At 36.4% G+C, this 72,089-nt stretch overlaps 3 protein-coding genes across 4 annotated transcripts; all 3 read left to right on the top strand.

Moving 5' to 3' along the window:
* Positions 1–27,949: 27,949 nt before the first annotated feature.
* Positions 27,950–34,852, top strand: LOC137741996 (serine/threonine-protein kinase Nek5). Of its 2 annotated transcripts, none has more exons than XM_068481721.2 (14): positions 27,950–28,519; positions 28,626–28,692; positions 28,822–28,887; positions 29,011–29,057; positions 29,165–29,210; positions 29,347–29,427; positions 29,510–29,552; positions 29,668–29,717; positions 30,792–30,873; positions 30,970–31,019; positions 31,699–31,772; positions 32,169–32,220; positions 32,310–32,945; positions 33,046–34,852. In XM_068481721.2, exons 1-14 carry the CDS (start codon positions 28,422–28,424, stop codon positions 34,513–34,515), a joined length of 2,862 nt encoding a protein of 953 aa, XP_068337822.2. In that variant the 5' UTR covers positions 27,950–28,421; the 3' UTR covers positions 34,516–34,852. The 2 variants fall into 2 exon arrangements, with proteins under 2 accessions (XP_068337822.2, XP_088535438.1); XM_088679312.1 differs by having other exon boundaries at positions 28,208–28,519; positions 29,668–29,752.
* A 6,229-nt stretch (positions 34,853–41,081) lies between these two features.
* On the top strand, positions 41,082–42,060 carry LOC137743802 (Late embryogenesis abundant (LEA) hydroxyproline-rich glycoprotein family). The gene has a single exon (XM_068483741.2). The coding sequence runs from the start codon at positions 41,200–41,202 to the stop codon at positions 41,908–41,910; it is 711 nt and encodes a 236-aa protein (XP_068339842.2). The 5' UTR covers positions 41,082–41,199; the 3' UTR covers positions 41,911–42,060.
* Positions 42,061–45,679: 3,619 nt separating this feature from the next.
* LOC137742982 (NDR1/HIN1-like protein 1) lies at positions 45,680–49,126 on the top strand. Its single transcript, XM_068482907.2, has 2 exons — positions 45,680–46,022; positions 46,159–49,126. The coding sequence occupies exons 1-2, from the start codon at positions 45,798–45,800 to the stop codon at positions 46,552–46,554; spliced, it is 621 nt and encodes a 206-aa protein (XP_068339008.1). The 5' UTR covers positions 45,680–45,797; the 3' UTR covers positions 46,555–49,126.
* Positions 49,127–72,089: the final 22,963 nt, after the last annotated feature.

The raw sequence follows: 72,089 nt of genomic DNA, 5'->3' as shown, positions 1-72,089 counted from the left end.
TAATTGGTCCATCCTTTTTTTTCTCTGATTGGGCAGCCAATGCCCTCCCCCTCCTATTTCTCCCGCACCTCCCCTTCTTTTTTTCTCCCCCGTTGCCACCAGGCAGCATTTTTCTTCATTTTTTTTCCTTTTTTTTTCTTATTGGTCCCTTCCTAATTAAATAGGAACCCTTAAAAATATTAAATCTTTATTTTATTTAAGAAACTTCTAACATCCGTAGCTTCTCCTTTCTCGTCTTGATTCAAGAATGGTATTCGCCTATGTGCTCGTGGGGTTGAGCTCAATTCGAAAACATTAAGAGTGACCCCCAAAGGTCTATGGATTAAAATAATTATTTTAAAAAATTCAAACTTTGTAATTAAGTAATTAAAATCTAAAATTAAAATAATTTCCCAAAAATAATATAGAATCTCCTTAATACAAATATGTAGTTTGCAATAGTGAAATTCAGGAACAGGATTTCACATTCCTCCCCCCGTAAAAAAAAAAGAAAAAAAAATTCGTCCTCGAAATTTCTAGCACCAATCCTTTCAACACTTCACACAATTAGTTACCAACAAGTTCAACAATTCAGAGTACTATTTCCCAAATACAATCGCCGTAATCAAGGGAACACATTAGTAATATGCTTACAAACATAACATCATCATCCCAGCTCAACAACATCACCAATCTTTATACACGCGGAATGTCACTTCCAACAATAATTCAATCATATGAACACAACCATTTCACAATCATCTATATCCATGATTTAAATGAAAAGCATTCTAACTACTATTTGAAGTAATCATGATGTATGTGAATTTCATACCACATTTTCTAAGATTAAATAAAAATTAACTGAACCACTTAATTAATGCACGATCAACATTCATAGACATGAACTCTGCTTTGGAATAAATTAGCACAATACATGAGCTCAACACAACGATACCAACCAAGAGCAATGTCACATAAGCAACACAAGGCTTCAAACCAACAAGGTCAAACACTTAAGTTTACACATTACGTTACCCATACACCATTCCTACACTAAGGTAAAGGTACGAGAACCTAATACCTAAGCTTTGATACCACCAAAAGTTGTCACGCCCCAATCCTGACATACGTCCAGGATCGACACTTGACGTCACCAAGTATCCATATATCAAACAAACCCAGCCTTCGGGATTTGTACAAAGCATAATTCAAGATTCAAATTACATAGTAATTTTCATATACTTTATGGTTGCATCTAACCTCCTTGTTAGACTGCCTACATACCCTAAAGAAGGGTCAAGCCATTCGTAGTTCACCAATCACCACACTCTGATGTTTATCACAGTACATTTAAGCAGAAGAGCATAACATTCCTCAATCAATCATTTGGACTTGACAAGCATGAATTATTCGATTCAAGCTACATAACGAACCCATATGAAAATCAAGGTTTCTATTTCCTCCATCATATAAATTACTATGTTCCAACATAATACCACGATTCAGGCATACAACATCTCAAAGAACCTTCAACGAGGCATAATAATGATCTCTAGTCATCTTGCCATTCACATACACATATGTTTCTAACATCATTCAATAATCACCGCAATCGATAACACATACAATACATTGAAATGCAAGGCTAGAGCATCACAATTCACCCGAAGCCTACATCTCTAAAGCTGAAATCGAATCCAAGGAACCAACAAGTCAAATGATGAGATTTCGGACCACTCAACGAAATCCATCAACATCAGGTTCCGGACCACTCAATAGAACCAAAACACCAAGTGGGATTCCTGACCACTCAACAGAATCCAACTAAACTATGATCGCCTATTTCATATGTATCAAGTACAACTAATCCTCATCACCGCTAGAATGTGTAGGGTCATCCAACACGGATATACCAAGCAGAACCATATGCATAATCTACTAACATAGGCAGTGATCACCCAACACGAATATAGCAAGCATGATCACACCTAACAGTCCCCTAACGCGGATATACCAAGCAGGACTGTATCATATAGCTCTAGGTAGTGTTCACCCAATGCGGATATACCAAGCATGATCACTCCTAAAATGCGTATGGTCCCCCAACGCGGATATTCCAAGCAGAACCATATGCATAGTCTAATAATATAAACAGTGATTACCCAACGCGGATATAACAAGCATGATCACCCCTAACAGTCCCCCAACACAGATATACCAAGTAAGATTGTATCCTATAGCCTTAGGTAGTGATCACCCTACACGGATATACTAAGCATGATCACTTCTAGAATGCGTATACCCCCCTAACACGGATATACAAAGTAGGACCATCCATGTACCTCTACTACAAGGTGCAATCAATTTAACACACAATTTACCCTTACCTCAATCCCTATGATTTAAAATATAGATGTTTTATCAACTTCTCATGATTACTAACTATCTTGTCATACAAGTATAAAAGTTCTACATAATACTTCTAATAAGATTCTGGGTTCATATCATCATATAAACAGCCATACACATCATACCAATCATACAAATCAACCCACCTTTCATAAACGTTTCCAAGCTACAGTCGAATCACAATTAATAAACATAGATCGATGGCTAAAAATAAAAATAACAATTCAATAGAAATCACATTTAATAAACAAGTATAACTCAATATGGTGTCACTAATACATAAATCGAGACACACGTCTTCATGATGAGCCCATTAAGCTCCATGCAATCTCAACAACACTCTAAGATAAACGACAAGCCAGAAATTCAAGCTAGTTGACCAAAACGTTATCCGTCAATCAAGGTCGAAGGTAGGGTCTACAACCCTAGCAATCTAATCTGGAAGATTCGCCTATTAGATTTTTGATTCGTAACCTCTCAAAGGTCTCTTTAATTTTCTAGAACAATACCTTGAAATTTTAGAACGATCCAACAATCGGATCTCCGCCAATCGCTAAAATTAAGTGGCGGCCGACGTTTAGTTTTACAAACTAAGGAAAGCAATCCGGGTAGATCCATACGTCAGATTCCCGATCCATCAGTTGCTAACATTCTCAAATATTATGTACCATTATGTATTTAAGTTTGGTGCCGATCTAACGGTCGGATCGTCAATTCATATAATGTCCAAGTGGTTGTCTTTATCAAAACTATAGTCATACAACGAGATTTCATCAATCGAACGTCACATATGGAATCAGGTTATCCAAATTAGTCTAGGAATGGCAGGTGGGGTCTCAGCCCACGTGCAGCCCCAACTCGTCAGAAAATTCAACTATTTCTAAAAATTACCAAATTTTACAGCCAAGTAGATCTCAGTGAAGGGATAAAATTTCATGTCTGGGCCAAAGTCCAATTCGGCCGAGAAATGCCTGAAATCACCCACAAACTGTCGGAACCCTAGGATTAGGTGTGCTTCGATTCAGCCTCCATATTCGCTCCGATGACTCCACCACTGCTTGGGCTTTATTCCTGAGGTTGAGGGGAGCCTATTGGTGGTGGTAATTGGCTGAGTTAGCTTCACGATTTGTGGATTACTACCATACACCGACACGGACCACCTTCCGTTTTTCCCTAAAACTACCACCCTAAATTCCTTCTAATTTTGGTGGAAATGGAAGAGGGAAGGCTAAGGAGTTGTTTCTAGGTAATGGTTTGCCTTGATTTGCCAGAAAAATGATCAAATTTGGCTGTGGTGCTCGGTTGGGTCGCGCGAGTCAAGGGGAAACATGGTTTTCCCCCTCCTTTTCTCTTTCCCTCCTTTCCTTTTTTTCCCCTAGTCTCTCATTCATTTGTCTATCCCCCTCCTCTCTTAATTGGTCCATCTTTTTTTTACTCTGATTGGGCAGCTAATGCCCTCCCCCTCATATCTCTCCCACACCTAGGCAGCTTTTTTTTTTCTTTTTCTTATTGGTCTTTTCCCAATTAAATAGGAACCCCTAAAAATATTAAATCCCTATTTTATTTAAGAAACTTCTAATGTCCGTAGCTTCTCATTTCCCGTCTTGATTCACAAATGACCTTCGTCTATATGCTCGTGGGGTTGAGCTCAATTCGAAAACATTAAGAGTGACCCCCAATGGTCTACGGATTAAAATAATTATCTTCAAAAATTCAAACTTTGTAATAAAGTAATTAAAATCTAAAATTAATATAATTTCCCAAAAATAATATAGAATCTCCTTAATACAAATACGTAGTTTGCAATAGTGAAATCCAGGAATAGGATTTCACAAATATCCAAAAATCCTTTGGGATATCTAAGAATTCTCTTAACTGCTTGAAGGTGAGATTGTCTGGGACTATGCATAAACTGACCAACAAGATTGACAACAAATGATGAATCAGGCCTTGTCCATGTAAGGTATTGTAGAGCCCTAATAATTGATCTATATTCGGTGGGATTTTCCAATAAAAGAGAGGAATGATCCAACTTAGAAGTACTTAGATAAGTAGAACATGGTTTTGCACCATCCATATTGGCTTTCTGAAAAAGATTAAGAATGTATTTTGTTTAAGAGATAAAACTTCCAGAAGAAGATCTCTTGACTTCACGATAAAGAAAATAGTGAACTGGTCCTACATCCTTAATAGGAAACATAGCATTGAGCTGTGATATAATAATTTTGCAAGCCTGAGAAGAGAGTCCATTAACTAGAATGTCATCTACATAGACAAGAACAAATACCAAATGATTCTTTTTGGTGAATAAGGAATGATCATTTTGTGAACCAGTGAAACTAAGAGAAGTAAGAACACCATGTAACTTCGCATACCAAACTCTTGGAGCTTGTTTCAAACCATACAGAGATTTGTGTAGTTTGCAAACATGATTTGGCTTAGTGATGTCCTCAAAACCTGGTGGTTGTTGCATGAAAAGACTTTCAAAAAATGTGCCATGCAAGAATGCACCAATGACATCTAGTTGGTTTAGGAACCAATCAAATTGAGCAGCCATAGTGAGTAGAATTCTTGTGGTAACTAGTTTTGTCATGCCCCACCCCAAATTATTTGCTTTATTTCGGGAAATAATAATATTAGTGATAGGCCCAAACTAAACTTTTATGAATTAATATAAATTCTCAATTCTTTTTGCATATTCATAATTATGAATATCCAATTCATATATTTAAATTTTCCAGGGTATTACATTCACCCCTTGTTAAAATAAATCTCATCCCCGAGATTTCAACCATCGAATAAAAGGGATTTAGAACTAATCCCACCGTTCCATTCGTATGGAATAAAATCATAATGATTCGCACCATATACACGTATTCTTAGCAACATTCACTAGCAGGACAAAATATCCAAAATTTTGGCCATGCACATTGGCAAATTAAACATCAAACATCAAGCCACCACCCATTATTGGATAAATAATTACTAACATAATAATCACAATAATTTGTAAAATCACTCACCATCATTTGCTATACTCAATCGTTACTACGATTTTTCTTCCAAACTTTTAATCACACACACGGATGATACTAACATTAGAAATTTTCATTATTAGCAAAAACCAATATCATAAATTCTAGCCATAATTTTGGTTGGCTGGATAAACACCAGAATATCAAACCTCTTCAACCATCGGCTAGATAAATACTAGCATAATGATCGCAATATAATAAATTTCAACCATAACCATCTTCAGCCAATTTAAACATCAAAATTCCAAGCCAAAATCATCAGTGGCTAAGTAATTATCAAAATTTGAACCGACTCAATCGAATTGACAATTCACATATCAAGAATTCCAACCAAAACATAGAAATTTCCAATCACCTCACTGGGAAATGGAAATAAGTTTAAAACCAAATCCGCAATACCGTTAGCATGGAACAAAATCAAAATCTCACTCTATGATTTTTCCTTATGTCCGCAATTAACTAAGTTACACATAGTAACTTTAAAGCCTTTTAAATCTTTCTTTTTATCGTTCCTCTTTCCAATTGATTTTAAGTGCAACCACAAATGACATAATTTAGCGACTCGTACTTCTGGTGCACCATTCACATTCTATTAACCAAATAAGATAATTTATTTATATCACAACTCAATTGGCCAACACAACTAAACCTTATTAATCACATAACCATAAGAACATGTGTTCTTCATTTGTTTAGTTCTTCATTTGGTCAATCATCAATACTAAACGAACTCAAACTCTCATACTAGGATTTCATTCATATCCACAATTAACTAAATTATCCTTAGTAAATTTAAAAAACTTTATCTTTTTTCTTTCTGTCAATTTGTTCCCTTTTAAATTGTTTCAAAATGTAACCACAGCTCGAATAAATTAGTGAGCTGCACTTCCAGAGTACTATGTACATTTCACCAACCAAAGAAGAGAAATTTACATTTTACGACTCTAATGGTCAACGGAATTAATCCTTACTAATCACATAGCCAAGAGAATATATGCTCGTCATCAATTTTGTTCGCAATATCAATTTCCAACAATGACCACTCATGACCCATGGCAACCAAAACAACACATTTATAATTATACCCTTTCTCCATCAATTTTTTATTTTTTTTGCATAAATCATAAAATTTCACGTCTCATACAACTAAAAATTTGTTCCTATTAAACGAACTCAAAATTTCATTTAATAATTTTACTCATATCCACCAATAATAAATGAAGAAAACTTCATGGTCTTTTCACCTTTTTAAATTATAATAACCAAATCATAACCTCAGTTTATGATTCCATTGTCACCCGATGAATTTTCATACAAAATTCCATTCATTGCTATCTGAAAATTTACCTCGTAATTATTGGTAATTCCGCTTCCCATTACTTTTGGCAACACGAATACCAAAAATTATGACCATAAACGATATTGGCATAATCAAATATCAAATTTCAAGCCATAACTATCATGGCCAACAAAATACTAGCATTTCACGTCATAATTCATTAATGGCAAACCAAACCAATCAAATTTGAAATTTATAAACCTTCCAGGTCAATTCTCCTCATCAAGCACAAAAACTCACTGGAAAACATTTATATTAAATGAACTCAAGATCTCATCTCATATTTTCATTCATGTTCACCCATAACCACAACATATACTTTTTATTTTCATTCGATAAATTGTCATGACTTTAATGAATACCAAATTTCCAACCACAATTATCATTTGCCAAACATTTTAAATTTTTAGCCACACTTACCATTGTCAACACAATGATTCCACCACCATTTTCTTTTATCTCCAACAGTGACTAGTAGGCTGGAAAAGATTGTACTATACCTGAACAATACACATCAAACTTCTTTTTTTTTTCCTTTCATTCTCATAACCCACACAAGGAGCTTTTCTTCCAGAACACTGAGTCTTTGTGCCCATTCATTTCTCACATCCACGGGCCTTTTTTGCCAAATTCACATTTCCACGGTCTTTTCGCCCAATTCACATATCCACCCTTATATCCACGGGCTTTTTTGCCCAATTCACATATCCACGGGTCTTTTGCCCAATTCACATATCAACCATCATATCCACGGGCCTTTTTGCCCAATTCACTTTCTCAAGTGCCAGGTATAATACAAATTCTCCATCTACTTATCACCACTTCCCAATCACCTTAACATTCAACATTTTCATAATGCATAGCAATGCCAATAATAGTTTCTACTATAGGAACTCCATAATCACCATGGAAATTGCACCACAACACAAGGCCAATCATATTTTTATCTCACACATATATGACACATGCATGCCACTTTACTCACAAAAATTGTGAAGTCATGCACCCATTCGCATATTCATAATTATGAATATCCAATTCATATATTTAAATTTTCTAGGGTATTACAAGTTTTGCTACATGACTAAATGTCTCTATGTAGTCCAAACCTCATGTTGGTGAAAACCCTTAGCAAACGGTTTAGCTTTATATCAATTAATAGTACCATTAGGCTTTCTTTTGATTCTAAAGACCCATTTGCAGCCTATATGGTTTTGAGATGATGTAAAGGGCACTAAAGACCAAATACATGTGTTGAGAAGGGCATTGAACTCTTCTTGCATTGCTTGTCTACAATGAAAGTGTTTTTCAGGCTTAAAGGTATGCAGAGGGTAAGTAATCTAGAGATCAATTATGGTAAGGGATGCTTAGTTGTTGTATAGGTTTTTGGCTTGAAAATGCCAGACTTGGATCTAGTTGTCATGGGATGAATACTAGTTGAAGGTTGGGTTTGATGTGAGGAAGGAGGAGATATACTGAGAAGTGATGGCGAAGTTGATGGTGAGTTTGGTAATGATGGTGGATTTTGTGATGATGGTTAGATGAATGATGATGAAGGAATAACCTGAGAAAAGGTCAATGTAGAGGGTATAGGATAAGTAGGGGTAATCTAAGAGGATGACTTGGTGGAATTAGATGCAATATGATGAAAAGGGAAATAATTTCATAAAAAAATAAAATAAAATAAAATAAAATAAACATGTCTGATATATACTCTCTTAGTTTGAACATCAAGACATCTATACCCTTTGTGACACAAACTATATCCCAAGAAAACGTAAGATTTGCTCTTTGGATCCAACTTAGAAGTATAGTCTGAGCCTTGGGAAACAATTATAACCAAATACTCTGAGGGTTGTGTAATCTGATAAGATTAAAAGCACACCACAAAGTAGCACACAAATGTCCTATTGATTTTCCTCATTAACACTAAGATTTGTCAATTGTAGCACATGAAAATAAGGGTCTTTCCCACATAAGATTGTTTTATCTAACTACTTAAAATGTCACAAAAACTGGGTTACTGTCCCTACTGGCCAGCCACCAAAAAATAATTATTAGACCGACTTACACTTATCTAAAGTCTACGAAATTTTATATGCAAACACTAGACACATAGAGCTACCCTCACACAAATGTTTGGGATTTTTGGAGTTGATTTGTTATTTAAATTAAATCAAACAAAAACGGATTTTAAGTAGTTCACAAATTAAGAAAAACGAGTTAGGGGAATTGCTATCCACCACCAAATAATCATGCAAACATGTTATGTTTCATGCAAATTCCTTCTACTTCCAGATGAAGATGCTCAAGTTGGCTCAATGTTAGAACTCAACCTATTACTCTTTCTTATGTAGTATGTTAAGAGAATGGCGTTTTCAACTTAATTTAGTCCCTAACATGCAATCTAGAATGGCGTGTTCATAAATTTAACAAGTAAAAATCATTAAGAACGTAAAGGGCAGGCACACACATATTCATAGCATTAGAATCCTAGATATGCTTACTAAGTATGCATCCGTAAAAAAAACACATAAAGAATTCATCAACGAGACAAGTAGTGAACCAATTTTCATCCATTCATAAAAGTAATTCAAACGAAATGTCGTAACAAACTTGCAATCATATTTAGGGCTTCATAACTGCCCCTAACTACTAAAACTTTAGTTACACATTATTCTCAAATAAAACCAAAAGAAAGACATGGGTTTGAGAAGATAAAACTGAAATAAGAGAATGCCAAGATTTCCTCCTTCCTTTCCTTCCTTCCCTAACGCAGCAACCTTGCATTTTTTCCTTCCTTTCCTTCTTTTTTTTTCTATCTTTTTCTTCTCCCTTTGCCGCTACAACCTACAACCTTTTTCTTCTTGTTTGCTGCCACAATTTTTTTCTCCATAACTCACCCCACTAACAGCCATTAGTGATGACAATAAGTGAGAGGAAATGGTAAAACAATTGTAACTCTTTAGGTAGCCTTTATGCCTATTACTCCCACTTAATTTTCCATTTCCTCTGATATTTGAATAGGTGTCAGCTAGCTTGTTTTTGGTTGCATCAGTTTTGGCTGCTAGTTTTATTGGATTTATTGCTTTCAATGCTTTGTTGTTAGTTACAAGCTGCTCAGCCTCTTGGGAACCTTTTAGTATTAAAACGGCCATAACTTCTTCTAGAAAAATGATATTAGCAATCCGTGAAATGCTTCAGAAAATAGATATTTGTAGCTTTCCAAGCATGTAAGGCTCATTCTCTAATTCATTATGAGCTATTCAAAACTTGCTTCCAAAGTCAGCTGATCTGCACATGCAGTTTTGACAAATTTGTTACTTAAAATCCCACTTGTGCTATTTTTCTTTTCTTTGCTTGACAAATCCTAAGAAAAGACAAGTGAATTTGATGTAAAATTTATACAAATATGAGCTTATCATAATCTAGAGGTTTTCAGTACAAATATTCCTAAGGTGAACATTTCGAGATTTTTGGAAGTCTTTTTTTTTGAGATAAATGGTTGTGGAGAAAGCCTGAACCCAATATATATGAGGAACTCTGGAAGTAGCAAGAAGGGTTCTTGCAATTTTCACCAAATGCCAATGCTTGTGCTCACCACACTCATTTTGCTCTAGAGTGAGTGGCTAACTTAACTGATGTTGAATACCATGAACTTTGAGATAGTGGGAAAAAGCAAAACTTGAGAATTCTCCGCCATAATCAATTCTAATGGCCACAATTTTATTACTCAGTATGTTTGCAACAAGATTTTTGAAGTGTACAAAGGTTGGAAATACCTCAGACTTACATTTAAGAGGAATGAACCAAATGTACTTAGTATAATCATCAACAAGATGATGTAATACTTGTAATCACTTGCATAAGAAACTAAGATTCTTAAAGACGTTAGACGCTAGTCAAGTGGTAGGGCGGACTAGACAAATTTAAATAAATATGTGTGTGCGTGTCTATATATATAAGTGCTTATGTACACTTAAAAAATAAAAATAAATAAAAAACATTTTTTAATTATATAATTATAGATATAGATATATGTATAAATTTTAGGGCTCTAAATGTTGGTGTTGTAAGATTTTTTAAATCTGTATCTTATAAATAATTGATGGGCCTACAAATAAAGGAGGTTGGGCTTTAGTTTTCATGAAATCATATTTATTTTTGTGTTAGAACCGTATTGTTAGACCTTTAAAATTAGGTTGCTAGGTGGCATGTCCTTATTGGGCGACAATTACAAAGAAAAAAAGGACAAAATATGAGGCGTTATCACGTGGGATTGGGTATAGGGTGGTCTTCTTCCTTAGAAAACTGCATTCCTCATGGAGTTGCAGATTGAAAACAAAAGCTTTTGCGTTTTTTCTTTCTCAAACATTCCCAGAATGCCTAAGTCTCCAACACCCACCTAGGCGCTCAGTCACCACCTAGCACCCTTAGGCGCCCGATTTACCTCCCAATTTGAGCTTAATCCCAACAAATGACCACCGTGTAACACTTATGTTTAGAACACTAGAAGAAATTGATGCTAGCCCTTAAACATCAATATGTAATAGTTTTAGTGGTTCACATGTAGTGCTAGAAGATAATACAAAGGAAAGCTTGGAACATTTTCCTAAAGCATAGTTTGAACAGAAAGACTTATTTGCACTTGAAGAAACTGAAGTACAAGACTGAGAAACTTTATTTTGTATTTTGAATGAAAGATGGCCCAACCGTTAATGCCAAACTTCTAAGTCTTTAGTAGCTGCATCAAATAGATGATTGCTAACAAGAGAAGGAAAGACATGAAAATGATAAAATCCATTCCTCACTAGACCTTTAAAAAACGTCATCTCTGAATAAAGATCATTCATAATGAAGTGAAAAGGGTGTAGGTGAACAGAACACCAACTATCAAGAATGAATTTATTTGCAAAAAGCAAATTTGGTTGTATATCAGGCACATGAAGAACATTGTTAAGTTCTAAAGCATGATTAGAAGTATAAACTCGAGAGGATCTAGAATAAAAGATGGGCAAACCTTTGTCATCACCAATGTAGACTTGTTCATGTCCAATATAAGCTTTTAGATTTTGCAGATTTGCAGTTGAATTTGTCATGTGCGAGGTTACTCTGAAGTCAAGAATCCAGGTAGGTTATGCAGAAGAAGTGCCAGCACAGATAGCAGAAAAAGAGTTTTTGCTGCCATGAGAAGGATTTAGCTGCGATGTAGATTCAGAAGGAGAGGTAAAGTCTGCCATTGTTGTAGATTAAGGTTTGAAGAAAAAGGAAGCAAAGGCTAGGATCGAAGAGAGAGTCGGTAGACAGAGTCAATGGGTACCATAATAGGAAATATTCTTCATTAACTTCAATGATAAGATTATGAAGGTATATATACAAAGCTTTGTCATCACTCACTCAGTCTAACAAACTTAAACTACAAAAACAAAATACAAGAAAATATCTCAACAAATAAAAAAAAAAATTATGTTTTATCCTTTACAACAGAATGATTCTCAATAACTTCATCTCCTAGTTTTCAAAGAAAAACAATTTACATTGGAATTAATAAATTAATTGACAAAAAATTACCACATCATCCGGTGTAGCTCTATGAATTCTCTTGGTTATTGAGTTTTCAAGTTTGTAATATAATTAGTATCATGAGGGTTTTTTTCATCTGCCCAAACCCAAATACTAAATTTCCTTTTGTTTTTTAACAAACGATATTATCTATGCTAAGGGGAGAGGGTGGACTTAGCCTCACAATGGGCTAGTAATAATGTGGTTCTAATTCATCTTTGACGACAATCGAATCTAAAACCTTTCACTTAAAAATGGAGAGGAATACCACTAGACCTGTATTTAAGATTGTTGCTAAACCATCTCCAATATCTTATTTCCCTAGTTACATTATAATACCTCTATCACAAGAGTTAAAAAGTAAGAGTGTTGATAAATCCACCCTCATTATCTTATCTTTCCACCCACTTTTTAATAAAAAAAATTTATACCAATTATACCCTCTTATTTGACATCTAAGGACAAAAAAAGGGCCCACATCACCCAAGAAGGCAGCGCTTGCACCATCATGGCCCTTGAGCACGTCCCTGCAGAAATCTAATCATAGGGTCGCGTCGCCCGAATGTCCGAACCCTAGCTCATCGAGGAGATCAAGCGCTATGTCACTATCCCCGTCATGGCCAAATTCCGCATCGGCCATTTTGTCGAGACCCAATTCTTGAAGCTGTCGGCGTTGACTATGTTGACTAGAGCGAGGTCCTCACCCTCGCTGACTAGGAGCACCACATCAACAAGAACAAAATATTCTTTTGAACAAATAAAAAAGAATTTAGGTACGCATCAAAAATAGCATTTTAATTTTTTGGCGGGTGGGGTGGGGAAATAAGACAATGGGGTATGTCTAGCAGCACTCAAAATTAAAATGCTATTTTCCACTCACTATTATTCCTAAAATGACCTCCAATATATATCTAAATCATTTTTAATTTTCAAAAGAATAAATGATAAGCCCAGCTGAGCCTTCACTCATCGACAAGGCCTATTTTCCTGATTTTTATTCCAATTATAATTCTAGAGTCGGTCACTTCCCAGATCTCTAACCAATATGCAACTCTCCTTCCTTCTCTCTTAAGACCCCAACGCAACCCCTTCCATCCCCCTTCCAAATCCCACAACCAAGCCTCATGCCGCATTATTAAAATTTCATCCTCATGCCCCCATTTCAAAATCCCACCCCTCCAAGCCCAATTCTTTCTTCTAGTCTCCCATTTCTTCAAAATTTTAAATATTATTTCATTAACTAAAATTTTTAGAACAACTAATATATATAATTAAACTAGAGTAATAGAAAATGAAGAAAATATTTATTTGAAGTAATTGAGACAGTTGTAGAAAGATGGTGAAGATAGAAGATAATCCTTTTTTTGTTTTTTGTTTTTTTCTTTGGTCCTTAGATGTGATTTTACAAGAGGGTAAAACTAGTATCAAAATTTTTGTTAAAAAATGGGTGAGGAGATGTGACCATGGGGTGGATTTATACTCATATTTAAACACACTCATGTCTAGCAAACGAGAAAAAGGTATAAGCTCGCAACCTCCTTCCATCCTCCTCATTCTCTCAGAGAAACAATAGAGATGTGATTATTGCTATTGTGCACCTCTTGATGAAGCCTTAAAACCAACTAATTTGGGTACTGCCTACTGTTTATATAGAGAAACTTACATGAAATGCTTAAATAAATACTCATCGGCAAAAGCTACAAGGTCCAGTGGTGAGGTAATATTATTCTTCATTCCACTGCATATATAAGAGTCTAATGTGTATTATAAGTTGCCATCAAGGTTCTAAAAGATGTTAGGCGCTAGTCAGGCGGCTGGCTAGGGCCTAGGTAAGCGCCTAGGTGGACTAGACAGATTTAATTAAATCTATTATATTTTGTGTAAATAAATGTCTATTTATACTTAAAATATATATAATTTCATCATAAACTACAAAATAAAATGACATATATTATAAGTTATTGGAACATAACGAAAACATGGGAAACAAGCATATAATGTGTGTTCATTTAAGTATTCAACAAGTTTCTTACAAGTTATTAAAGGAGATTCTAGGCAATGCTAGGTGAGGAATTTTAGAATAGTAAAGTTGGTTCTCTGTTCTCTCTTATTCTTTTTGTCTATATTTTATTTCCATCACTTGTGTATTTTATTGTTAGTTTTGAATACATTGTGTACTTTATTTTAATACTAAACATTCACTTATATATTAAAATTGTGATCCGATTTCGAAACTTTGAATTGAAAATTATGAACATTGTTTCTGATCTTTCCGAAAAGCACCCCTACACCCTATCTTCTCTCTCTCTCACACACAAAATTTGTGGGATTGGCAACAAATGAGAAACCCACTAAACGAAAAGGGATTAAAATAGCAAAGATTCACAAATCGCTGATATTTACAAATAGCAAGGGATTAAGATAGATGAAGGTGGGAGGGGGAGAATCTCGGCTTCTATCATAACGCCTCAAATTATTATGCTTGAATTATGGTACTACTTGATGCAAGAAAGAGTAGTGGTGACCATACTTACAGGTTTGGGTGGAGGTAGTTGGATGGTCTAGATTTGTATAGGTGTTGGGACACATGGCACTTCAAAAGGAGAATGGTGATCATACACCACAGTTAAAAATAGTGAGAAAAAATGCTCTCATTTATATAATAAATTAACAATTTATTTGGAACATTTTTTTCTTACATCAATTTCAAATGCCCATATAAGCCATAAAATTTTATTTTGACTGATGTTTAACATATTCATTGGAGATGTTCTATTGTTACAAGGGGAGTGCTAGCAACTTTTGCATTTGGATTTTCTTACTTTTTCGAATTCCATGTGTCATTTTAACACACAAAAATACATTTTGAATGCTTTTTGCTAGGAATTAAAGATCGAAAATAGAAAACATAATTGTAAAGTCATTAAATGTCTTGATTTTTATGTAAAAAAATGACACGTGACATTTGAAAAAGTAAGAAAGTTCAAACACAAAAGTTGCTTTATTTTTCTTGTTGCAAAAGAGGATTGTGATTAATAAGAAGACATTATTTTGGAGGGTCCGAATTCTCTTCTCTCCTATCTCTTTGCCCTCCCGTGCTCTCTTTGCTTTCACATACGTTCAAAACAACTTCAAGCCGATTCAACGCTCTAGACTAACCCACGAAAACTTCCAGCCTCCGCGTCAGCACACTAAGAAGATGTCATCGATTGTTTTTAGCTGACGTGGATAATTTGGAGCACTAAATCAGTTTAGAATTGTTTGAATGGCTGTGGAAGAAAAGAGAGTGCGCATTAGTACTAAGAAGATGTCATCGATTGTCTTTTGCTGACGTGGATAAACTGGAGCACTGAATCAATTTAGAATTGTTTGAACGACTATGGAAGAAAAGAGAGCACGTGAGGGCAGATAGATAGGTGGAGAGAGAATCCGTCTCCGCAGCTTCATGTGCGCATTTTATAGGATCCAAAGAATAATCCATTTGCCAGATCAGAGTTCTCCAGCGTTGCGCAGGACACTGCAGTATTGTAGCTCAATAACGAAAATGCTGTGCTCCGGTAGAAGCCACTCCCGCGTCGTGCACGTTAGAAGTGAACAACGCACATGGCCCTGAATACCAAAGAAAGACATAGCAAGCTGACACAGTGGCGCACGTTAATGCATTAGCCAATTCAATATGCATGGCCCTTTTATAAAAATTAATTAAGTAAATAAATAAGATGAAATTCTGTATGTATAATCCACCAATCATTGATTGAATATAATTTGTCAACTCCCAGCCTCCATGGAAGTGTGTGCCTGCTTTTCTATGTTCTGGTTGGATTTTCGTAGCATAAGCTTAGGGTAACTTGCTTGGTATTTTTTTTTTTTTTTGTCAAAAGGGTAAATTACTTTCAATATAAAAAAAAAAAAAAAAAGGGTGGGATCTACATATTTATTTTTATCTTTCATGCACCCCTCTTGATTTCCGGTCTTAGATCAAATGAATTGAATAAAATCAGTGGACAAAATTTAACAGGGATATGTGCGAAGTAAAAAATAGTATGTGAATAACATTATTCTAAAAAAATTGGTTTTATTGACCTTTTCTTTTTAAACAAAAGTTTTATTGACCTTAATAAAAGAAAAAAATTATGCTAGAAAATTAAATGACCAGACTTATGCCGAAAGATGAAACTAGTTCAATAACCTAAACTAATCTTGTTCTATTTCACATCCACCGATTTTTTATTGAATACACAGATTCAATCAAAATGGAGCGAAAATTAAGTTTTATGTTGTAAAGTGGTGATATTTTTATCTTCGAGAGTGTAGACATGCAAATTTCGATGAAAATAAATGTCCACCTCATAACAGCTCTGAGAATGCACAGACACACAAAGAGAATTAAGAGAGAGAGGAAGATAAAAGGAGAAAGTATATATTTGATTAGATGTCGAAAAGATCATACAATCATGTTCATCCTCACTATTTATACTTACTAGTTTGCTTAATGACTAAGCTAACCATCTAACTAACTACCCTTCTAGGATTGTGACACTTGTCATCACAAGATCATTTCATACAATAAACCGTCCTAGCTACACATCACTCAATACACCCCTTCAATCTCAATTGGGGAACCCTAGTTTGAGATTGTTACAGTGTTGAACAAATAAAGGTCCATGAAGACCCTTTGTCAAAATATCAGCCACCTGATCAGTAATGGAAATATAATCAACATGCAAGTCTCCTTTTTGCACCCTTTCACGAACAAAATGAAAGTCTGTATCGAGATGTTTAATCCGAGTGTGAAAAACCGGATTAGAACACAAAGCCAAAGCTGAAATATTGTCACAGTGCAAAACAGGAGGTGAGGGCAAGAAAACTTGTAAATCTTTCAAGATCAATCGTATCCAGGCAACATCTGCAGCAGCATTAGCTAGAGCTTTATACTCAGCCTCTGTTAAACTGCGAAAAACACTTGCTTGCTTCTTGGACTGCCATGGTACTGGATTCTATCCCAAAAACACCACATATCCAGTAGTTGATTGTCTTATGTTGATATCAGATGCCCAATCTGCATCACTAAATGCTAATAATTCAAAAGTATGTGTAGAGGAATATGTAAGTCCACATGCCAAAGTACCATGAAGATATCGAAGAATCCGCTTTACCAAATGAAAATGAACATCAGTAGGATTTGACATGAATTGGCAAGCATAGTTCACTGCAAAAGATGTGTATGGTCTAGTAAAAGTGAGATACTATAATGCTCCTACTAAACTGCGAAACTCAGTAGGATCAGACAGTGGTATGCCTTCATCTTTAAGCAACTGAGTATGTGGCTTGCAAGGAGTTGGACAGGCTTTACAAGATACCATACCAGCTTTTTTTATTAGAGCGTTAGCATAAGTTGATTGAGACGTAAACAAATCACCATTGTCTTGATAAGTAATTTGTAAACCCAAGAAGAAGGTGAGTTGTCACATGTCTTTCATATCAAACACCATTCCCAATTCATCAATAACTTGTTCTACCAAAACTGAATCAGAACCGGGGATGATTATATCATCAACATATAGAAAAAGAATAATCACTGCACTACCTTAAGTTTTAACAAACAAACTAGGATCCGAATCTGAAACAATGAATCCCAATGTAGGCAAATAAGTTGTAAACTTAGAATTCTAGGCTCAAGGTGCCTGTTTCAATCCATACAGTGATTTTCTGAGCTTGCAAACATAATCAGGATCTTGAGGATCCTTGAAACCTTGGGGCTGTTTCATAAACACTTCCTCCTGCAAATCTCCATGAACGAATTCGTTCTTGACATCTAATTGTCTCAAAGACCATTTGTGAGAAGTGGCAAGTGCCAAAACAATTCTTACAGTACTGTGTCTAACAACAGGACTGAAAGTTTCATCATAATCTAAACCATGTGCTTGACTGAACCCCTGAGCAACTAGTCTAGCTTTATATCTGGAAACTACACCATTTTGATCCTTCTTGACTTTATAAATCCACTTGCTTCCAATAATATTCTTATCAGAAGGTAAAGGAACAAGATCCCAAGTCCCTTGTTTCTGAAGTGCAGAGAACTCCTCTGTCATAGCATCTCCCCAATGAGAATTAGCAATAGCATGTTTATAAGATGCAGGTTCAATAGGCTCAGATATGTCCAATATAGCAATACAACCAAGTAAAACATTATCATCAAAAGAAGGATATGAACTAGAGGAAATAGGATTAGCCGTTGCAGAATAGGCACTATAATCTTTCCTATTAATAACCCCAAATCTAAGTCTAGTAGTCATAGAATGAACATTGAAGGAATCATAATTATCATTATGTATGGAACTAGAAGACAATTCATTAGCAGATGGAAGGGAGAAAGGTACCTCCAATGGTGCAGGACTTTAGACAGGCAACAAAGATGTAGTTGGATGAGAGGAGTGTGGAGTAGTGTTAGGATGAGAGGTCTGTATTGAAGAAGAAGAGCTTACATCTTGACCCATACCAAAGAGCACTAGATTATCATTCACTGAAGATGTATCATGAACCACTGAATCAGAACCATTATGCACAGAGGATGTAGTTTGGTGTTGTTGACCAAATCTTGCTCTAGAATAAATTGGTAGCATAAAAGGAGTAACCACTGGATGCTTTAACTGATAGTGAGGTCTATTCACAGTATGTTGCACTATGGAACTTTGTTGAAATGGAAACACCTATTCATCATAAACCACATGCCTCGAAATAAACAATCTTCGCTTCCCTCCATGATAGCAAACAACTCCTTTATATCCTAAAACATATCCCAGAAGTATATATTCATTTGTTCTGGGGTCCAATTTATTCTTAGTATAAGGTCTAAGACATATAAACAACGGACCCAAATACCTTAAGTGAATTGACTAATGGATGAGTCCCAAACAACTTGAAGTAAGGAGATTGCCAATCTAAGGATTTGCAAGGCATTCGATTGATAAGAAAAATAGCATGAGAACAAGCATGCATCCAAAAATTATGAGGCAAAGAAGCAGTAGTCAACAATGTAATAGCAGTCTCTATAATATGTCGATGTTTTCGCTCAGCAGTTCCATTTTGCTAAGGTGTATGAGGACAAGAAATAAGATGAACAACCGCTTTTGAATTCAAAAATTTCTTAAATGCAAAGGTCATATACTCTCCACCACCATCTGACTGAAAATATTAAATAGAAGTATGAAAATGATTCTGAATAAATGCATAAAAGGTCTCAAAAAACAGAGAGCACTTGAGATTTATAAACCAGAGGAAACAACCATATAAACTTTGTATAGTCATCAATAAAGCTCACATAGTATTTATATCCTTCAAGTGATACAGCAGGAGAAGGTCCCCATACATCACTACTTATCCTTTGAAATGGTCTTACAGACAATTGTGAACTATAAGAGAACACATGTCTAGACATTTTGCCACTTAAGCAGAAACTGCATACATGTTTATTCACATCTGGTTTATACAAGACCTTAAAATTAGAAAGTATAATATGTGACACGTCATTGCTAGGATGTCCTAGTCTATGATGCCAAAGAGAAGCCTTCACCACTTGACCAAGAAAAAGCCTTTGGAAGAGAAACTGACTGTTGCTTGTGATGCTTGAAAGACAAACTCTTAGGTATGTAATACAGACCTCCACTACTCCTTCCTCTCATTAGGATTGCCCTTGTTGCCTTGTCCTGCAACTCTGAGAACCTAAGCTATGATACCATCATAACAGCTTTGAGAATGCACAGCCACATAAAGAGAATTAAGAGAGAGAGGAAAATAAAAGGAGAAAGTATATATTTGATTAGTTATCGAAAAGATCATACAATCTTGCTCACCCTCACTATTTATACTTACTAGTTTGCTTAATGAATAAGCTAACCATCTAACTAACTACCCTTCTAGGATTGTGGCACTTGTCATAACAAGATCATTTCATACAATAAACCCTTCTAGCTACACATCACTCAATACCACCAACGCATTAAATTTCGGCATGCAAGGGCTTACGTGGTATGTACCATGTATCTCACAAATTGTACACATGGCATGTGGCTCATCAAAGCTGGTCGAGTCATCAAAAGGACACGTGGTGACATTTGGCGGAAAACAGTTAAAGAATTATCTTTATTAATTCTTTAATTAGTTTTAATTTAAATCAAACAAATTAATTAATCTCTACTAATTAATAAAATACTTATTGTCAACCAAAACCTTATGAAAATACTAGTTTAACCCTCTAATTAAAACAGAACATGAATAAGAAATATAAGGCAGAAATGTAATTTCACACAACCAAATTTTGCTGTTTTTTTTTCAAAGCATCACCTACATGTAATCCTAACATATCTCTAATTAAAAATAAATAAATGAAAGAAAAAAAAAACAAAACAAAAACTTTCCACTCCCACATTTTCTATCACTCTATTTCTCTCTCCTTCTATTTCAAAAACAAAAGTAAAAATTTTTCTCACACACTTTGTGTGTGCCCATATGCTAGTTTAAATTAATGGATGGAGTCAATCACGAACCAAGACACAAATCAAGTCTTGGTTCCTTCTTATGCAAAGCTTGAAAAGTCTACAACTAGAAGGCTCCAAGACAAAGTAAGGGGTTCAGATAAGGGTGGATTTTTTTGCCAATTTACCGTGCCGTACTGATTTTGTGCCAAATTTTTTATGCCAATCAGTAATGGTACAGCATTGTATCATACCGAAATTTCATGGTACGGTATTTGTAATGGATACATATTTATAATATATATATTGATAATATTCCAATAATTTGAAAATAAAACCCTATTTATATTAGCATTGTTGTTGGTGACTTTGTTCTCTTGAGTTGGTGGAAATCAAACACAAAAGAGTTCCCAATTCTTTCACAAATAGCTAAGGACATCCTTGCAATCCCCACTTCTACTGTTGCTAATGAAAATGCATTTAGCCTAAGGAGGATGGTTGTGGACCCTTTTAGGGCATCCTTGACTGGTAGAGGCACTAGTGTGTACTAATGATTGGCTTAGGGCGGATGAAGTAAGCTCCTACAAGGAACCAACAGAAGATATGCTTCAATTTTACAAGGAAATGGAAGAAGTGAAAACAAGTAAGATATGCTTTAAACTTTTTAGTAAATTTTTTATTAAATGGTTTTCAACTTTAATTCTTCTTGCAATCAATATGTTTTCTTTGTTTGTAATGTAGGTTTGACACAATTTCAATGCCTCCTCCAAAAGTTTCAACATCTCAAGCTTGAAGAATTGATCAATGAATTTTACTTTTTGAAGTTTAGTTCCAATTGTCATTTGGTTTGAAACTTTAACTTCTATTTGTTTTTGTTTGTAACTTCTATTTGGATTGTAAGCTCAATTTTCATCATAAATCTTGATGCATCATTTGAATTATTTTGTGCGTGAATTGTGAATGATAAATAATAGATGAATTTATGTCACGCCCCGGACCCGGAATCGGTAATAAAAACTCAAACCCGAATCTGAAACGTGAGTTAAAAGCTACATAATTAAAAGGAAATTGGAACGGGTTGGAAAATAAACTCCTCTTATTAAAAAATAACTCCAAAATCCTTACAAGTTGTACAAAAGTAATAAATTAAAATCTTTAAATTTCTCCTCAACCACAACCTCAGCTCTTCCAACACTTGTCTTGCCAAATAACACCTGTCTTTCCAAATAACTCATTTGTAAAATAATAGGTGAGGGGTAAGCAACAACCACCGTCGCTCAGTGAGTAGAATATATAATATGTCAGTCAAGCGATGTCATTTTACACACTCTAGAAAGTACAATAATAATATCAAAGCTTTAACCACGTAATTTCATATCACATCATCCCTTCACGTGTCCACTATATCCTTCATAAATTGTAACTCACCACGTGACCCCTAATGACCATTCTGCCCTAATGTCCTCGTGTGCAGTTTACATTTATCCCTCGGATTAATGCAACACCAAAGTTCTCATGCTCCATGAACATCTCAAACAATTCACTGATCAGATATATAAATAACAACTCTAAAATTACTTCACAAAATCCAACATGCTTGACTTGAAATAGATAGAGATTTATAAATAGATAAAACCCACAATAGTTCGTGGTTTTCATTTATCGAAAATAAGAACTTTTAAACACATTACATAAACCACTCACATCGATAATCCAAGCTTTAGCAAGACAACCCAACTAACAATCTCCACACAACAAGCATACTAACGCAAACTCTCTTTCTTGTCTCTCTGTAACCCGATCTCTCTCCACACACACATATTAGGACTAACACTTTGCATGTCAAACTCTCATGGTTCCTTTCTCATTAACATGCATGCAACCATAGACCTTATTGCCAATCCAACTCACATTCTTAAAACAGAGAGATGAAGTCCCCATTTATAGTACCGAGCGGCTCCAAAACTTAGTGACTCATAAAGGCACGTATCAATTGTCATGGAATTATAACATGAGGAGATGACACCTAATTAGGTGATTAAGCTAACGATTAAATGGTGGCAATAAGATGTGTCAATTGCATGCAAGACTTGAATTGTGGAGCTACACGTCCAACCCAGCATGGTGCTTACAAGCACCTTAAAAAGGATAGGAGATAAGGCCGCATGGTAAGCTTCACACGTCGACCTTATAAACTTATGACTAAACATAAGCATGGTTCTAGGGCTTAACTAAGAAAAATATTCCAAAACTTAGCTTCAAGTCTAATAAAATAAATAATAACTTAAACATAGGGCTTTCATCAATATAAAATACGGATTCTCACAATTTAGGCTACAATGTATGAGATACAGGTGCGAAGGTGTGGGACAGATGGTGGTGGTGGACTCCATCGGATATCAGATCGGATGACGGTGATTGGTTGAAGTCAAAAATGAACAAGCGGCCTCCGTGGGCTTGGCTGCAGAGGACCAAGAGGAGGAGGAAGAAGGACACGTTAGTGGGTTTAGACATGGCGGAAGGCAGGTGGGTTCGGTGCTGCTCTCTCTGCTTTGAGGAACAAGAAAGACCTAATGGTCTTTTGATCCAAATCAGGTGCAAAATCCGCAGCTTCCTCCTTAGAGGAAGAAAACAGGGAGAAATGGGGGAGAAATAGAGAGCAGGGAGAAGACAGTCGACCGTAGCAAAAAGGGAAAACAATGAGGAAGAGGGGAGTGAGAGCATAGTGAGAACATGTGTTATAATTAATATAATATTATTATAAATAAAAAAATACTAATATTTTATTGTCTATTGCCAGGGTTATTAAAGTGTAACGGTGGAGATGCAAAAGACGGTTACTGTTCATTAAGGATAGTTACTGTTCACTGGGTGGATATCATAGTGTTGCCTGGGAGGACATTTCCCACGGTGGAACTGCTCTTAGGTAACATGATAAAGGGTACCCAAGAACAATTGGTTGCTCACCGCTCACTAACTGCTCAGTAACACCTTCTAAAATTTAAAGATAGCAGTTGAGCGAGAAGGTAAACTACCAACTATTGCTAGCAGCTTTTTAACATGATAATTACCTCATATTACCCTGTGCCATTCAATTAGGGAAGTAATTTTCACACATATTTTTAACTTTTAGCACACCTTATATTTAATTATGATCATTAATTTTGCTTAATTTTTTAAATCTGATAATTATAAATAAAAATCAACCTGTGAAACTTTTTGTTCCACTCAATTACTCTGTATTTCACATCAGTCATTTTCTTTCTTGTAGGAGTTGCACATGAATCCACTTTTGATGCTTCTAGAATAAAGAATTCGATTTCAAAAAATACAGTAGCATATATGAATGACCTCATGCTATCATAGTTAGGTGAAATTAGGTGAGAAACGTCGGTCAGCTCTCATGTGACGTCAGAGCTACAAATTTTTTATATCGCTTTCTTGAGATGCCTTATCAAAATTGAGAAAATTGGATTGAAACTTAATAATTTTCTCTTCTTATAAAAAAGAAAAATATTTTGTCCCAACTTTCAACTTTTTGCTTAAATAGATGCAAAAAATTAATAATCACAAGATATAAACTGAACCGGAACATTACTACACTCAGACATCTAATGAAACTAAATTTAGAGATAAAATTTTAAAAATTAAAGTATATGAAAGTTGATGATTGATTTATTACTTAAACATTGATAAACGTGCTTATTTATATTGGTGACACATAATTTAGTTTGCAAATTTAGTCTCCCTATTATTGCTCAACCACATTTTCACCCAATTCTATCGAGATCACGACCTTCATCCACCTTTTTAATGAAGAATGAACCTACTTGTATTTGTAAACCCTACTTTAGAAAAGTAATTGATAAAAAAATTGGACTACCTAGCAGTCCGAGACCCATTTTTTTCTAAGAAAGAAAACAACGTTAAGCAACATGTTTCTTTTGTTCAGCCAGATTTTACGACCTATTTTTTATTGCGCACCAAAATATAAGATAAATGGCGAATACGTTTACTCACTCGCAGATATCACATATCACATGTTGCATATCTACTACATATTATCTATACCTCTATCACCGGTTCTTTTTTGTTGTTAATCTACCTCTATATATTTTTATTCTACCAGTATTGCAAATTAATTGTATTTTATTTATTTAAATATCACAAATTTTGATAATCTATCCTTTGTATCATCTACCTATACGATAGGTTTTTGTTCATAATTTACATATAACATAGATTATTTTTTATTATGTATGTCACATGTTTTTTTTAGTCTACAACTACCACAGATTAATTATATTAGCTACATATGTTATACATTTTTATTTTATTTTTTATCTACCTCTCACAATGTTTCTTTTAATTTTTGATAAACTTACAAGATTTTTTGTATATGAGTTTTTAAAAAAAAAAAAAAACATAAATATATGATAAACGTGACTTACACGTGATCATCTACCTATATGATAGGTTAAGATAAAACATACAATTTGATGGAAAAATCAAATCAAGCTCCATTCTTGGTTTACAACAAAACACCAACAAAATGAGAAAGTAAAGAAATAGGAATAAGGAGACCGAGGCAAATCTGAGTTGGTAACGAGGCTTAAAGATGCCTTCCCACAATTACGAAGAAGAATTTAGGCACAACCCTTCCATAGTTACAGAAGAGAATGCTACTTGCCGACGTTGTTGTGATATCCGGTCCAAAAATATATTTATTTATTTTACAGTTTTAGGAAAATGATTTCAAGGGTGCTTGGTCATTTTTTTTCTTTGGCGTTTGCAAGTGAGTTTAGAATAGATGGATAGAGTTCGATCCCACGAGTGTTTAAACAAAAACTGTTCATGAATTAAAGTTGAAACAAACTTCGCTCGACCACCATAGGTGACAAATCGATACTATGAAGTTTTGTGAACCTGCCACCTTTACCAGAAAAATTTACCATGTACTTTTGGACTTCGTTGCACATACAAAAGTTGTTCCTATTGTTGAGCTCTACAAGCATATAAAATTTGGTGTCATTTGGAGGTATTGAGAAAATTCGGTTTATGTTCGCTGACAAACACCACGCGCAACAGCGTGTAGGGAAAATATGAAAATATCAATTTTAGATAGCGATACGTTCTCGATGTCTTGAGCCCATATTCAAGGTCCATTTTTTAAAATTCGATACGGTGGTTTGATTATTCGAATTTTGGAATAATTGTACCACTGTACGAATTTCATAATTGAGGAATCTGACATTTGGATTGTCGTGAACTTGGAAATAGAATGTTGTAGAGGATTGATGGAGCTTAGTTAGCCAATCATGATGATGTCACATTCCTGGTTGACTTGTGTCTCGATTTATGTGCAAGTACCAATGTGACTCGTTTTGCATATCAGTCTTGATAAGTTTTCTAAGTGGAGTGTTGTGTATGAAATTAGGTTCTATCAGAGCACTTTTGGTTTGTCAAGAACATGTGACGTCTCAGTGATGTGCCCATCGTTTTGTGCGACAATCCTATTGTGGTTATTTTGGAAGTGTGTTGGACTTCAAGTGAGTTGGCTTTTGGAAGTGTGTTGGACTTCAAGTGAGTTGGCTTTAATATTATGTGATAAGTATTTTGCATATGAAATTTGCTTGTTATAAACTTTGTGTGTATAACTTGGATTTACAAATGGTTTTTACCCAGTTAGTGTGTATATATATATATATATGTGTGTGTGTGTGTGTGTGTGTGTGTATGTGTGTATATGTGTGTGTGTGTATATATATATATAAGTTTCTAGAACCCTACATCCTGTTAGATTTCATGAGTGGTTCTAGAATTCTACTGTGGTTCTTGAGAGGTTCATGAATTATGTGCATAGTTTATATCTGGTTTCACGAGAGGTTTGTTTAGGACCCTACTTTGCGTATCCTTGTTCCCGGTTCCATGAGAGGTTTTGAAAGGGATAACTTTGTGATATTTGTCGCTCTAGCCCTATGATTTTATTACATATATGAAACTATGAATGAGTGCCCATCAATTATAAAAAGACAGTTGGATGCCTGTGTGGGTTCAATCAAGATTTATGAGAGGATATTTTACATATATAAAGGATTGCGAAATGTTTTTAAGCCACATATGTTATATTATTGTCACTCACACGAGCTTTATATCTTATTCGAGTTTAACTTTGTCGGTGCACCATTCCCATGGTGGAGGGTTGTTTTGCAGAGTAACAAATAGCGGTTAGAGAAAATGTTTTCAAAGATTGTAGTGCAGCTGGTGTGTGTAGTGCACTCAAGTGTAGGGTGGTTTCCTTTGCAATTTTGTTTCAGCTGAATATCGACTTGATGTATTATTGTACCGTTACTTCTACTGCCATGTGTGACATATCTCAGATTGAGGTGAGGCAGTTGCCGTGATGGAGTTTGATTTGACTTTTACATAAATTGGAACATGAAGAAGAGAGAAGAAGAAGAAATAATGAGAAATTAGGAGACGAGTCCATACTTGGATAAGGAGAGGAAGAGAATTTTTGTAATTATCCTATCGGTAGAGATATAATTATATTTTAAAACCTCCAATAGTCAAAATTAATCATAAATTGAAGGAGAAGATAATCCTAAATTCAAGGGATATATTACGGGTAAATCAGGTAAAGGAAGGTGATTTATTGAAGCTAATTCAATGCATTTGACTATTCATAATGGGAGAGCGGGTTAAGCTTTATAATGAGCTAGTAATAATGTGGTTTAATTCTCGTTCAAATTTGTCTTTGACGAGAATCGAACTTAAAATCTCTCACTTACTAGTGTAGAGAAATATATCAGTAGACCATAATACTAAAGGCTAGTTTGGAGTTATTGTGCTGTGAAAAAAAAAAAAAAAAAAAAAAAAAACTCTGTTTTTAGAAGCAGAGGTAGAGTTGCTTATACTTTATATTGTTTTTGAACCATGATTTCGACAAAACGCACTTTTTTTTTTTCATTTACCAAACACAATTTTAGCTCAAATTTAAAAAAAATTAAAAAAAACTGCTTTTAAAATAATTACAGCAATGCTAAACCGGTCCTAATTTGGTATATCAACTGCTTAATTGTAAGGAAATAACTAAAGTTGGATAATGAAATGAAATAAATAAGCACAGAAGAAGGATAGAAAAAAATGTAGAAGTGGGACAGCCACCTGTGTCGGCGTAGAAGGCAGCAGCACGCCCTGTACCCACAATCGCACTCTCACACAAGTCCCCCTCACTCTCTCAATCCAAAAGTAGAGAGGAGAGAGGAGAGAGGAGAGAGTGAGAGTGAGAGAGAGAAAGCAAGAGAGTGTTTTTACTTACTTAGAAAGTTGGCTACAGTTTTCTTCACACCATGATTAGCCACTAACCATATTCAGATAATACACACATTTCAACTGAACCAACCACCCCTAAAACGGCACCGCTTTTGGGTAATGAGTGGCCACCAGAGCAGCGGTTGGCGATCCATGGATTGAAATCCGAAATCCGCCATTATTTGGTTTCGAGAAATGGCGTGAGCTTTGGAGTAAATGTCACGACTCAATCAATCAGTGAATCTTTCTGCTTCAGAGCCATTGCTGTAATTAATTCGATATCTCAGTGGATCGAAGGAGCAAGCGATGGAGTCCAGGATGGATCAGTACGAGCTCATGCAGCAGATCGGCCGGGGAGCCTTCGGCGCCGCCATCCTCGTCCACCACAAGGCGGAGAAGAAGAAGTAATTTATATACTTATATGTCAATGTGTGTGGAGAGAGAGAGAGAAAGAATTGTGTAATGTGTAGATTCAGATTTGATGTTCATTGGTTTTGATGCATTTCTCAGATATGTGTTGAAGAAGATCCGACTTGCACGGCAGACGGAGCGGTGCCGGCGATCCGCCCATCAAGAGGTAGGTTCAATTCAATACTTGAGTTCAAATCCTGATTTCCCTTAGCACTACTTGCAATTTTGTATATATTTGTATGTTTTCTGTAGAAATTTGGTTTCCTTATATATGTTTGGGAATTTGGAATTATAGATGGCTCTTATTGCTCGAATTCAACACCCGTTTATTGTCGAATTTAAGGAAGCCTGGGTCGAGAAGGTTAGACACATTTCTTTTTGAGTGAATCGGTGTTCGTGTGTGGGGATGCACATATCGAATTTGTGGTTTATCTTTTTTCATTTGTGTTTTTCCTAAATTGGAAGTGATGCATTCATAATGTAGGGTTGCTATGTTTGCATCGTCACTGGATACTGTGAAGGTGGAGACATGTGAGTTGTCGCAGTTAATACAAACTTGATTTATTGGCCTTAACTTGCATAATGTCATACTCCCTTAATATTCTTTAAACCATTGTTCCCATCTATAAACTAATCAGGGCCGAGATGATGAAGAAGTCCAATGGGGTGTATTTCCCTGAGGAGGTTAGTATACTCATCTCTCTTTCCAAATCCGCAAGCGCTCGCACGCACACATTTATTTTCCTTCCTGATGGTTATAGTGAATGTTAGAATTTAATCTTATGGCCGGTTTGTGTTGGTGAATGGGGGAATTGCTCAGAAACTCTGCAGGTGGTTCACACAACTATTATTGGCAGTTGAATACCTGCATTCCAATTATGTTCTACATCGTGACCTAAAAGTATGTTTGCCAATACTAGCGCTTGTCATCTGAATTTGCAGTTTTAGGGTTTTCAAGATTTGTATGTTGTTCTCTTTGGCAGTGTTCCAATATTTTTCTTACCAAGGATCAGGATGTTCGTCTTGGTGAGTCAACATGGATTTGAAAATTGTTTTAGGAAATTTTAGGTCTTCATTCTGGATTTTCCGATGATAATGTGATTGTCCTGATTTTGTTCATCTTTGTATGGTGTGGATACAGGGGATTTCGGTCTTGCTAAAACTTTGAAGGCAGACGACTTGGCTTCTTCGGTATGTGCTACACATGGGAATTCCTTTTATCCTCTGTATGTTATTTGTTTATCTTAAAAAGCTTTCATTTGCAGTTGGAATAATTCATAGCCCAAGATTTAGTGTCAGAGTTTGAATTAGATATGATTAATGTTGTTGTTGCTTCCAAATTTTGATTCTTTAATTGCTAGTAATACAGTGGTGCAATATAGTTCTATAGGTTGATAATGACCCTGGATATGCATACAACCATTCGATAGTAATTATAACAGAACTTATTAAAACATTAGACCAGTATTCCAAGGTTCTAAAAGGTGCTAGTTGGGTGGCGGGCAGGGTCCTAGCATGGAGGCGGCACTTAATTTTAATTAACTTAATTATACCAACGTATAAATAAATAAATGTCTACTTATACTTAAAAAACAATACATAATTTTATTGGATACATAAATTGCAAAATAGAATGACTTATAAATTATAAAGTGCTAGAACATATAAAAACATGGGGAACAAGCATGTAATGACCGTTTATCCAAGTATCCAACAAGTCTCTTACAATTTATTGAAAAAATAAAATACAAAATGGAAGTTATCTATTTTTTGTCTAAGTGAGAGTCACAACCTAGACGGGTCTAGGCGGGAGGCGCCTTTTCTTATTTTTTAAACACCTTGTGGCGGTGGCCAACCTAGGCGGGGACTTTTAGAACACTACATTATTCTAAGTTGGTGTGGTTTTGTAACAAGCTACTGTTCAACCTTTTCCTTTACCTTCTAAAATTCCCCTTTGCTTGTGCCGTTCAAGAATTTAGCACGAGAACAGATGAAAATTCTATATATATATTATATATATTTTGCATAATCTTTTGTCACAATTATTTCCATCACAATCTACTTTATTCTTTTCTTTAGTTGGATCAAATTTCTAGCTTATCATTTTAAGTTTTAAGAAAATGAATGTTTAGAAGGTTGTACTATTTCAACATAAAATAAACAGATTTTTGGTGCTTATTCTTAAGAGTTCAGTAACTTTCCCCCGATGGTGAGAGACATTAGTGATATATGTGCAACTAACTGTTTTCCTGTACTTCTGTGTAGGTTGTGGGGACCCCCAATTACATGTGTCCCGAACTTCTTGCAGACATTCCTTATGGCTTCAAATCTGATATTTGGTCCCTAGGTATGTTGCCTTATAAGTCACACATATTAGATATATATTTCTCTGATTTATATCTTTTTTTTACCTGTGGTTGAAAATTGATGATTGTTTTGCCAGGGTGTTGCATATATGAGATGGCTGCTCATCGACCTGCTTTTAAAGCTTTCGTAAGATTTCTTACAAAATCTTATTGATTCAAGTTCTGTAATTTTTTGTACGAATTAAATGGACGATCAGTTAACTTTTTTCTTTTATACCAAAAGAGTAAAAAGCATAGATATAACTCTAATTTGAGTAGATAAAAACAAGAAGAACATCCTAGTGTTGCCTTTTCTTTTTTCAAATATGAGTTTATAGGAATTCTCATCATGTCCCTGTAATGGAGTGCATCTGTGTGTACTTAACAATGATTTTCCATATGTATCTTTGAAGTAACCAACAATTTACCATTTCTCTTGAACCTCAATTACCCCAAGTAAATCAAAGATCTTATCAATAGAGTAATTTTTGTTATTTACAGTCCTAGAGTCCAAATTGCTGGTCCGAATGGCTTTTCTTCTTGTAATGAAGATCTTCACATTATCATATTTTCTGGGCAAACCATCTAAGTGCTGTTTATGCTTTAAAACGGTTTATGCGTTTGGGAAGAGCTACCTGCTTCTGGCGTCTAACTGTTTTCTCTTTAAATATTAAATTCCGTCGATTGTGGGGTTCAGTTTTTTTCTTCCATTGTTAATGACTTTCTTCTACTAGTCGGGTGGATTTAAACTTGGGCCTTGGGTGTGAGGGTAAATGCTGTGGAATCTTATCAGATATTTAATGTTTGCATTATACACCATATTTCAGGATATGGCAGGATTGATAAGCAAGATTAATCGTTCCTCTATAGGTCCTCTTCCTTCATGCTATTCTCCATCCTTGTAAGTTATTATCTGTTATTCTTAAGTTTCATTTTCTTCAAAGTTGCACCACAGTATCAGGCTATAGCTCTGCATTATGCCCTTTTATCATGAAAGAAATACACAATACATAGATGATATATGCAACGTTGCATATAACCACAATGTAAAAGGACTGTGTGTATCGACATGCCACTACATGCAGACACAAACATAAACTATCATATTTGAGTATTTTGACAGCATGTACATAAACATGCCCTGTTAACATAGTATTAAATGCTTTTCCTGCTGATATAGAGTGGAGAAACACAAGTTTCCACCTTTTTTTTTTCCGTTTCCAATAATGGCTTTATATTGTTGAAAACTGGATGCTCTATAGTATTATAATCAATCTGTTTGTAACTATGTATGAAGGAAAACACTAATCAAGGGCATGCTGAGAAAGAACCCTGAGCATCGACCAAGTGTAAGCCTTCTTTCTACAATGCTCTATGTCAAATCGACAATTTTGAGGACAAGAACTGCGTACTAATAATTACTACTGTATTTTATCAGGCATCTGAGATTTTGAGGCACCCTTATTTGCAGCCTTATGTTGATCAGTATCGTCCATCCTTTAGCACTCGAACAGTCTTCTCCCCGGAGAAGCGTGTATCTATAGGTCGCGAATCTCGGAGAAACATGGCAGAAAGCCAAAACAGTAATGGGTCAAGCAGTGATAAAGATAGTTTGCGTTCAATTGAGAAAACTATTCCAGAAATGGACTCGCACTGTGATGATAAAGCTACTGAGACAGATTTGGTTTATCTTGAGGATGAAGATGGCTCTGATCAGTTCCTGGCTACCGAAGAACATGGCCAAAATGTGTGCACTTCAAAAGTGGAAGAACAACAGTTGATGAAACCACCTCATTCTGAATCTAATGTTGAATCAAGGCATCCAAAGACCATTAGGAATATAATGCTGGCTTTGAGAGAAGGAAAAACTAGGGAAAATAGCTCACCGATGAGAAGTAATCGGTCTAAGGTTGGTCTGCCTCAAAGAACTAACATGGAAACAGTGTCTAGAATACCCAAGCTGAGTGATTTTTCTCCTGTCATAAAGCCCAGTCCCGATACAACTGTTGCATCTCCAAAGGCAATCCCTGATTCTTCAAAACGGACGCAGGGATCCCATCCTTTAAAGCATCAGGTAATTAGTAGTTATTATTTAATATTTATTATCTACTATGTGTTTTGAACTGATCATTGACGTAATCTGTTTTTTTTTTTTTTTTTTTTTTTTGTTGCAGTTACCCATAATTGAATCCTCACCGAAAACTAAACCCAGACATGATGGTACTCCTCCCCCTGTTCCTATAAAACAAGTTGAAGATGGACTTCCTAAGCCTAGGCAAAGAACCCCGCCTACGCTGGCTAGACGTCCTTCATTTCCTGCATGGATGAAGCAAGCGGGGGTCGATGTTCCAAATGCAGTGAGCTATGGTACAAGGATAATTCCAAAAGAGATAAACCAGGAGCCTGAAAAGAATCCTCCTCAAGTGCCCAATGGTTGCGTAACAAACTCGCAAGAGCCTCAAAGATATCAAGAAACTAGTTCGAAAGGATTGCAAACGGACAGCAGCAATTCTGTCTCCTCTTCTGTGTCAGTTCAAGGATTTGAGATTTGTGATGATGCAACAACTGCTTTTGTTGACATGAGAGAGCAGGTGCGTCCAAATTATGGGAGCGTCACCCACATTGAGAGTACAGAGTCTCAACCGAGCTGTTCAGCTGCTTCTCATTTTCATTCAGTGATGTCGGAAACAGCTGAAAAAGATGGGAATGGTAATAAATCTGAATGCTTAACTGAACCCTCTGAAGCTATTATAGATCTTCAGAATACAGCTGCTGGTGACGAACAAGTGAGTTTAACTGCCACTCCCGATCTCCTTGATCCGGTTTCTGAAGAAAGATTTATTTGTAACGATCGTACCCCTGTAAGTAGGCCCAGTTGTGTGCCTGATACAGTGGTTCAAGCAAAACATACATCTACATCTAGTGGTCACGACAAGTTCACCGTAAGGGAACATCTATCCCCAGTAGCGGACACTACCCTTTCTGTTGCCCCTGCCATTTCATCGAGCCAAAATTTATTTCAACCAGATCGAGGAACCAGTTTGCAAAATCAGTTAATGGAAAAGTCGGCTGCAGCTAATCTCCCCCCTGCTTTTGATGACATCATACATGTGATAAGGCATAGTAGTTTTCGTGTTGGAAGTGATCACCCAGTAATGGAAACTGTGGAGATGGGGGTTCAGAATGTGGATGTTGGTAAGCTGATAAATGTGGTAAGGGATGAATTGGAGATGCGAAATGCGACTGCCCCTGTGGCTCTTAAATCATCAAACTGCTCTGAGACAGTGAGCCCGAAATCAGATCACTCTGATCACTCTGATGTAAAACAACCTGAGACAAGAAGCCTTGTACCTTCAGCGAAAACATCTGAGTCCTCCGAGCCCACAAGGTCCAGTCCTCCTACGACGGAAGAGGAAATACCAGAGAAGGAAATCATGGATGTCAAGTCTTTTAGGCAGAGGGCAGAAGCGCTAGAAGGACTACTAGAATTGTCCGCAGATTTGCTGCAGAGTAACAGGTTGGAGGAACTGTCAGTTGTTTTGAGGCCTTTTGGGAAAGATAAAGTCTCCCCAAGAGAGACGGCTATCTGGTTAGCAAAGAGTCTAAAAGGAATGAGGATTGAGGATGGCGGGCGGAGTTCATGAAGCATTCTTCACTGTAAGCATTCTCTGTTTCTTGTCATGCCATTTGAGAAAATTCAAATCCAATTTGAATTACAAAAAAACAACCAGGTCTCGACTTTTCGCTCTTTTTTTTCCTTTTTCTTTGCCCTTGATCTTGTAATTCTTTGCACTTATTCGGTTGTTGTACATAGCGACCATACGAATTATAATATTGTCTACTCGCCAAATGTACGATATGGTGTAGTTTGCTGTCGATGTTATTGTTTAGGGTTACACGAAGTATTTGCTGAACTTATTGAACAGGTTTGTTCTTTGTGGAAATAAAACAAAATGATGGTATTATATGGAGAGACGAAAACAGTTGGGTACTCGTGACAATTCTTTGGTTAAGATTCGATTATTGTTTTTCAGGCTTCTACTACCCAATACTTTTTCAAGTTCTTTGGGAAGCACTTCTTAGTACTTTTTCAAGAAGCATTTGGATTTTTAATTAACAGTTTGATGTGTTTCTTAGAAAATCACTTTTGTTGGAAGTGCGTATGAGCAGAAGTGTTTCCTGTACAAGAAAATGTAAATAAATAACAGGAGTTTTAATGAAAAGGGCTTTATAGAACAAAATCTTTAATAAAATATAGCGTCATGAGCCTTGTAACGCTAACCAACACCCATGTACATGAGCCTTATTACTTATAACGTTAATCGTTAGTGAAACCCATGCAAGGAGCCTTATAACATTGCCACTCATGACAGATAGAAGAAGAGATAACAAAAGTGAATGAAAAGTAGAAAACAAATTCAACTAATTTTAAATTTTTATTTTTCGTCTTCATTTCGTGTGTTTTTCTTAGACATTTCTCTCCATTTCTGGCACCATCCTTCAATTACTCTTCCCTATGCCTCATTCCTCATGCATTTTCCATTTACCATAACACGAAATGAAAAAAAAATACAGAAAACTAACTAAAAGGAAATGGTAATAAAACAATTCTAAATTAGCCAAGCTAAAAATATCTGCACTAAATTTGCCAAAAGAACATTGTTATTATTTTTCTCAAAAAAGAAAAATCAGACCTAGCTTCTAGAGAAAACGTAGAGCAAAAGTCGCCGTAGATAAAGAAGGTGGGAGAAACACTTCTGCTCCACCCCCTCTTTCTTTTTTCTACTCCACTGTTAACACATCCCGATCCGGAATGTCCACTAAAACTCCGAATCGAGCTATGCTGGCCGACACCTGGAAGGTGATGAAGCCATAAAGTATGGTGATGTGAAAAATGTGAATAAATTTAAACCTAAAAGTGCCTAAAGACAAGAGTGCGCTATGAGCGGGAATGAACTCATTTCACTTGCGACATCAAAGCATAAGTAAAGTACAGTAGTGGGGGTAAGGATCATACATTCAGAGATAGCCACCTATACTGAGATTCGCCAAGAATCTTTGTCAATACGAACTTTCAACAACTAAACCTGGAGGGACGAAAAATAAAGGTGAGCGGGCCTGAAAATAAAGTTTTAATAAAAACCTTTTGAAAACGTTATAACCCCTCGCTGTAAAACCTGTATAGTTTCCATAAAATAATACTACGTATATACGAAAACTAATGCACAAGGCCAGTAAAAAAAACTGAAATATGCCATGTCATAATGTTTCAGCACTAAAAGATGTAAGCCAGGTGTGAAATCAATATAAAATAGTATGCCAATTGGAGTCACCTAATGTCACCTGTACGACTGAACCTATAGCTCATCAACCTAGTCCTGCACACGAGTCGGAACCACCTAATGTGGTCTGTACGACTGGCTGGGTGTAAATAGTACGTTTAAGTGCTACGATCACGTGAAGACTATGCGAAGTATCGCAAGTCACCTACGAGTCGAAACCACCTAATGTGGTCTGTACAACAAGCTGGCACTTGCCTTGGATCCAAGGTGAGTGTGTGGTGCGGGAGGTGAACGATCACGTGAAGGCTAAGCCCTGGCCTCGGACGGAGCACTAACACCGAGGTGCAGGATAATGAGTACTAAATGCATCTAAACATAACCATACACGCTGCAATTACTATCATCAATATGCACTCACCTGAAGCTTATATGGGCTTCTGCAGCGTCATGCAATAATATGCATATCTATACTAATGCATATAATAAAATGTGATGCAATTGACGTGACATTTTAAAATGTAAATCCATTTAAAACCATTTCTGGGAAAATGGAAAACATATATACGTATATATAGAAAACCAAAAGTCCACTCACCTGGAATCCGAGCTACAACTCCCTAGCACAAACATTGAGGCGTCACGAACGATCGACGCCTAGAACAATTATCAAACCATATCTCAGAATCTTTATCAATAGAACACGTAACTTACATATCCTATTCGGGAAGATCCGTAAGTCGGATTCCCAATCTGTAAGCTTCTAATATCCTCAAATATTACGTACTATAACATATCAAGGTTTGGTGATGATCCAACGGTCGGATCGTCAATTCATATAATTATCAAGTAACGCACCTTAAGCAAACTAGATTCACAATAATCAAATCACATCATATGGATATCAAATCTAAGATCAAGATATCAATTTAATGTAAAATAGTATCGGCGGCCCACTGGTCACGCGCCGCCGCTGGTGGCGGTCGGTCGCCCGACTTGCTAGAAAATTTTACAGGCAAGTAGATCTCGATGAGGGGAGAAATTTTCATACCTGGGCCAAAGTCCAATTCAGCCGGGAAACCCTTGAAAATAGCCTCGAATCGCTGGAAACCCTCGAATTTGGGTGTTCTTGATTCGACTCCAAAACAACTCCGACGCCCCAGCCATTGCATGGGCTTTGTTATAGACCTACGAGGGAGTCTAATGGTGGTGGTAATTGGAAGAACACGTTTTAGATTTGGTGGATCTCAGCCACAGATCTCATGACACCCACGGGTTCATTTCTTCCTGAATTTGAGCCTGATCTCCTCAAATTTGATATAGAAATAGGAGAAGAAAGGTCTATATGATGATTGGAAGTGGTAGATTGGCTCAATCCGTCGGAAAAATGATGAATTTCGCCAGAGAAACCTATGGGTCGCAACCGGGTTCTTGGGTTAAGGGGAATCCGGTTTGGTTCCCTTCATCCTCCTCCTTTCTCCTTTCCTTCCTTTCTCTCTTCTCTGATTAGTCACTCTCTCATCTCTCATATCCTCACTGGTCCGGTTTTCCCCCTCATTTCTTTCCTTTATCTTTTCTCCCAACCGTTCCTTTCTTCTTTCTTTAAATCTAGGCCACACACATGGCTTTCCAGATTAAGCTCCAAAAATCTAGAGCTTTCTAGAAAATAATCAATTTACTAAAATGCCCCCGACTTTAAACGTTAATATCTCATTCGTTATAACTTCAAATCACGTTCTGTTTGCTTCCACGCGTTTGTAGTGACGAGTACTATGAGGATATGCCAAGAAAACGAGTGTTACGTGACACGACAAGGTAGTCAACAAAAGTCAACACTTTGCCTCAAAGGGCATTTTCGTAAATTCACTTATTAAAATTATATAAACTGTAAAATTGGGAACGGGTCGTTACAACTGTGATCAATAATAGTCCTGTTTGAGCTGATTAAGTTTGTGTCTAAGCTTGCTTAGGTTTGAGTTCTCCATCACTTTTTATTTCTTTTTTTTTCCTTTTATTTATTTATTTTTTTTTTCAGTCTGATCCTTCTCCAAAGGTTCTCCCTTCTTGGTTTTTTTGGGTATTGTGGGTTTGGAAAAATATGAGGTTGAAATTTTGTGAGGTGGGTATTCTAGATTATAGTGTGGCTCTTGTTTGTGTTCGGTTAGCCCTTTAGAGCTTGCGTCTTTTGTTCATGTCTCATGGTGGTGTTGGCGCGATTTATTATGATGAACTAGTAGCTTTGTTGCTGGTTTTCATGACCGCATAGTCCTTTTGTAGTTGTCATTATTTGTTTCTTTTATAGTTTCTCTTAGGAGTCGGGACTGCTCGTTTGTAAAGATTGTTCTCTTATTAGTTTTGTTGGCGATTTGTGCGTAGAGTCTCCCATGAGGCGGATTATGAAGTAATTGAATTTTCGGTTGCCAAAACTGAAGTTCTTTTGGTTTTGGAGTTCTGGATGTGTTCTCATGCTATTCACAACCAAAGATTCGTTGATATGACATCCATTAGATTGACTAAGTTGACCGTGTTTTTTTTTTTTTTTTTTTTGAGTCATTTTTGTTTAAGGAACCTTCGGATTTAATCTAGGATGCCCTGATTGAAGTTTTTCCATTTTGGAGTCCTTTTTTTTTGGCTAAATTATTGAAAATCTATGACATTCCACGATTTAGGTGTAGTTATGAAAAATTAACATAAGATGAAGATGTTCTTGACACTTAGATAAAAAGGAACATAATTTAGGGTAATTAGTATAAATGATTAGTTTTTGAGATTTGATTGCAGAAATGATTAGTTTTTAGTAACTACATATTGATCATATTGATGACTCAGACAAAAAGGAATATATTTTAGGGTAATTAGTAGGAATGATCAATTTTTGAGATTTGATTGCAAAAATTATCAATTTTTAGTAATGACTACACATTGATCATATTGATGACTCATTGTCATCATTGTGTGATTGTTATGTCTTTTTTTATGACTCGTTATTTAAAATTTCAAAACCTAATTGCCCTACTAATAATGAACAAAATTTGACTGCTGAACATTTAGCAAGAAATTCTGCTAAATAACTAATCTGGCTTCTCAGTAATTTGACACATGTCCACTCATTTTCTAAAAATTATGCAATATTAAAAATAACCATATAAAAGGCTAGAATATCCTTTTCTAGAAAGGCCTGCCGATCCCTATAGATTGTCCAGAGAAAAGAGAGGTAACAAGGATTTCTATAGTGGTGCGAGCCATAACATTGTGGATGACGATGAAGGAGTCAACTGTATTCAGTGCCCAAAGGCCAGTGAGATTACCACTCTTCTTCTTGCTTGTTGGAACCCTAGAAATGGAGATTCCATAATGAGTAATTGCTCTGGAAAACCCCAAACACAGAGTTTGTAATTGTCCTTTAGATTAACAGACCGACAAAGACCACAACAAAATGAAATGCCGAGTAGGGTGTGAGCCAAAGCAACCATGTCCCATTCTCTTTCTCCTTTACTAGTGAAGAAGAAGAAGAAGAAGTATTGAAATTGGAATTAGGATTTCATAGACCACATTCAAATGGCTAGGGTTTTTGGGTAAAGAAGAAGATATCGCTGGTGGTTTTTAAAACCCTTGGGTATTCGGATTAGGTTTAAACCCCTTGGCTTTTCTTTTGTTTGGAGTCAGCATCTATGAAGAGAAGAGAGCAAACAGAGAAGAAAAGAGAAAATGACTAGACAAATTGAACGGGGTTGGCATAGCCAAGCTTTGTAAAATAGTTATTCTACTATTTTACACAGTTATTTTTAATAGGGTAATGCTAGGGAGACTAAATTTTTTAAACGAAATTTGCGAACCAAATGATGTGGTTGTCGATGATTGAAATTTTAATTAAGTGTCGGCTAACGTGATTATCTCTTATTGGTGACACATCATTTGATTTGCAAATTTCGTTTAAAAACCAAAGGAAAAATTCTCTGTTGTTGGCTCCTGCCTTTGGCTTTGGAGTCAGAGGCAATCTTCTTGAAATTCATTCTTCGTCTCTTCCCTTTCACTTTTTGTTTACTTTATTTGGTGTAATGTGAAACTTTATAGTCACCGTCATAGTCGTCGTCTTTTGACCCACACATACAGTTAACACAAGGTTTTGAATCCAGTTATCACCTTCGATATTAGGTTGAAGTAGGAAGACATTGAAGATGCCGAATTGTGTTGGGGTTGAGTTTAGTCAGTACGACACTTTTAGTTTAGCCGATGTAGTGATGTGGCTTTTAGATGTCCAGAGGATGCGGAGTGGCGACATGATTTTCCTTTTATTTTGTTTCTATTTAATAATTCCCAAGAATTATCTTGAAGTTTGGTTGATTTCTCTGTAGGAGAGTTTGCTAATTTGATTGCTCTCTATAGGAGAGTGCTTGATTTTAATTTTTTCGTTTTGATGTGCTACCTCTTTTGGATCTATGTGTGAAGCATTGAGCTGTTTAATTCGCTGGATCTACTACTCATTTTGTGTTCTAGGATTGTGGCAGTGATTAGGTGATGCGATAGACTCATAGGCATCGTACTCCCTATCCCAATTTATGGTTTGAGATTTTGTTCTCACATGATCTTGTTGCAACACAAAGGTTAACAATTTTATTGATCAATGTAATCGTGTGGTTCCTGATGAGCTTGGCCGGATGCTTGAAGTCTTAGTGATGCTTTATTGTAATATTTTTTAGATCTTCTTTGCAAGGGCTTTTTTGAAGCCGAGTTCTTCAAATCATTGAATGAAATATAGTACTCTTTTTCAAAAAAAAAAAAAAAAATGATATCGTTTTTAATATTGTTTTCTTTTTTGTTGCATAATTTTTCAGAAAAGAAAAAAGAAGTGGATAGGTGTCAAACTGACATGTGTCAAGCTTTGCTCTCGAATAATCTCATATTCTTTACTTAACTAAATTACTATACTTTATAAACACCGGCGGCAGAGAACTCCGTTCCGTTCTCTTCCCCACAAAATTGATACAATACAGGTGATAAACCCCCAAAATCCCAAATCCCAAATCCCCCACAAATCTTCAAACCCTAATGACCGACCCTTCTAGGCCCGTCACCGGCTACCCAGCCACGCCCTACGCCCAGCCTAACGGCGGCCACCCCTACTCCAGCTACCCCACCTACACCCAACCTCAAGGTCCCTACTCCAACGCCTATGCCGCACGCGCCACCTTCATCCGCCGCTTCGTCGGCGCCATGATCGCCCTCTTCGTCATCGTCGGCTGCATCATGCTTGTGATTTGGCTCGTCCTCCGCCCCAAGGTCCCCGACTTCCGAGTCGACTCTCTCTCACTCACCAACTTCAACGTCTCCTCCTCCTCCCAGTCCCTGAGCGGCACGTGGTCCGTCGGCTTCTCCGTCTACAACCCCAACAAGAAGCTCAGCATCCGATACGAGGACGTCTTTTCTTCCATTTTCTACCGGAACGGCTTCATATCGGAGACTCGTGTTCAGCCGTTCGCTCAGGGGAGGAAGGATCGCAATTTCGTGAACGCCACTTTCTCGGCGGCGAATTCGTTCGTGGACGCCCCCGTGGTTCGCGGGATAGAGGTGGACAGGGGACGCGGGACGGTGAGCTTTAACGTGAAGGTTTTGGCGAGGGTCCAGTTTCGGAATGGCGGGTGGAGGCTGAGGCGGCGGCTGGTGAGGGTTTTGTGCCGTGATGTGGCGGTTTCGGTGTCTTCCAATAGCGGGTCGGGTAAGCTGGCTGGTGGATCAAGAGATTGCCAGGTTGCTGTTTGAAAACGGAGGACTGCGATTGGTGTTAATGGTATTTCCATCTCTCACGTTTTTCAGATTAAAGTCTTTGGAATTGTCTAAAATTTAGAATCTAGAAACGTGGTGTTGTACGATTACTAAGATGAGTATATGAGTTTACGTTCAGCTGCTGTATATGTTTTAACTTCATTTCTTTTCTTCTTTTTGCTTATCATGCTTCAAATTTCGTTATTTCTTAAATAGAACATGGAGCGTGCCTCCTCCTGAAATCCTAGCACATCGGTTTTATGGGAAAACCGCGACCTAGGCAGGCTAAGTGGACGCGTAAACGGGTCTAGACGCATTTTCTTAACCTTCAAACGTTTAAAAACCAATCGGGACGGTAGCTAGGTAGAGATTTTTAGAATAGTGCATATAAGATTTAATTGTTGTGAAAATTAAACACTACATATTTCAATAGTATGTAGCATTGAGCACGTAGTATTGAATGTTACGTCTGAAAATTCACAAATAGAAAATAAGCACATCAATCAAACACTTAAGTAATAATATGATCATCAACAATCGCGTTATATATTTTATAAAATATGATTTAAAAATGATCTCTCTAGCATTATCCAGCGAGAAATGCAAAAAAATTTCAGAAACTTGCTTTTGATGACAAACCTGCAAGTTAGATTCTGTACTTTGTTTCTGATCATTTCATTTTTCACGAGATGTGCTATCCACATATTCCAAATTACTTTCTCACACATTTTTTTTTAATTTATGTCCGTTGATCTTCTTCAATTCATCAAATTCGACGGCCGAAAAGTAGAAAAGTGTGTGAGAAGTAAAATGAGATGTGTGAATATCACACCCCTTTCCCATTCGGGAATTTCCGTCTTTGAATCTTCCCCACGACCAAAGAAGTGACCTTTTGCAAATGCTTTCCCCTACTTTGCAGTTTGTCACGTGTAATTTTATTTCTTTTCTGTAAAGAATAGAATCCATCTAAAAGATGAAAATATGAGAATCTTATTATCTTCTCCTCATCTCAACTCTTCTATTGAATACCTCCTACTTCTATTACGATTCGATACACACGTTATAAGAGTGTACGCGGTGTAGATTAAATGACGATTGAATTGAAGATTAAATCCATGATTTGCGCAGATTTAGACTTTGGGATTTGTTTTGTGACAGACTTGCTGTTTCTAGAAGAATGACGTCTTGTGTCTAACTCCCAACTTAGCTACGATATATAGAATTTTTGGTCCAAATTTCATCGTTTAATAGGATGGCCTTATTGTTAGTGGAAGAATTTTTTGTTTATTAAGTGATCCCTTGGACCTTATTTGGGATGCCCTATTTGATGATTGTTATTGTTTAATTACTTCAATAAAGCTATCGTTTCAACTCAAGAAAAAAAAAAAAAAAAAAAACTAAACTTTGAGATTTATCATTCTCATTCCCTAGCAGATTCCAAGCATCTTATGTGCTAAGGTTATTGTTTGATACCCTTTTTCTTACGCTGCGCCAGTACGTCTTTCAATAGTAAATCCATTAGAGAAGTGTTCCAATAACCGGAGGCAGATTCTCTACCCTTCCATTTTTCGTGTCTTTCTGTTTGTGTGGTTACGGTTAAGCCACATCAACATTTTATATTACTATTCTTTTTTGTCTATTATCTTTATAAAAAAAACAATATAAAATGTTGACGTGGTTTAACCGTGACAAAAAAAAACAACAGGGTACGGGAGGCCACGGGAAGTGGAAAGGCAGATAATCTGCCTCCCCAATAACCACCCAAACCCAACGGATTTTCGGGAACACCCCGGGAAGTGGAAAGGCAGATAATCTGCCTCCCCAATAACCACCAAACCCAACGGATTTTCGAGAACACCCCCACTATTTGTTTGTTATTATTATTATTATTATAGCGATATAGTTTACACTAAGGAGAGGGAGACTTCGGCTAAGCCACACAATATGTAATCTAATTTGGTATCAAACTTGCCATTTACGAGATTCGAACCTAAGACCTTTCACTATTTTACCTTACATATAAAAATTGGTACAACTATATCTATTTTCTTATTATGTCCGACCTCGTTTTGCCAAGTTAGCTAGAGCAGTGTCAACACCCTCTACACCCACATTCATATCCCCTTTTTATTGTTTAGATGAATTTAGTGTAATTTATATGATGTAGTTATTTTTTTATGAAAAACAGTAGCAATTTTACATTCATCTTAAGAAGATGTACAAACTTCAAAGAGGGTACTCTATATTTATTTATTTATTTATTTTGAACAAATGATATGATCTGCAATAAGAGGGAGGGGGTAGGCTTAGCCTCATAATGAGCTAGTAATAATGTGGTTTAAATCATCTTTGATGAGAATCGAACCTATGATAAGTGAAGAAGAATATGACTAGACCGTACTATGTGGCAAGAGGGTAATATGAGGGATTCTACATCTCCAAATTTTCATCTCCTGTATATGGGGGATTTAGAACTCTAATTTCCTTAATAGGTACATAGTGTACCACAATGAATTATGGTGACGTTGACAAAAAAAACAAAAGAAATATAATGATAATATGGTCAAAATTGCATGACGTTATTTTTTATGGTAGCAAGATACTTGTTTATATACAAAGAGAATCCAACTCCAAAAAGGGAAGAATTTTGAAAATAAACCCCAATTAAAACGCATCCAACTCTTTTGCAACAAAAAAAGTAGGCAAATATGGATCTTGTAGATCATATCAATAATTTAAATGTCCACAATTAGATGTTTTTGTACCAAGGAAGGTATTACTTCTTCGTCAATACTCATTCAATTACTTCATTTTGTCTTTTCTTATATGCGGTGTTGATTTTTCTTTTATTTTTTAGGGTATCTTTTTTTTATTTGTTTCCACGCGTTAACAATATCTAAGGCCAATTAAATTTCGTACGTAACAAAAGTTGACAAAGCAACTATAAATTTACCTAAAGTTGTACAATTAGGTTTACTATTTAGTTTGAGAGCTTTCCTATACATCTGCGTATTCCGAAAAAGCTTGATCCATCAAACCATTGCTCAACGACATGGAGATAATCTGAAATCTGGTTAGTGAACTTTATAAATTTGTTATTCCCGTAAAGTGTTGTCTAATTAATTTGATGTATAACGATTGGCATGCATATATAATCGCACGAGAGAGAAACATATATAGCATGGAGAAAAGAAGGTGAAATAGCTTTTATTTTCTTAGTAAGGAATCAATACATAGGTTGTTTTTAAAATTATTTAATTATGTTAATTCATAACTTTTTTGACTAAAATTAATACAAGCTACACATTTTACTGAATTTTGAATTTCAGAGTGCCAAATATGTACATATATTTAAAAATATTTACATCCATCCACATATATACGCTGAGTAGATATATACTTGTACTTCCACTTTTATTCCACTCTTGCATTCTTTACATTTATCATCGGAATACATGGAATTATAATTTTTATTAATACAGGATTAAGATTAGTTTGGCCATCAGATATTTTCTCTTCCCTTGTATACAATCATTAGATTCATTACAGTGTAATATATTTAAGCGATTATACCACCATTAGTGCATGGGATTCCATCCAAACTTTTCGCGGTGATCAAATTATTTAATTATTTTCTTTTTTTGGTAAAAAATTAAATTATTTTTTAGTACTGCTCAAAATATATTTTGTCCTCTCTAACTTTGTTTTTCTATATACATTGCAAACTGGCCCCTTAATCAAACTCCCTCTTGGTAAATTATCTCACAGAAGCCCGTACGTGTGCATACGTTTAGTGCAACTTCAACTTCTTCCTTCAGCTAGAGATCATATCCGTCCCTTCGCTTCCTTCACTCCCTTCACCACCCAGGATCCAACTTCCCAGAATGAGTGAAACAAACACCGCGGGCAACAGCAGTGGCAGCCGCCACCAGCTCTACATCTACCTCGCTTGGGGCACCGGCATCTTTGTTGTCCTCTTCGCCATCGTAGTCTTGCTTGTTTACCTCATTCTCAGGCCCTGCCGGCCAAGCTTCATTCTCCAAGACATGACTGTTTACAACTTCAACGCCTCCACCGCACCACCCTTCGCTCTCACCACCAAGATGCAGGTGAGTTGTACATATAACTCTATTTTCAGTAAGCGTGTCGGTTTTGTGTGTTCAAATAATATTACTCTTCTTAAATTTATCTAATAATTCTTTCTTTATCTTGTATAAGCTCAACTTTTTGGCTTCGCTCTTGTAGGTGACACTCTCCTCTACAAACCCTAATTCTAGGGTTGGCATAGCGTACCAATCCGGCATGGACATCTACGCCGTGTACCGAGACCAGCAGATCACGTTGGCATCTCTCTTGCCTGGAACGTACCAAGGGTACAAAGAGCCTGTGGTGTGGTCGCCGCTTTTGAATGGCGATAGTGTGCCGATATCTCCATTGTCCGGGGAGGCCTTTGCACAAGATCTGAATGCTGGGACGGTGATGATAAAAATCAAGCTTGACGGGAAGGTGAGGTGGAAGGTGGGCACTTGGATTTCGGGCAATTATCACTTGAACGTGCTGTGCACGGGGAATATCAAGTTTGGTGATATGATCATCAAGGGTCAGCCGACGGATCCTTGCATTGTGGAAATTGGTCTATAACTCTCAATTGATTTCTCTCTTAGCTACGGGTTTTTTTAATTTTTTTTTATTTTTTTCAATTTTGTTCGTGTTTTCTTTAGGGAAGATAGGATTCCCTTCCTCTTTTTTTTTTTGGTGACTTTGAAGGATATTCTTTGTTCTTATACATTAAGGTACTCAAGGAACAAGAATATCTATGAGATCATTACATTTACATAGATGGTTTTCTGTCTCCTGAATCTTGTGGTGGCAACATTTATTTTTACCGTTGCCTTTTGAAAATTTCTGCCTATATACTATGGCGACAAAGGTCATCAGAGATTATGACAGGATTAACTGCGCTGGCCATTTTGTGTCATAGTTACGTTATCATCTCTCACAATTCATGTAGAGTTCAGTACTTATTCAAATAGAATCTCCCTTGCGTCCAAGGAGACCAAGGCACTTTCTTCTAAAATCCAGTATAAAAAAAAAGTAGAAATTGTTGTATCATCATATCCTGCTTTCCCGAAGCATGTGTTTGGATCGTGTTGCATGAAAAGTGTACACAAATTGGCAGCCACATTCCTAATGGTTTTGAGTATTTTTGACACAGTTACGAGGTAAAATCCTTTCTTTTTTGTCATCCAAGAAGTCAAAGAACGATGACCCTTGGAACCTTGAAAGGATTTTTGCTAATCTATAATCGAAATTCAAAATAGGCATTATACATTTTACAACAATCAATCAGGAAGGAAAAATAGTTCAAAAGAACCGCATGCTTATCGGTTTTCCAGTAGTAAAGAAACCAGAATTCGAAAACCCTAGATTACTACAGAGGCCTGCCTGCTGTCCTTCGTGATTGATTACCAGAAACATATATATACATCGATCACAACTAGATACTACCATTTGCCCGATGAAACTTTGCCCAACGAATATTGGGAATTGGTCGGTCAATCAGACTTTACCCAAAGAAATACAAACGTTCGTCGGACAAAAATGATTAACGTTTTGGTTTCTTTAGAGGCCTTTGCCCCATGAATGCCGTTTGATGGGCAAAGGGTCCTTCGTTGCGTGATGTTTTCGCTCCAAGGGAAAAAATTGGCACGTGATATGGCATCCTTTGCTCGACGAACAATTCAAGGTTTGTCACACATAAGTATTTATGATTTGTGGTTTAGGGTTTAGGGTTTACATTCCGCAGGGCAAAATATACTATTTCGTCATGCAAAGGTTACGGATATTTTGGTATATTCAACTCCTTCAATGATTTTCGTAGTTTGCATAATTAATTTTAACAATCCAACCGTCAAACTTGTTTGTATATACTCTGAAATCACATACGCCAAAAATACTAAAACAAATTTTGGAAGATTAGGTAACAAGACGAAACCCTTCGACGGTTAGAAACAGAAAATCAAAATTTAACGGTTATTTAAACTCTAATTTTGATGATTTTTTTGACAATTACACTCCTGGATCCTAGAAGGAAACAATGAAAGAACCTAATCATCAGTTCATATATTTACACTAGTGTTTGTTGAATAAACACTTACGTTCTACTTAATAGAAGTATAGAATAAACTCTAAGTGTTTGTTGAATCTATTGTTTGGACAAGATAGGCAGTCTACAAAGCTATTTCAACGATCCAACCGTTAAACTTGTTTGTATTGTCATGCCCTGAACCCGACATACGTCTAGGATCGACACTTGACGTCACCATGTACCCGTACATTTATCATGCCCCACCTCCGAGACATGGACAAAACACCACTCAAGGTCCAATTGCATAGTAATTTTTTGTATACTTTATGGCTGCATCTAACCTCCTCGTTAGACTGCCTACATACCCTCAAACGGGATCAAGCCTTTCGTAGTTCACCATTCATTAAACTTCGAGATTTCTAATAGTACTATATAGTAGAAAATCATTTAGCTCCAGAATTATTCAAACAAATTCAACAGGCATGCTCACTCGATTCCAGACTACATAACGAACCCATATATCAACCAAGGTTTTTCATTCACATATATCATAACATTTTCTAGCACAATTCCACAACGATAACATACAATATTTTAATGAACCAACGATGCATGATATTGACCTTTAACCATATTTATCAACAAAATATAAATCAATCATAAACCATAATTGATAAACTGATAAATAATTTAGCCAGAAATCCTGAATGAGTCACCTACACATTCATCGGCCTTTCTAATTCAAAACACAAAGGTTCTCAAATATTTCATTAATAAACATGTAGAGAATTAGTGCTAGAGTGACACAAAGGAACCATAAAGATTTCTAAAAATCTAGCTCCAAACTAACTCAACGGAATCTCGAATAGAATATGATTCTGGACCACTCAACAGAATCTAACTAAAATATGGTCGCCTATCGAAACATACCAAGTACAACTAATCCTCTTAACCCTAGGTAATCAATGATCACCCATCACAGATGTACCAAGCATGATCACCCCTGAAATACGTATGGTCCCCCATTATGGATATACTAACCAAGACCATATCCTAACTCTAGGTAATGATCACCCATTATGGATATACCAAGTATGATCACTCCTAGAATGCGTATGGTTCCCATTGCAGATAAACCAAGTAGAACCATAGGCATAGTTGTCTAATAACGTAGGTAATGATCACCCATTGTGGATATACCAAGCATGATCACCCCTAACATATGTACACCCCCATCGTGGATATACCAAGCATGATTGTATCCTATAGCTCTAGGTAGTGATCACCTATCGCAAATATACCAAGCATGATCACTCCTAGAATGTGTATGGTCCCCCATTGCGGATATACCAAGCAGAACCATATGCATAGTCTAATCATGCAAGCAGTGATCACCCATCGCAGATATACCAAGCATGATGACCCTTGAAATACGTATGGTCCTCTATCGCGGATATATCAAGTAGGACCATCCATGTACCACTGCTACATGGTTCAGTCACATCATCGTCCAACCTACTTCCTACATCAACACCTCTGATTTACAACGTGATCATATACACTAGTGATTTTCTATGACAACTAAATATCCAGTACTACAATATTAGCTTTAGGTGGCGAATGATGATGGCGTATATTAGAAAAATCCTGTCGGATAAATTATATCCGACACATCATTTAATTAGTGGCGGATATTAGAAAAATCATATTGGTTATATCCGACATAAATTTCTGGCAGATATTTAGTGGCGGATATCAAAAAGCTCATGTCGGTTATAACCGATAGTATTTTTGAATCCTTTTTTTTTTAAATATTTTGTATAGATCATGGCGGTTTTTAAGTTACTGGTGGCAGTTATAACCAATAGAAATTGACTATTTTATTATTTTACCTTCTGGCGGTTATTATTTTAGTATTCTAGCGGTTATAACCGACAGAAATGAAAATTTTATTATTTAAAATGTTATATTGATTAAAATAAATAAATAAACACATATTTTAAATATTTTTTTTTCACTCATGACCCTAAAGTCTAATGAACCCAATTCCCACAAGCCATAAATTTTCTGAGAGAATAATAATAATAAGAGACTACAATCTGAAGCTCTATCATTTTTGTAATAAGGATTATGCTCCCTCATAGGCAAGCAACAAGATACAAAGAAATTCAAACAATTTTTTTCAATGTGTCACAAAGCACATTGTCTGGCACAAAAACATACATGAACATTTGGTGTACTCTATCATGTTTGATTTTATTATTTTAAAATGTTATATTGATTATAAATAAATAAATAAATAAACACATGTTTTAAATATATTTTTTTCACTCATGGCCTTGTTGGATATATCCGACACGAACAAAGCAAAATTTTGGACGGCCGCCAGAATAATCGCTGAATGTTTTTTTTTGCGATTTTTTACACATGCTATCTCGGAGTATATACAAACATATTTGACGGTTAGATCGTTGAAACTAGTTTCGTAGAATGCATATCCTATCAAATTGATAGATTTAACAAACACTTAAGAGTTAATGTTATACTTCCATTCAGTATAAAATAAAATTTATCCACTAGTGTAAATATTTTAAATTGAAGATCGAATTCAATCATTGCATTCTTTTAGGGTCGAAGAGTATAGCTGTAAAAAATCATCAAAATCAGAGTTAAAATAATTGTTAAATTGTGATTTTTCGTTTATAACCATCGAAAACTCTTGCTCCGTTACCTAATCTCTGAATGTTTGTTTTTTGCGATTTTTTACATATGCGATCTCGAAGTGTGTACAAATAAGTTTGACGGTTGAATCGTTGAAAAATGTTTCGTAGAATGCGTATCGCATCAAAACAGTAGATTAGACAAACACTTAGAGTTAATGTTATACTTCCCCGTCAAGTATAAAATAAGATTTTGTGGTATCAAATAGTGTAAATATTTTAAATTGAAGATCGAATTTGTTCAATGCATTCTTATGTGATTTTTCATTTATAACCGTCGAAAATTTTTGTTCCGTTACATAATCTCTGAATGTTTTTTTTTTACGATTTTTTACGTATGCAATCTTGGAGTGTGTACAAACAAATTTGACTGTTGGATCGTTGAAAAAAGTTCATTAGAATGCATATTGCGTCAAAACAGTAGATTAAACAAATATTTAAGAGTTAATGTTATATTTCCATTAAGTATAAAATAAGATTTTGTGGTATCCACTAGTGTAAATATTTTAAATTGAAGATCAAATTTATTCATTGCATTCTTATAGGGTCGAGGAGTGTATGTGACAACCCGTTCCAAATTTTACGTTTTTATTTTATTTTAAAAGCGTGAATTTACGAAATTGCCCTAGAGGTAAGGACTTTGACTTCCATTGACCATCGGCTTGAGAGATGTGGGACTTATTCTTTTGGCATATCCTCGTAGTACTCGTTGGTACGAACGTATAGGCGAAAGCCGTTTACGAGTCCGGATTATAACGGTATAGTTACAGACGTTCAAAATTGGTTATTCAAGGTTTAGTTTTAATTAAATTAAATCCCCACTTTGTGGGGTGAAGCCAAATCAGAAACGAGGAAAGAAAGAAAAATAAATAAATAAATAAAAAATAAAGGGAAGTAGCATTCCCGTCGACCCACACCCACCGCAAGCTCCCATTTTCCAAGGTCGATTTCGGCCAACTTCGATGGAGTTTTTCGACGCCACCACCACCATCTTGAAGCTCTCATTCCCCTCTATAAAATTCACCCAAGAACCACTTTTATTAACCATGGTATATAGTGGTTGGAGGCCACGAAAGTCGACGAAAATCAACGGTGCTCCGGCCACTCTTTTCGATTTTTCGACAAATCGGCAAAGCGATGGCCAATGCCACCACTTGGGCTTTGTAGCCCATCATCCCAGGAGCAAAACCCAACCAACATTGACCCCGTTGGACCATTGTAGAAGACGAATCGACACCGGGAAGCATTAGGCACCCGCCAGCTTTGTAGGAAAAATTGATCACCTTCCATCCACTTTTGGACTTCGTGGCAGGTATGAACCTTGCTCCACTCACTGAGATCTTCATTTCTGTGAAGTTTGAGAATTTTTGGAAATAGTTGGATTTTCCGGCGAGTCGGGGCGGCCGACCGCCACCCACGGTGGCGTATGGCTAGTGGGCCGCCAATGCTATTTTTAGGCTATGTCAAATGTCTTGAATTCAGTTTTGATATTTGAATGACGTAGGTTGATCGTTGGAACCTAAATTCGTTACGATACGTTACTTGATAAAAATGTGAATCGACGATTCGACCGTTGGATCGTCACCAAACTTGGATACATTATAATACGTAATATTTAAAGATCATAGGAATTTATGGATCGGGAATCCGACATACGGATCTTCCCGAATTGGATTTGTAAGTTAGTAAAATAAATGTTCATGTCCACTTGGTTTTGGGCAATTGGCGGAGATTCAACCGTTGGATCGTAATGAAATTTTAATATGTTATTCTAGAAGCATATTGTGTATCTTTGGGGGTTGTGGATTGGAAATCTGATATGCGGATCTTCCGGGTGGAGTTATACAGGGTGTAGAAAGATCGAAGGTTGACTTGTGGTCAATGGGTCTCGAACTATTTTAGAATGTCCTTGAGGATGTGTTTTACGTGAATTACGTATTCTATTGATTAGAGTTCTGAGATGTGATTCGACAATTGGTCGCAGGCACCAATCATTCAGGACGCCTCTATGCGTGCGCTAGAGAATCATAGCGTGGACTTCAAGTGAGCAGATCTTTTCCTTTTATCGTACATATTATTGATAGTTCCATCAACACTTTTAAATTGATTTTGGTATATTACCTTCATATAATTATTGTGAATGCTTGAAGTACTATATGAACTACGAATGGCTTGATCCCTATTTAGGGTACGTAGGCAGTCTAATGGGACGTTAGATGCAACCATAATATATTTGAGATAAAAGCCTTATTTGGGAAATTGAGTAATGCAAAGGAAATTGGTAAAGGCAAGTTTTAGTTTTGTGAATTAGTTAGTTAAATTTGTGTTAATTGGGCTTGTCACGGATAATTATCCCTGAAAATAAGAAGTTCGGGAGTATGGTGTTATTGATTGTACAATTTACACCGTATTGTATATAATTTAAAATGCTATGACATGGTTGAATATTTGATTGCATCATGGTATATCCATATGTATATTACTTGCACATAATTATTGTGAATGCTTTGAAGTGCAAAGGTGAATGCAGGACACCCAAGTAAGTTCAGGTGAGTTTATGGTATTAGTTGAATCGATGGAGTTATAGCATGACTACATTTATGTGTTAAGCAACTCCGATACTGTCGTACTGTTTGCCCATGAGTTGTACATGTTATATTGAGATGCATTGAGAGCTCATGAACCTGCTGTGGCCAGGGCACAGTCCTTCACATGATGTTCACCTCCCGCACCTTACGCTCACCTTGGACTCAAGGTAGGTGCACAAGCCTGTCGTACATACCACTATAGGTGATTCCGACTCGTAGGTGACCCGCGATTATTCGCCCAGTCTTCACGTGATCGTAGCACTTGAGTGTACTTATTACACCCAGTTCTATCGTACAGACCACTAGAGGTGGTTCCGACTCGTGTGCAGGGATGTTTGATGAGTTATAGATTAAGTCGTATAGGTCACTATAGGTGACTCCCGACTTGTATACTAACATTGATTGATGAGATATAGATACCTGCACCCCGGTGTTAGTGCTCCCGCCCGTGGTCAGGGTATAGTCCTTCACGTGAAGTTCACCTCCCGCACCTTACGCTTACCTTGGACTCAAGGTAAGTGCACAGGCCTGTCATACAGACCACTATAGGTGGTTCTGACTCGTAGGTGACCCGCGATTATTCGCCCAGTCTTCACATGATTGTAGCACTTGAGTGTACTTATTACACCTAGTCCTGTCATACAGACCACTAGAGGTGGTTCCGACTCGTGTGCAGGGATGATTGATGAGATATGGATAAGTCGTACATGTCACTAGAGGTGACTCCCGACTTATATGCTAGCATTGATCGATGTGATATGAGTACAGTCGTACGGGTCACGTTAGGTGATTCCAGCTGATGTATCATTTTATATCAATTAAGTTCATTTGGCCTACTTGTTAATGCATTGTAGAGTCTATAGACATGGCATACCCGTGGTTTTGGCCATTTTTTTTTTAGCATGGGTGGTTATATAGATATATATATATATATATGTAGTATTGTTCTATAGAAAATGATAAGGGATTTACAATGAGGGGTTATTACTGTTAGAAAGGTAATAGTTTTGGGAAGCTTGGTTTTACTGCTTACTCACATTTTTTGTTTTGTACCCCCTCCATGTTATAACTGCTAAGTCCGTATTAACGAGGATCTATGGCTAATCTTAGTATTGGTGGCTACTTTTAAGGGTATGATTCTTACCCATACTACTGCACTTTACTTATGCTCTGGCATCGCGTGTGAAATGGTTTGCTCCCACTCATAGCCCACTCTGATATTTAGACACTTTTAGGTTCAAATTTATTCACATTTTATACATTATCACACTTTATGGCTTCGTCACCTTTCAGGTGTCGGCCAACACAGCTCGATTTGGGGTCCTAGTGGACATTCCGGGTCGGGGTGTGTCAGTGTAACTGTAAAAAAAATCATTAAAATTGGAGCTAAAATAACCGTTAAATTGTGAGTTTTTGTTTATAACCGTCGAAAACTTTTGTTCTGTTACGTAATCTTTGAATGTTTATTTTTTACAATTTTTTACGTATGCAATCTTAGAGTATGTACAAATAAATTTGATGGTTGGATCGTTGAAAAAAGTTTCGTAGAATGCATATCGAGTCAAAACTGTAGATTAAACAAACACTTAGAGTTAATGTTATACTTCCTCATTAAGTATAAAATAAGATTTTGAGGTATCCACTAGTGTAAATATTTTAAATTGAAGATCGAATTCCTTCAATGCATTCTTATAGGGTCGAGGAGTGTAGCTGTAAAAAATGATCAAAATCGGAGTTAAAGTAACCGTTAAATTGTGATTTTTCGTTTATAACCATCGAAAACTTTTGTTCTGTTACCTAATCTCTTAATGTTTGTTTTTCGCTTCGTAGAATGCGTATCGCATCAAAATAGTAGGTTAAACAAACACTTAGAGTTAATGATATACTTCTATTAAGTATAAAACTAGAGTTTGTGGTATCCACTAGTGTAAATATTTTAAATTGAAGATCAAATTTATTCATTACATTCTTATAGGGTCGAGGAGTATACTTGTAAAAAATCATTAAAATCGAAGCTAAAATAACCGTTAAATTGTGAATTTTCGTTTATAACCGTCGAACACTTTTATTCCGTTACGTAATCTCTGAATGTTTTTTTTTTTTTTTACGATTTTTTACGTATGCGATCTTGTAGTATCTACAAACAAGTTTGGCAGTTAGATCATGGAAACTAGTTTCATAGAATGCATAAATTTGCCTAAATTTTGAAGTGGGAATATTAATTTGTGCTAAATTTTTATTTATGTTTTTCAAGTATTGATTAGACAATATTTAGTTTGTGCGATGACATTTTCATTGTACAATTCTGTTTTTGTTTCTTTATCACATATTTTACATGGATTATTATCTATTAAACCAAAAGTGTAAAAATTATCTATTAAACCAAACAATCATTTATTTAATTTTTAAAAACATATTCTATTTAAATACATATTATTTATTCATTTATTAAACCCAACAATTATTATTTTATTTTTTTTAAATCGTAACAAAATTTTTTGGGGGGGGGGGGGGAATTTAAAATTTTGGGGCAAAATTTAAAATTTTAGAGGGAATTTTGGGGGGATTTTTGCCGCCATTTTATTTCTATCGGTTTTTATTTTAAAAAAAATGTTTCTGTAGATTAACCGACAGTAATGAAAATTTTCCACAATATAACCCCTTTATCTCTTCCTTGCGTCGGTGCTTCTCCCTGCCCCCTTTTCTCCTCTCCTCATTTTCTTTGTCAACACAAGCTCATTTTCTTTGGCATTAGTCTCAAGCTTTGATTCCACAGAAGGGTATATGCTATTTTCAGCTTCCGCAATAACACCATCTGCATGAGACTTTGAGTTTTCAGATTGCAGCTTGGTATTGCCTCCATCTGATTTTTTTTTTTTCTTGTTGTTCTTAAGGGATTTAAGAGGTGTCCCAAGTCCCTCAACCTTCAACTCATTTTTAGCCTTCTCGTTTGACGGTTTCTTATCTTTGTCTGCATTTTTTTGGTCTTGCAAGTGTTGTATCCAGCAAGCTCCAAGTTCACATCTCATAAAATTATCAAAATCTAGCTCCTCTTTCTCAAGCTTAGCAAGATTTTCTTCTAACACACCCTTAATAAAAACACACAAGGCTGAAAGATCATCGTGTTCCAGAGTTTGCATATGTGATGCCAGTTTATTCAGCTCTGAAGGTATTATCTTGTGAAGTAGTAATCATAAACTGCAAAAAACAAGGTACTAGTTAGGCTCTTATACTGAAAACTCCATGACAAAAGGTTGGTAGCTTTACATAATACTCACTGACATCATTGCGTACCTGTTGATATTAAGGGCATTAGCACCATTGCTCCCTTGCCTAAGAATTTAAGGGCCCTGAGGTTTTCGACATTGAGCTCCGGCGAGGTTTCGAATGGTGAATGTAGGGGATATGGAAAATGCATAAATATTTTTTTTATTATTAATATATTTTCTGTCGGTTTTATCCGACAAGAATGCTTTTATTTATTCTTATAATAAATTCTCTATCTGTTATATCTGACAGAAGTCCTGGCGGTTTATGTATTTTCTGTCAGTTTTATCCGACAAAAATTCTCTTATTTATTTATTATAAATGTATATCCTGTTGGATATAACCGACAGAATTTCTGTCGGTTTTAGAGTATTTTTTGTCAGAAAATTCATTTCTTGATGCAAGCAACTCTGTCGCTTATTATATCTGCCACTACATCCATTTTCTGTCGGATTTTGCTTAAAATCTGACAGTAATATACATTTTTTGTCGATTTTTGGACCGCCAGTTATAGATAATTTTGTAGTAGTGATCTAGTCACATAGACATATTGACACACCCCGACCGAGATCAGGGCATGCTGGCCGTCACGTGGAAGTGACGTAACCATGTGCACAGTGCGGAAGCTAAGAAATAATAATAAAAGTACGAATAAATAAAAACCAAGCTAAACACTGCGTAAATAACATACATGTGCAAGCGTAATGTGAAAAATAATGTTCAGAGCACAGAAGACCTAGTGCAGTCCGGGAGAAACAACACTAAATAAACACATCCAAAGGTGATCTTACACTGGTAATAATCTGTCAGATAAGCTGAGAAATCCTCTGGGGAGCCATCAAAAGTGCTAGCCAAACTAGAACCTGGAGGGGCGCAAAACAGAAAGCGTGAGTGGGCTAAAACAAAGCTTTTCAAAAATCATTTCATAAACAAAGTTCTAACCCCTCGCCGTAAAACCTGTATAGTTTCCCAGAAAATAAAATATGCCATGTCGACGCCTCTATATAACATGCAAGTACTCAGGTAATGCCACATCAATGCCATGTAATCTGTCAGCCGGAGTCACCTAACGTGACCTGTATGGCTGAATCTATAGCTCAAATCTCCAACTCACTAACTATACCTGCACACGAGTCGGAACCACCTAAAGTGGTCTGTACGACTGAACTGGGTGTAAATAAATACGCTCAAGTGCTACGATCACGTGAAGACTGGGCGAATAATCGCAGGTCACCTACGAGTCGGAACCACCTATAGTGGTCTGTACGATAGGACTGTGCACCTAACTTGGATCCAAGATGAGCGTGTGGTGCGGGAGATGAACATCACGTGAAGGACTATGCCCAACTCTGGGCGGGAGCACTAACACCGGGGGTGCAGGTTATGAGCTCTCTATGCATCTCATATCACTACTAAACATAAACATAAACCATAATTTACCTGACACTTACTTGTGCATCCACAGCACCAAACATATATATAAATGCAGCTAATAATGCATAATTAAACGGGCAAACATAATGCATGGCATATAAAACATATAAACGTTTAATTTCATTTTTTGGGAAAATCGCAAGTATATAGGTATATACGGAAAACCAAAAGCTCACTCACTGGTATGTAGAAGGGTTGTAACCCCCTTGCCTCGAGTGACTGCGCTCGTCCTCAGGATAGGTCTTACCTATATGCGAAATAACTATAAAAACGTTAATTTTAAAGCACATAACCAACATTACGAATTAACTTCTCATACAATGCTCAAATAGGGTGTATGAATACATCAACGTGATCTACTTAACCTCACGAACATCCCAATATTTTTAAAATAATTTTTTGACACTGCACGCGCCCCACGCGCCGGCCAAGGCACGGCCACATGCACCGTCCACGCGCAGGCACGTGCCTGGCACACTGACGGCGTCAGTTAACGCCGTCAGGAATATTCCGTTAAGTCTAACAGATTCCGTTAACGCTGTTAGGAATATTTCGTCATCTTCTCCGGCCAAACTCCAGCGCTGTCACTGTCGCCGGAAAATCGGGAAAACTTTCAAACTTCGTATCTCACTCGTTTTTCACCCAAATTTCACGAAATTGGTACCAAAATGAAGCTTACAACTAGAGGAACAAATCCTTACCACTTTCAATCACTAAAACCAACAGAATCTCGCCGGGAAAACTCCACCAAATCCGACCAAACCTGCAACTCACGATCCTGACGTCCAAAACCTTCAAACGAACCACCCCGAGCCTCCTAAGGACCTCACCAAGCTTGAAATTCCCAAAAACACAAGAATCAACGTGTGCATGAACAGTACCCCGATTTACACCTCTCGGGTTCGACGTGAAAATGAAGGTTCCCTTACCTGTAATGGGTATGGTTGAACACCTAAGGACCTCATGAGCACAAATATGTAGTTTGTTTCCTCAATCTGTAACGTTTCCAATGGTTTTGGTGTTGTCCGTACGAAGAAGATAGGAAAGGGAGAGAAAGAGGGACTCGGGACAGGAAGAAGATGGGGATGAAAGTGTGTGGGTGCGTGTGTGGTCCAAAATCAACCAACCAATTTCCAAAAACGACCACACAACGAAACAAACATACTAAGGGCAAAACCGTCATTTCACCCCTACGGTACGAAAAGTCCGGGACGAGTTGTCACATATGAATTCTATGAAATATTTCTAACAAGGTTCCATCTCATATTTTCAAACTAGCACTCATACATCTCACTTATTTTAACAATAAGTTAAATACACACACAGACACACAGATATATATATATATATATATATATATATATATATATATATATATATATATATATCTCATAATAATGCATCATGTACATGTAAATCGAGGTATATATGGGATAGCCCACTACTGAATATAGGCCCACTAGACTCTACTTAGTCTCTAGTAGTACTAATTTTAATATTTGAAACGATTCGAGACATGTTGACCAAAAGTCAACTCTCAATCAATGGTGGGGTCCACAACATTACATAATTTGATCTAGAACATCCACCTACGGATTTCTGATCCGTAACTTCCCAAAAGTCTTAGTAATCTTCTAGAATAATATCCTAAAATTTCGGAACGATCCAACGGTCGGATCTTCGCCAATTGCTAAAATTAAGTTGTGGTCAACAATTAGTTTTACAAATTTAAAAATTTAATTCATAAAGATCTGTATGCCAGATTCTTGATCCATCAGTTCCTAATGTCCTCAAATATTATGTATTATAAGGTACTAAAGGTTGGCGCCAATCCAACGGTTGGATCGTTGATTCATATAATGATCAAGTGTTGTACCTTAATGAAACTAGGTCCAAACGATAGAAACTCATTAATCGGGTGTCAAATATGGAATCGGGGTATTAAATGTAGCCTAGAAGGATCAAGTGGTTCCTCGGGCCATATGCCGCCTCGATTTGTCGAAAAATTCACCTAACTCCAAAATTTCCCAAATTATACCAAAATAAAGATCTTGACGAGAGGAGTAAGTTTTATAATTGGGTCGAGGTCCAATTCGGTTGGGAAGTGGCTTGAAAATCCTTTGAACCTCCGGAAACCCTAAAAATGGTGCCACTTAATTCGACATCCAAACGAACTCTAACATTCCAACCACTGCTTGGGTCTTGTTCCTGGGTTCAAGAAGAGTGGATTGATGGTGGTGGTCGCCGGTGAATGTTGCAGGATAAGCGGATCGCCATTCGTGGCACTCTTAGACCTCACCCGATGTTCTCCACTATACAGGGTCAAAACCTCGTCGATCTTGGGTGGAAAATGGAGAGGGAAGGCCGGTGTGAAGTTTCCAGGTGGTGCCTCAGTGAAATTCGCTAAAAAAATGACGGAAAACTGCCGGATATCCTTTCGGGTCAAAACCAGGTCGCGGTGGGGGTAACAGGTCGCGCGGGTTACTTGGTTTCCCCCTCTCTCCTTTCTCTCCTTTCCTCTTCTTTAATTGGTCACCATTTCCCTCCTTTTCTCTTCCACGTCTGTAATGACCTAAAATTTTTAATTCGGAAGCTAATTACTAAGATAGGCCCAAATTCCTTTTCTTAGCAAATTTCACTAAAAGATTAATTTTAGTAATTTTATTATGGCTACATCTAACCTTCTCATTAGACTACCTACGTACCCTAGCAAAGGATCAAGTCATTCTTAGTTCACATTACGCTTCTAGAACAACATACTAAAATTTCATTTTAATCTAACGGTCACATTCGAGTGGCGGTCAACGTTTTAATTTACTAACTTGCAAATTCAATTCGGGAAGATCCATACGTTGGATTTCCGATCCGTAAGTTCCTAAGGTCCTCAAATATTATGTACTATAATGTCTCAAAGTTTGATGACAATCCAACGGTCGAATGGTCGTCAATTACGAAAAATCGTACGACGGTACAAGTATCTGAAAAAATTTGAATATTCGAATCATCGTATCAAATTTCACAAACGGACTTTGGATATGAGCTCAGGACATCAAGGATTTCCTGCTGTCCAAAATCCATGAAAACAGATTCTGCCCCACACGCCGCGCTTGTGGTTTTCGGCGACCAGAAACCCACTTTTTTGTATAACTCCAAATTCTACCAAAATTTACAGGAAGATAGAGCTCAACACGAGGAACAAGTTTTATACCTTCCACAAAGTCCAAAAGTGGACAGAAGAGGGTCAATTCCGCTGATAAAGTTTGCGGGTGCTTAAAGCTTCCTAGTGTCGATTCGTCGCCCACGGTGGTCCAGCGAGATCAAAGCTGGTCGGGATTTACTCCTAGGATGATGGGATACAAAACCCAAGTAGTGGCATTGGCCATCGCTTCGTCGATTCACTGGAAAAATGAAAAGGGTGGCCGCAGCACCATTGGTTTTCATCGGTTTTTATGGCCTCACACCGCCACATACGGTGGTTAATCAAGGTGGTTCTAGGTTGGATTTTGTAGAAGGAAGTGAGAGCTTCAATATGGTGGTGGTGGCGTCGAAAAACTCCACCGAAGTTGGCCGGAATCAACGTCAGAAAATGGGATGTCGCGAGGGTGAACTGGGTCGCGAACTGGCTTGGAGTTTCTAGGCCTTTTTGGGTCAGTTTCCTCCCCTGGAAACTTCCAAATTTCTCACCAAATTTAATGACTTACTACTAATAGTAAGTCCACGTGTTTAAAGTTCTCACCATTTCCAAGGCTCGTAACCTCTTCGTTCTAACTCGGAATTAAGATCCGTTTGAACCTACGCACTTGTAGGGTCGTCCTCTATTCAAATATTTCAAGAATTTTGATAAAATATATGAGGATAAAATACGTCCTCATATAATTATGCTAACCAAATAGGGCATTTTCGTCATTCCCCATTCGAATTTCATAACCATAAATCGATCTTTTTTTTTTCTTCAATAAAATGAATATCAACATCATTTTTAAAATATTCAGGGTGTTACAGCGTCTCTCTTTTTCCCCTCTCCCCCGTTGCCATATGGTAGCTTCAAGTTTTTTTTTTTTTAATTTTTACAATTAAAACGTTTCTAATTTCTTCATTTCAACTCCAATTCACGAACGGTTTTCACCTACACGCTCGTAGGATCGAGCTCTATCCAATTATTCTTAGTGTGACCTTGTAAGGTCTACGGATTTTTAACGATTACTAACCAAAATGGAAACTTTGTAATTAGTTTAATTAAAATCTAAATTTAATAAAAATAATATAAATTCCCGAAAATAATATAAAATCTCGTTAATACAAATACGTAGTTTACAATAGTGAAATCTAGGAACAAGATTTCACATGTATATCCTCCGAGATCGCATACACCAAAAATCACTAAAAACAAACTTTCGGGAATCAAGTAACGAGATGAAATCCTTAGACAGTTAGAAACGAAAATCATGATTTAATGATTATTTCAACATTGATTTTGGTGGTTTTTTTAAGGACGCTAATTGAGAGTAAAATCACAAATTAAAGGGACATGATCCCTCAAATTCGATAATCTTTTAAATGTTTGAAATTAAATAAAAAAAATAAGAATTTTTTTTTTTTGAGGTTTGCCCAACAAAAATGTGCATGTTGTCAGACAAAAGTAGACATATTCGTCGGGTCATAGTATCAATTTTGTCGGGCACATATAAAAATTTCTCCGCGCTTTTTCCCAAAAAATAAAATTTCTCACCAGGTTAAAGGGGTTGCACAATGAAATACTATAAAATTCCTTGGGCAAACTTCAGTTGTAATACACAAAGGGTAAGGAATTTACCTTCCTCACTACTATAAATAAAGGTACAATGTCGTGAGAAAACACTTTCCTCACTACTATAAATAAAGACACAATGTCGTGAGAAATCACACCACAAAATTCACCCAATTATCTCTTTCTCTATGCTTGACGCACCTCTCCATCTCTTTATATCCCTTCAGTTAAATAGGCCTACAACACTAATAGCTTTATTTAGTGAAAATAGTTTGAATTTTAATGAAAATGAAAAAAATTTAATATAATAAGGAAAAAAAAGCTTACTAGCAGGACCTGCATGTTCCCTTTCTTCCTCTCTCCCAAAAAAAACTTGTGTGAGGCTTGACTTGACAGTTGACACGTGGCATTGCAATCTACTTAAAACTCTTTACGTGGTAAGTTATAAAATATAATATTTATCATTTCCTATCAATCTTCTATTTTAAGATTTTTATGATCATTTTTTTACTAATTAATATACATCGTGAGATTGATCTAACAGTTCATATTTTTTTCTCTCTCCTTTTCCTTCCCCATACGCTGTTCATATTTTTTTTCTTTTCATTTAATTGATTTATTTATCTATAATTATAATTACTGGTGATGGGGAAGGAGAATCCGTATGGTGTTCGATTTTGTTTCTGACGTCCAGAATCATTACTATGAGCTTCCGAGCCTTTTAGCAATTTTCAGCCGCTGATGAAGAAAAATGGACCCGATCGATCGAACTTGAAGACTGAGTCATTTAATATATTTTTGTGATATTCAATTTTGTTGTTAGTCGAGGTAGAATGCTACAATTCATATTTATTGATAAACTATTACAATTATTGATGCTTTTTGTTTACAATTCATATTCATACGAAGAAAGGAAACAAGCAGTGTCCAAGAAGATTGCAATGGCAGAGAGGGGAGAAAAACGAGAGGAATGAGAAGAAGAAGAAAAATATGAAGTGTGAGATAGATTTGATGGTGTATATTAATTAATAAAAAAGATAGTTATAAAAAATTTAAAGTAGAAGAATGATAGGGAATGGTAAAATGTTGTATATAAAATATGGGCAAATTTTGAATGAATTGTAGTGCCACTCAGCAAAGTTCACTGACAAACTGAGCTCCACATAAGTTTCCATCCTCTCTCACCCATCCGTATCTCCTCTCTCTTGACCCATCAGAATCATCTCTCCTCATACACTATCATCTCTCGTTCTCATCTTTCACTATCACAATCATCTCTTTTCTCTTTCACCTATAACTATCATCTCTCACTTATCTCTCTCATGTCACTCCTTCCTCCCCTCCCTTTTATTTTTTACTTTTTTGTTATTATAATTTTTTTTTAATAAAAACACCTAATAAAATTTTATTGATAAGAAATATTGTTTCTTAAAAATATATATTTCTAGGAAAACTAATGAAAATTCAAGCTATTTTCTTGTTATATTAGTCAGTTTTTATAGTTTTTTTTTTATAAAAGTGACACTATTTCTATAATCGATGCCGGCGACACCATTTCTAGAAACAATGACACTATTTTCAAAATCAATGTCACTGTTTCTAGAAATGGCGACATTATTTTAAAAAATGATGACACTATTTTTAGAAATAGTAGCCTTATTTCAAGAATCAATGACACTACTTCTAGAATTAGTGTATTATTTCAAGAAATAGTGCCATTATCTCTAAAAATTTTAACTTCCAACTATTTCTAGAACGGTGACACTATTACATTGCAATAACTATTTTTGAGGGTGGAAGTTGTTAATGCAAAATCCTTTTCAGCCCCTAGGATAGTGCAGGCCTAATAAGAGGCCTAACTAAGGCCTGAGGAAAGAAGAGAAGACTAAGGCCTAAAGGAAGAAGAGAAGACCAAGACCTCTAAAGTTAAGAGGACACAACTCTTTAGCACATGATATGCCATATCCAAAGTGCTAGGCGTACAGGCAAGAGTGTTAAGCATGTAGTGCTAGGTAAAAGTTCTAGGCAAGGGTGCTAGGCAGAGACCACCAAGAAGGTGCTAGGCTGAGACCACTAGACCAGGGTGCTCTAATTAAACCACCAAACCATTGTACTCTAATTAGATTGCCAAACCAGGGTGCTCTAATTAAACCACCTAAGAGTTAGGTATGCAGTGTGCTCTACAAATGACTACTTCCTTGAGTGCTTTACAGATGACCACTACATAAAGGCACGTTGACCAAGACAAGATATTAAATGAGTGCTTAGAGATAGGCCACGTCATCTTTTATTTGGAACCAATCATTCGACTTTCCTTAGAAAGGTAGGCTTTTGGCCTATATAATGAAAGAAAGAACATAGAAGAGAGGGAGGTTGAGTGAGGAGGAGAAAGCCTACGGGCTTTTCAATTGGGACAATGCTTGACAAGGCGGGAGGAGTAACTAAGGTTCCAGTAAGATGCTCGGCTCGCCTGAACCTGAAAAGGTGAGCCATCCTGATTGCTAAAACATCACTTCGATGACAAGAGAGTGGCCAAATAGGTGGAAAGGTGTCAGTAAGCTAGTACAAGTGGTTGACACATTAAATGCCGGTTTGAAATGCCCCAAGAGGGAAAGACCTATATAAAAGGGTAGAGACCTCTATTATGAAGGTCAAACGAATCAAAGAGAATATAATAAATGTATGAGTTAAGCGTTTTTTATCCTTGAAATCAATATATTAATATCAACATAGTGGATGTAGTCCAGTTTTAAGGGGTGAACTGCTTATATCTTTGAATCCATTTAATTTTCAGTCCATCTCCTGAGCTTATCGAAAGTAATTTAATCAAGTTTATTAACCTTACAACTTTGAGCGTTAACAGTTTGGAGCATCTGTAGGGAGCGTATATTATTTGGTTGTGTTTGCTACCTTGTTGATCTAAGCACACGGTACAAATGGAACAATAACACCCTGCTAAGCACCATGACAGGGGCAAAAGGAGCGGCCTAGCCCACCGAGATCGAGGGATCCATCAAGTGAACAATACGAATACCAGATCCCTAAGCCACCGCCGAACATCCAGAAGAGGCTTCCTCTATTAGCGGAGAGTCAGGAATGCCTGATCCTAAGTTTGGACTTTATTGAAAAGAAGCGCATGAACGTCGAACTCCAACAACAGTCGTAACATCAAGAAATCGCTCGGCATTACGATCAGAAGGTCAACCTTAAGAGTTTTCAGAAGGGGGACTTAGCGATACGAGTTATGATGCTCTCTACTAAGGAGAAGGCGTCCCGTACCTTAGCCCTAAAGTAGGAAGGGCTATACAGAGTGGTTGAGGTAGTGAGACCAAAACATATCAGTTAGCCAACTGTGAGGGTCGATGATTGGCCTACACATGGAATGTCGAGCACCTTAAGTGATACTTTATTTATAAGTGGGTGGAGTAAGTTAAAGGTGGGAGTATGGAAGAAACACGACTTGCATTATGTAAATAGAAGACTTGCTCGACTCCCTTCTTGTGTGGAGGTTTTTCCTTTTTGAAACAAAAGAAGTTTGTTGAAAAGCAAATTTGGATCAGGTCGGTCCTCACTACACTAAAGCAGTACACAAACATTCCCAGCCGCTAATAACTTGGCAACTTTAATCGATCATCACTATCAAGGGGAAAAGGATAATAATAACCTAGATCCCAGATTTCATCATACATCCACACAACGGTAAGTGACAAAAGACGAATCCCTAAAAATATTGAAAATGACCCCTAAAGGCTTTGTCCAAACAAAAAGTGAATATAATTACAACCCTAATAAAATTGTACAAGTTGTTCAAAAAGTTTAACAAAAAAGAAGGCATGGCAAAACAACATGGGGGCAGGTTTGGTCAGTTTCAGGCAGCTTGGGAGGGCAGCTCTAGAACATCAAACGCTTGGTCGGTGGGGCACTTCCTTCTCCATTGAAGGCCCAATTGGTTGATCAGGAAGTGGCAGAGAGTAGTTATTGACAATCAGTGTTACACCTCTATCTCTTCGTCTACCTCATGCTTGGACTCTTTACCATTGTCCCTAATGTCTAAGTCGTAGTCGGGGTACACTGCCTTGACTTTCTTATATAAGTCCATGAAGCCTTTAAGGCAAAGTGACTCGAAGAGCTTGATACCATCGTGTGTCTGCATGAAACTATCCAAGAGTAGCTCTGGATAGAGTGTCATTAAAGGCCTTCTGGAGATGTTCGTTGATTTCCCTAAGACTCATAATGACGTCATTCCAGTTTTTCAAAAAAATATTTAGGTTATGAAACTGTAGGTTCAGATTGAAAAATTTTACTTTGTCAGAATAAAAAAACATCATTCCAACTTGCAACCCTAGTGAATAGGACCCCACATCAGGCATAGGACAATAAAAGAATATGTGGGATGTTCCACCTCTAATATCACTTGATGTCTTTTTTGATAAAATACAACACCTAGTAATATGTGGTTAAGTTGGGATACTATTAGTGGCATAGATGGTGGACCATGTTGGACCTAAAAAGGCTATTCTCGTGTCGTTCTGGCCCGATTTACTAGGTTCCAATCTGCTTCCTTAAGTTAGGCACTTTAAAAAAAAAATCGCTAAATCCAACTTGATGTATTGAATGATTGTTTCTTCGAAAAGATTGGCATTGACACCAATGAATGAATACTAATTAGCCATTTGAAGAGATTTACGTTGGCTCTAGTGACTAAATATCGACCGACCAACTCTCATAATGATTGGTTTTAGGTCCGGTATACTGACTTAGCCTATTCCTGATGTGGGAATGGGTTTTTCTTGTGACGTCGTGTGGGTCCACTTGTGAAAAGGCGTGTAGGAGAATAGGATCCCACATTAAGCATATGATAAAAAAAAAATATAGAATTAATTTATAGGAGATTCCACCCGTAATAACTTCGAGTCCTTTGTGATAAAATTCAACACCTGGTAATAGGTGGTTAAATGGGATAGTATTAGTGATGGTAGTTGACCATACTGAGCCTAAAGAGTTTATCAAAAACTACATCATAATCTCCTAATTGGAGAGCATAGAACTTTGGAACATACTCATAATCTTGAATATGCTATTTAACCTGCAAACATCCCATTGCTAACTATTTGCCCTCCATTAGCAATCATGATATCAAAGGCGGTGGTTGGGTTTATTTTCCCCCAACTTCTTAGCCAAGACAAAATTGATCAAGTGAAAAATACTTGAAACTGACAAAGCAATAACTACACGAAAAAAGTTGCGGTTCTACTATAAAATCAATTGGCAATATAGGGAATAACTTAATTACTTGTAATCACATTTAAGGTCCTTCATTTTATGAATGTGAGCTTCATTCTCAACTTGTTCCCCACGTGTGAGGAATTTTCAAGCCTAGCACATGGACATCACAAACCGAGTAACATGGAGCACATGTAACCTTTGAGTTTTAAACATGGGACAACATGCTTTGATACGATGAAGAAAGTTGAAATTCTATTGTAAAACTAATTGGCAATATGTAGTAGCCCAATTACTTATAAGCACATATAAAATATATCCTCTCATCAGTATGTGATTCATTGTTAACACTGTGCAATGCATGCGTGGTTTAATATTTAATGGATAAGGTGTTGGCTTTCTAAACATGCGTCTCAAGCTCTAAACTTACATTTCCCTAAATTATTATAATAGTTTTGAACTCTCTTCTTTCCCCCATAATGATCGTGTATTATATTTTTTTAAACACTGCACAATGCATAAAAAGAGCAGTGGCCTTCATGATTTGATTAGAACAATGCTTGACTATTCAAAGCTGATGAGGAACTCGTACTTAAACTAATGATAAGGACTTGAAAACTTTGAATGTTAACTAAAAACCATGTAATAACTTTATTTAATAGTTAGACAAAGCCCAATATTGAACTAGTCCAGTTAAAATGGCCCAACCACTGAGTTTCCAATTTTACCCTTAAATCCTTCAACTCTTGGTGCGCCCAATCTCGTTTAACATTTCTCTTTCTTTCTGGATCTCTCTGCTATTCTCTGCCTCCATAACCTTAAATCCTTCCATACTCGGCGTGCCCACACTAGTACACACGCATGAAGAGTTAAAGAGAGCAAAATTACTTTGATTTGTGCACAGTCGCCCAGACCTAAACTTGCTGCCACTAGCTATATCTGGTAACCCTCACACACAAATCCATAATTTTCCTTAAAAAATTAATATAAAAAAATTTTGGGGGTTTTTGCTAGCAAGAGTAGTGTTTTTTTTTTTTTTTTTTTCTTTCTTTCTTTCTTTCTTTCTGGGAATTTAACTTATGCTTTTTTTTTTTTTTTTGGGTCATTTGGGTTGAAGTGGCATGAGTAATTTTGTACCTTTAATTGCTTCTTTCCCTGATCTGGGGGCTTTATTTATTATTCATACTTTTGTTGAGTTTTAAGAGGAAGTGAGTGAGTGAGTGAGTGAGTGAGGAGAGAGATAGCTTTGGTATTGGAGAAGGAAGATTACTACTGCTACTAGTTGATGATTTTGCTTGATTTGGTGACGAGAAAATGATGGGTTTTGTGGTGGTGGGGGAGGAGAAGAAGGAAAATGGGCCTTCTCAGTTTTGACTTTTGACTACAGAAAAAAAAAGATGAAATGAAGTAGGAAAAATTGGGTGAGAAGCAAGAAAATAAAAGAGATCCCTTTTGGAACTTTTATCAATTAATTCCAAATCAGAAAAAGGGCTTAACAAGCATGACAAGTAACAAAATAATTCACACTATTTCTAAACTGAACCAAAATAATCCACATTATTTATGAAGTGAAAAATAAACACTATTTATGAATCTACAGCAAAAATACAAATTATTTGTGAAACTAAATCAAAATACAACACCCTATTTCTGGAACTACAACGGAATAACTCACAATATTTTTGAAATTGAACTAAAATATCACACACTATTTCTAGAACTACAACAAAATAACTACACATTATTTCTGAAGCTATAGCAAAATAACTCACACTACTGCAAAATAACCCACACTATTTCTGGAACTACTGCAAAGAAATTGCACTATTTCTGAAACTTAACCAAAATAATCCACACTATTTCTGGAACTACAGTAAAATAATCAACACTATTTCTGGAATTCCAGCAAAATAAGCACACTATTTCTGAAACTTAAGTAAAATAACCCACTTGATTTCTAAAACTGAACCAAAATAATTCACACTATTTCTTAAAGTATAGCAAAATAACTCACACTACTTCTTGCCAGTCGCTAAAATGTGTCGGGGGTCGAATTCCATCTTCCTTGTAAAATCAAGCCCAATTATCTTGAAAGTAGTCCATCCACTCCTCAAGAAATTTTTCTAGGGGATGGGTACATTGACTGAGCTTGAGTTCCACTCCAGTTAAATGATGCCACATATATATATAGGAGCTAGTAGGTAGAAACATTGTTAAAATGTTTAGTTTGGGTGGCATTGTAACTTTATTAGCCATGGTGGTAAATGACATAAGTTAAAGAAATATAGGTGTCATTTGTGCAATTTTTTTTTTTAAATCTAATTAATTATGACTCTACGCATAGAGGATTTAAAACCTTGGCCTAACAGTAATTTGAAAGTAAGGAATCAACAAGGATATGAAATTTGTACCTCTATTTTCTACTTTTCTTTGAGAATTTTCTGAGTTTCTTCTGCAAAAGGCAATTTTGCTTTGAGAAATTCCTAACTTCTTGTGCTAATGTATGGTTTGAAAATGGGAATCCAAATTCAAATGGAATTTAATTTGAACTTTTAAATTTTGTGAAATGGGATTTGTGTTTGTGGAATTGTACGATTGCAAGTGGTCTAATATCCTAATTGATAGGATGTTGAATTTCCGCGCATACATTCTGGATTCGAAAATTCCATTTCTCTAAATTATTATAATAGTAACTCACACCCTCTCTTTAATAATCATAATTTAAAAAAAAAAAAAATTGCACGACTTGCATGCTCTGTGCCTTAATGGTGGTGATGAAAACGATTGTATGACTTGCATGCTCTGTCTTAATGGCAGTTAAAGAAATTGTATTACTTTGAAGTTACCGTTTGACGAAAGTGGTTGGTGTTTTGCCTTAATGGCAATGAGATTTATATGGTAAATCTTAATATTTGTGAATTGGCTAAGGGATTGGTTTAGGCTCTCTTAGGGGTAATTATGGAAAAAAAACAATTTTATTGCGGATTAGGCTTCACTTCGGGCCATGTTTTTAATGTTTGTGGGGCTATTTTATGAATAATTTTGTCTTTATGGTTAAATCTCAAGCCCTTTTGGTTAAATAAAAGTTTAAGGTGATTTTTAGTTAAGAAAAAGTTGGCCCAAACCATTTTTATTAAAGCTCCATAAAATTTTTAGTATCAAATTTACAAAAACAATTTATCAAAAAATAAAAAATAAAAAATTTTACAAATTTTTGTGCTATAATCAGAATATTTCATAATATAAATCGCTCTATAAAATTCATCTATGAAACAAATGAATTAAACTGAAGTCGTTTAGTGAATTAACTGTAACAAATAGATAAACGATTTATACTATTTTTGTCCATCTATTTTTATACAGTTTGATTGATAGACTTTCTAGCAGCACGATGACAATTCTCAGCCGCACGATTGATATCCAACGGCTAGCAAAAGTTTAGCACAAATCCCTCTCTGCACTGAAGAAAAATTGCATTGAAGATGCCTCTAAGACGTTGAGGTAGCTCTACATTTACAACTTCATTTTTGAGTGAAGATAAAATATTCATTGACAGAAAATTGAATACGTACAAACAAGATAGAGTGCATACAATGAGCTTTACTAAAAATTTTGTCGAGAATTTTAACCTGAACGAAAACAAAAAAGAGCATTCCCGCACCATGAGAAATTTCATATAATTACTATCCTCAGTTAAAAGGTATATTAGAGCAAGTCCACCGACGCTAGATAGCCCGACACCCAGCTAAAACCCTCCAGCCCAGCCTAATAGGTTGGCACCCAGCCCAAGCCAGGCCATAGGCTAGACCAGAATCTACAGACCAAAGAGTAGGCTAATCTGATGTCATGCTGACTCCAATGTGACGTCAAAAGGCATTTGATTTTTATTTTTTTTGCACCAAACGCGTGGGAAGCACTTGTGACTGGGCTCACATCACCAACAAGAAATCAGAGGCGGGCCCAGTATGCGCAGACGCACTCACCGATAAGATGGGGAGGTCACATGGCCCTTTTCTGGGCATGTTGGATTTCCAACGGCTAGTTTTTTGGACCGTTGGATTTCCAATGGTCAAAAAATTTTGAATTTGAAATCCAACGGCTAGATGACG

This window comes from Pyrus communis, chromosome 11 (assembly GCF_041283825.1).
Source record: "Pyrus communis isolate YQ-2024b chromosome 11, ASM4128382v1, whole genome shotgun sequence".
Classification (NCBI taxonomy): Eukaryota; Viridiplantae; Streptophyta; class Magnoliopsida; order Rosales; family Rosaceae; genus Pyrus; species Pyrus communis.
Note: the sequence above shows the minus strand (reverse complement) of the source record. Positions and strands in the feature narration are given on the sequence as shown.

Coding starts and splice junctions, on each gene's coding strand:
- LOC137742982 (XM_068482907.2), top strand. CDS start 45,798: ATGAGTGAAACAAACACCGCGGGCAACAGCAGTGGCAGCCGCCACCAG. Junction 46,023..46,158: donor CTCTCACCACCAAGATGCAG/GTGAGTTGTACA, acceptor TCGCTCTTGTAG/GTGACACTCTCCTCTACAAA.
- LOC137741996 (XM_068481721.2), top strand. CDS start 28,422: ATGGAGTCCAGGATGGATCAGTACGAGCTCATGCAGCAGATCGGCCGG. Junction 28,520..28,625: donor CACAAGGCGGAGAAGAAGAA/GTAATTTATATA, acceptor TGCATTTCTCAG/ATATGTGTTGAAGAAGATCC. Junction 29,428..29,509: donor TTCTACATCGTGACCTAAAA/GTATGTTTGCCA, acceptor TCTCTTTGGCAG/TGTTCCAATATTTTTCTTAC.
- LOC137743802 (XM_068483741.2), top strand. CDS start 41,200: ATGACCGACCCTTCTAGGCCCGTCACCGGCTACCCAGCCACGCCCTAC.